General features: G+C 50.2%; 2 protein-coding genes and 2 long non-coding RNA genes across 10 annotated transcripts; 3 read left to right on the top strand and 1 right to left on the bottom strand.

Moving 5' to 3' along the window:
• Positions 1-13940: 13940 nt before the first annotated feature.
• On the top strand, positions 13941-15445 carry LOC116448343. Of its 2 annotated transcripts, none has more exons than XR_004241902.1 (3): positions 13941-14276; positions 15084-15191; positions 15322-15445. It is a non-coding gene; the product is annotated as an uncharacterized LOC116448343 (long non-coding RNA). The 2 variants fall into 2 exon arrangements; XR_004241901.1 differs by lacking the exon at positions 13941-14276 and adding an exon at positions 14852-14910.
• A 687-nt stretch (positions 15446-16132) lies between these two features.
• Positions 16133-18000, top strand: LOC116448342 (zinc finger protein 226-like). The gene is made up of 2 exons (XM_032118593.1): positions 16133-17467; positions 17684-18000. The coding sequence occupies exon 1, from the start codon at positions 16232-16234 to the stop codon at positions 17396-17398; it is 1167 nt and encodes a 388-aa protein (XP_031974484.1). The 5' UTR covers positions 16133-16231; the 3' UTR covers positions 17399-17467; positions 17684-18000.
• A 16589-nt stretch (positions 18001-34589) lies between these two features.
• LOC116448389 lies at positions 34590-35381 on the bottom strand. The gene is made up of 2 exons (XR_004241923.1): positions 34952-35381; positions 34590-34855 (listed from the first exon to the last, which is right to left on the bottom strand). It is a non-coding gene; the product is annotated as an uncharacterized LOC116448389 (long non-coding RNA).
• A 1370-nt stretch (positions 35382-36751) lies between these two features.
• On the top strand, positions 36752-54590 carry LOC116447984. 6 transcript variants are annotated; one of them, XR_004241777.1, is made up of 6 exons: positions 36752-36880; positions 37354-37431; positions 52407-52531; positions 52927-53122; positions 53273-53729; positions 54465-54590. XR_004241777.1 is itself a non-coding variant. In XM_032117847.1 (5 exons), the coding sequence occupies exons 1-4, from the start codon at positions 49294-49296 to the stop codon at positions 53011-53013; spliced, it is 495 nt and encodes a 164-aa protein (XP_031973738.1). In that variant the 5' UTR covers positions 48670-49293; the 3' UTR covers positions 53014-53122; positions 53273-53494. The 6 variants fall into 6 exon arrangements, 2 of the variants coding, with proteins under 2 accessions (XP_031973737.1, XP_031973738.1); XR_004241776.1 differs by lacking the exons at positions 36752-36880; positions 37354-37431 and adding exons at positions 50168-50182; positions 51005-51110; XM_032117847.1 differs by lacking the exons at positions 36752-36880; positions 37354-37431; positions 54465-54590 and adding exons at positions 48670-49470; positions 51005-51110 and having other exon boundaries at positions 53273-53494.
• The last annotated feature ends 3 nt before the right edge of the window (positions 54591-54593 follow it).

The following is a 54593-nucleotide window of genomic DNA, read 5'->3' as shown; positions in this document are numbered from 1 at the left end:
AAGGTGTTATGTCAAAGTTGTGAGATGTGTGAACACAGAGGGGTTTTAAACAATAAGATGCTTCTGCATAATCAGATTGATTCATTGATCAGAAGGCACGAGTTCCCGCAGGATACTTGCTTTTTTTTGTGTATGTCCTTATTTGATGACACAAAAGCAAAAAATAATACCTTTTACCAGAATTCCTGATTTAATTGCATGCAGAGATAGAACTGCAGCCCCAAGTTAGCTGAGGACAGCTCTGCTGGTGTGCTCCCACAGTGTCTGGAAGAAGGGACAAGCCTTTGTGCTTGCCAAGGTCAGGATAAAGCCACAGATCCCAGCCCAGAGCACCTTCAAAGGATTTTGTTGATACCCCAAAGCACAGAGGAGAGGCTGGCCAGGTCCTCCACGTTTTGACTGGAACCATCACCAGGACCACAGCGAAGAGCTCAGCTCCATCTGTGGCCCCCTCCCATGGACAGAGGCAGCAACAGTGCAGTGTGAGGGCTTGCCTGTAAATCCCATTCATCACACCCCAAGCCTTCTCCTGCCTAATCCTCTCTTCTCCCACGCCTGGCTCAGTGATTTCCCTGCAGCAAGGCAGTTGTCCCTGATAACATGATGGCAGGGGATGGCTTATGTCAAACCCCAGCAGAATAAATGTTAAAGAGGTGTCGCTGTTAATTTATCCACTCCTCAGAAATCTCATCTGGCTCATCCTTGCCTCTCAAACACCCCCTTTTGGTGGGATGGACATCAGCAGCTCAGGGGTTGCCTTGCCTGCCCTCAAAGTCCCATCCAGCCAGGCCTTGAACATTTCCAGGGATGTGGCATCCACAGCTTCTCCTGGAGATCTGATAACAAGATGCACATTTGTAAAAATCCTGCTGACCACATGTGGGGTGAGTAGGAGAAGGAATAGGTTTCAACAACAGCAAAGCAGATGCAGTTTGAACACAATAGAGGAGCAAGAGGAAACCTGGTCCTGATGGGTGTAAGGTAAATGCTGGAGCAGATTGTGGGAGAGATTGCAAGGCTGCAGCTGAAAAGGTTCTGTGTGGAGCTGTCAAAGTTCCCTCTTTGAAGTGGATTTAGGTGTAGATGACCATACCCTCGTGTTAGAGGTGAACTGTCATATTTCTGCCCTTCACTTCAGCCCTATTTTTCATTATTTTTGTGGTACTGCTGCTGCAGATCAGTAGGAATAAAAGGGAAAGTCTGTCTTTTTACATAACTAGAAGTAAATGCATAATGCAGCTTAATTGAAACTACTGACTTCCCCAGATAAGCTGGATGTAACTGGATCAACAGTGATCTGGTTAATATATAAAAAATGACTTTGTGACACCCACTGCACATAAATTAGAGCACTGAGGATGGAGTAGGGAGACACCAAAACCAAATCTACCTGGTAGAAGACCATGAAGATTTGCTGCTGTCTCACTTAGGATAATTTGAGCAAAAGCAAAATCCAGTAGTTCAACCCTAGAGCAGGAAAAAGAGGGGATGAGGAACTGGATGAATGGCACCACCTCTGGGGTTTTGGCTCTTTGTTGAGTTTCTTGAGCACTTTCCTACTGTTCTGGACCTCAGTTGAAGGTGTAGGATCAATCTGATCTCTGAAGTTGTAGAAAAAATCTAGTCATTTAAGAATATAACTTGAAAACACAACAAATCTATTGAGCTGAGTGCTTTGTCCTTGAGTTCAGCTGGAAACCTGTAACATTTGAGGGACACTCTGGAGGAAAAGAAGATTATTTAAGGACCATCTGGAGACATGGGCTTCAGCTGCCCTTTTCCCTATTTATGCTTATTAGAGATGAAATTGAAGTGCAGCATGATTAAATTATGCATATAAAGAAAAGCTTCCACAAACAAGAAAACATAAGCAATGTGGGAAGGAACAGAACTGCAAAGAGAACGAGAGGAGCAAAACCAAACAGGATGCCAAACTGCAAAAGACATTTCAACAGCACCTAATTAAAACTGTTCACATTTGCAACAGACAGAAGGTAAAGACATTCACTAGGAAACAGAAGAAAAGGGGAAAAAAAAACCCACTAAGAGGAGTGATTTAGTCAATCACGGGAGATTCTGGAAAAATAGAAAGCTTGAGCAAAGGCCAGCTGCAGAACGTGCAGTGCATTGGGAGTCGGGGGGTTCTTTCCAACTGTCTCCCGGCAGGGGTGACTCCAGCTGGCAATAATGAGGAATGTGCTGTGCAGCAGCCCCTGCCCAGAGTGCCGGCAGCCTATGGGGAGCTGGCACTGCCACCTTCCGTGCTCGTCTCTATGCAGGGATCTGAATAATATCACATAGCAACCAGCCCAGGACTGAGAAATCAACCCAGGTCCCACTTCAATAACTTAATCACAAGATTATCTTCCAGCTTCTTTTGTTAATTAATGAGCCTTTGCCTTTTGGCTTCAGAAACCATAGATACAGCAGTAACGGAGAGGCTGAAAATCCAGTGTGGCACCTTTGTTAGCACGATGGACTAATAACACTTCTCCTCCTGTGACACCTTTCAAAGCTTGACACGTTCACCGCTGGGTTCATCTAGTTCCCAATGTGGAAGAGAGCAGCACAAGCTCCGAAGTGGAATAATCAGAACAAATGAGTCCTTAGCCATCTTTCAAGGAGGCCAAATCGAATCTTCTCTGGTGACAAAAACAAGAGTGAGCTACTCTGTGTTTTCCTCATCTCTGTCTAAGCAAAATTATTTTCATTATTGGTGAACATGGGATGAAATAACATTTCAGTTAGGGAAAAGACTGTCTTATACCACGTCTGAGAATGAATAGGGGAAGGTATTTTTCCTTCTGGTGGTAGAGTCTTTGCTTTCAGAAAGGACTGGCTAGGAGAAAGAGGCTTTCCAGCTAGAGAGAGGCTGATTGATGTGTGTACAAGAAATCTCCCTGTTCAGAGATAAGACAGCTAAGTGCTTTGTTAATGATGAAGTGGCAGGCAGAGCTGGAGGAAGAAGCTCTTCCTTAGGTAAGGCTGGAGCCATGGGAGGCCTTTGGTAACCCCCCCAGTCTGGATGCTGCCTAAATCCAGCCATCCTCTCTTCATCCACATGGAGACACCACAAATCATTCGTACACTCCACGAAGAGCTGCCATCAGTCCAAAGGTGCTTGTTAAACAATCCCATTTCTGGGATGCTTGTGTGCATGGATATGTCCCAAATAATTAGCTCTGTGGCTGACAGCCAGCAGGAGTGTCTTCTCCTAACCCCCGAGAAGGAAGGAGCCCACGGGGCTGGAAGTCCTGCTCTGGCCAGCCCAGGTTACCCTCTCACCTTTGGTGTGGCTGTGATGTGGCCATGAGAGCCAGGACAAGGCAGCAGTGTTGTCCCCAGCCCTGACACAGAGAAATGAGCATCATCACAGAGGGACAAGTGGCACAGGCACAAGGCTGTCCTTGTTGACTCCTCAATAACATCATTTTTGCAGGGGCAACAGGAGGGGGAAGAGCAGAATCCCCCCCAGACCACCTCCTTCACAGGGAAGTAACTGATGAGCCTGGCAGCGTCTGAACAAATAATTTCTGATGCAGAGAATTCACTTGTCAGTGTGGAGGAGCCCTGAGAAGAAATTTCCAAAGCAGATCTGTCGGAGATAATGACACTGCACAAGGAAGCCCTCCTTAGGAGGGATGTCTCCTGAAGACGTGGAGTGTTTGAAAACATGATGCTTCTGTGTGTTCCTGTTGATGAGTTAAAATCCAAGCAGCCGTGGCTGAATTTTTAATCTGGGAGCTCTAACAGGTGAAGCACAAGGAGGCAGTGAGTCAGTTTTTAACCTTCCCTGATGCTGCCTTGGTCAGTCAGACCTTGTTTTCTTTCCAAATCAGAAGCCTCTCTTTAGGCCCGAGATAACACTGTGTTCTGCCTCGTCCAGATGACAAACCAGGGAATTTCTGTGCATCTGCATGTTTGTGTAATTGCCTAACACTGTGAAACCTCATCTCAGCTGAAGCCTCTAAGCTCCACTGTTAGATAAAAAGCAATTAACAGTAACCATAACCAGAAACACTTTCAGTGCGAGGACAGGCAGCAAACGGCAAATAGATACATCAACAAATCTGGTTTTGCCTTGTACTTTGCCGTTTGCAGACAACGGCTCATTAATTTTTATATGAGTATCACGGATTTATCAGCAATTTGGGAATCTTGAAGTTATTACCTACGACAGTGGCTTTGATTGTGCTGGCTGTTCTGTGTTCCCCCTGCGCCTTCAGTTTAAAAGTCACCCAAAAGGATGCAGTAGCCACAATCCCACCCCAAGGCAATCCTGGGCACCCAAAGGCACTGGTTATTCCCTGCACTCGTTGAATCTCTCGAATTTGTTTCCTCAGGGCTGGGTTTGTAGAGCCCTTTACCCCCTGAGAGCTCATCAGCATTCACACATCATAAGTGTTGTTCTTCCAGCTCTCCTAAGTAGCTGTATTTTATCCTGTCAAATATGAAACTGGCTCAGGTCAGGAATTTTGTGCTGAGCTAGTCAATCTTTAGGGTTTTCACTAATTAAATCTAGGCCAGATGACCAACAGATTCTTTAGCTGAACAAGGATAACTGTTTTAACCTCTCCAGGTGTTTTCAGATCATTTTGCATGTTCTGATTCATTAGTTTGAGTTACAGTTCTGTGGGGGGAAAAAAAGAGCAGGAAAACCTGTATTTTACTTGGCAAGCCAGTTGTTTCACATAAAGTAAGGTTCATTTTCTGTGCGGTCACAGAGGTACTTGCAGGTTATCTGTGTGTAAAGTGATGTGAGAAACCTTAGCTGGATTCATGCAAGTGGTGTTTTTAAATCTGAATAAATGCCTTTCTGAAAAAAAAAAAAAAAAAAAAAAGCAGATACAAAGGTGTCAAGGATGAGATTACCTATTACCTTACTCTGCTCTGGAGCTCTGCTTTGGCTATCAGGTATTTTTAAGCTCTCTCTCCTGGTTGGTTTGGTGTTAGCCTGTGTCTCCAGATAATCCATCAGTAATTACCTGTTTAGTTTTATTGCGCTCTTGTTGCTTTGTGCAGTCGCTCAGGAATTCATTTGCTCCCACCTTGCAGACCGATTTAAATGCTGAGCTTGTTTTCCTCCCAGACGGAGAAGAGATGCCTCTATTTCAGGTAAGTGTTCTGTGAGCTGTCCCCGGTGTGAGGAGATGATCCTGTGCCTGCTGCAGTTCAGGTCAGGAAGGCCGTGAAATGCAAATCAAACCAGACCTGTTGTGCCTCTCGGGTTAGAGGGGCTTTGCTGAGCTCTTTGTGTGTTTAACACAACTGGGGTGTCCTCCTTGTGCAGTCAGTGGCTACAGGCAGCACAAAGGGATTTTGCTGGAGCCGTTCAGCCTGGAAAACCCCACCCCTGGAAGTGTTCAAGGCCAGGCTGGATAGGGTTTGAACAACCTGCAGCAAAATTGGACCAGATGATTTTTAAGGTCTCTTCCAACCCAAACCATTCTATGATCTTTATGCCTTGACTCTTGCTGAAGATTCTGACAAAGAAAACTAAAAACAAGGCAGAAGAAAAGGCATTCATGTAAATGCATGCCTTGGTCATCCCAGCAACGACCAAAATACTCAAGGAAGAGGGATTCTACCCCTTTGTGAACATAATTCCCAGCACAGTTCTGCAAGCTTTTTTCCCCCCTTACTTTTCTTGAAAAGGGTAAATCTCTGCTGTACAAGTTTCTCAAGCTGAATGCAAGCAGTTTGCTTGTCTTATCTCCATTTGCCCCCTTCTGTGCAAACATTTCAGTCACTTCCTGCAAACTTAATGTTTTTTCAACTCCTGACGTGCTCCTCATCTCCACTCTGCAATTACAAACCAATGTGCTGATGTTTTAAGTGTTTTGTGTTAAAATGTGTAACATCCAAATTTACAAAAAAACCAACAAACCCAAACAAAAAAGGACAGATCCCTCCCCAAATTCTCTCTAATGCTAATTATAGAAATCTCAGCTCTCCAGCAGAAGCATCAGCCAGCAGAGGATTTGGTTCTTATCAGAGGCTGAAGCTTTGGAAAAATATACTGAGGAAGGAGCATAAAACTGGGGGATGTGGCAGGTACTGTGTGCCAGAGGTGAATGCTGAGAGTTTGGAAATGTAAACTTCAGGTTTTTCCAGTCCTCTTCTTCCCCCAACACCCAGAACATTGCATTGTTGGTTGGTCTTCATTTTTAACTCATCTGCTGTCAAGATACATGTGTTGTTTTCATAGAGTTGGCAGCAGAAGTTATTATTTTTTTCCAGCTCAATTTAGAGAATGGTAACAAATATTCTGGGTTTGCTCTGAAGTCATTCTGGGAGGAGCTCCTGGATTATACATCATGGTTGCTTCAGCAATGAAAGTGCAGCTCTTCTGTCAGAGTTTCAGCTCGATGATGAGTCTTTGGCTCTCAGGATGCAGCCTCACACTCTGTCCCCAGCACAACAGAGGGTGGGAATTAGCTTGAAAACTCATTCCAGTGACGATTTTTATTAGGGAATATTATTTACATACTGCATTCTCCTCTTGCACAAGAAAGCTGGAGGATTTTTTTTTCCCCTTCTAATGCATTTTAGAGGCGATCTGACATTTTCTAATGGCTCTCAGGTATGTATAATTTATCCTGCTCAATGTCTGCATTTTCCAAAATAACACTGGAGAACTATCTGGGCTCCTGCTTTTTTTGGCCAACTATTACTCTCCCTTTTTTCCAGGTTGACCTATAAATGTCCATATGCTGCAGGATAATTGCAGTAGGTGTAGGTTCCTTTGGAGACGCTCTTGTGTGGGAGACAATATGACAGCTCATCTGCACAGCACAGGCATCATTCCCCTGCCTTGATTTAGCAGAGAGTCCTGGATCCCGAGGCTTCTCCCATCTCTCCTGTATATTTAGGGATTGCTCACACACACCATGCACTCACGCTCTCCCGTGCAGTCATTTCACCATTTTCTGTGGGCAGCTCAGCTGCTTGGAGAAGAACTCAGAGTGCCACAAGCGTGGCAGAGCCTGGCGTAGGGACATAGCCCCTGCTCTTAGATTCCCATGCTGTATCCAGGCATCCTGAGCTGTTAAAAACCTGTGTTAACCTACAGCCGGAATATTTTGTGTGGAAAGCTGTGTTAACCATGGTAAGGTGGAAGTGATGTCCCAGGAGAGGGTCCAGTCTCCCAAGTGCCATGACTTTTGACTGGGAACTACAGGCAAGTTTGTCCCCAGACTTGCTGAACCTGTGTGACACTTTTGGGAGGGGAAAAAAATCAAAGTCCTGAGAAGCTGGGATGCAGGTTATCAGCAAGGAAGTAGGATGAGGGGCAGGAAAAAGAGCTGTGTCACCCCACACCTCAGCATTCCTTACTCTGCTGTAGTTGGATGTCCATGATTTTCCCCTGGAATCTGAAGAGCCTGTGGGCATTTAAGTGTTTAATAATTTAAAGACTTGCAGGTGTGTTTGAGAGGGATTGAGCAGGTGGGCTTGAACACACAGTGGACGTGGGGCACTTTTATTCTTTTTGGGGTTTTTCATGCCCTGACAAGGTGTGTTCCATGGCTGAGGACCCTATGGTGGCTGTATCAGCCTCACGGAGTGTGACAGGGGCCGGGGATGGTGCCAGTATGTCACTTGCGTCGGGGGCTGGAGCAGGAGGTGGTTGGTCCCTGCCTGTGCCAGTCACACAGGTGTGTGTGACAGCAGCACAGCTTCGGCCTCAGTCACACTGCGAGAGTGACGGAGCGGGTCCCTGCCTGTGCCAGCCACGCTGGCCGTGGGACGGAGGGCACGCCTGGCAGTGTCAGTCACACTGCGGGTGTCAGGGGCTGGTCCCTGGCGGTGTCAGTCACACTGCGGGTGTCAGGGGCTGGTCCCTGGCGGTGTCAGTCACACTGGGGGTGTCAGGGGCTGGTCCCCGGCGGTGTCAGTCACACTGCGGGTGTCAGGGGCTGGTCCCTGGCGGTGTCAGTCACACTGCGGGTGTCAGGGGCTGGTCCCTGGCGGTGTCAGTCACACTGCGGGTGTCAGGGGCTGGTCCCTGGCGGTGTCAGTCACACTGGGGGTGTCAGGGGCTGGTCCCTGGCGGTGTCAGTCACACTGGGGGTGTCAGGGGCTGGTCCCCGGCGGTGTCAGTCACACTGCGGGTGTCAGGGGCTGGTCCCCGGCGGTGTCAGTCACACTGCGGGTGTCAGGGGCTGGTCCCTGGCGGTGTCAGTCACACTGGGGGTGTCAGGGGCTGGTCCCTGGCGGTGTCAGTCACACTGGGGGTGTCAGGGGCTGGTCCCCGGCGGTGTCAGTCACACTGCGGGTGTCAGGGGCTGGTCCCCGGCGGTGTCAGTCACACTGCGGGTGTCAGGGGCTGGTCCCTGGCGGTGTCAGTCACACTGGGGGTGTCAGGGGCTGGTCCCTGGCGGTGTCAGTCACACTGGGGGTGTCAGGGGCTGGTCCCTGGCGGTGTCAGTCACGCTGCGGGTGTCAGGGGCTGGTCCCCGGCGGTGTCAGTCACGCTGGGGGTGTCAGGGGCTGGTCCCCGGCGGTGTCAGTCACACTGGGGGTGTCAGGGGCTGGTCCCCGGCGGTGTCAGTCACACTGCGGGTGTCAGGGGGTGGTCCCTGGCGGTGTCAGTCACGCTGGGGGTGTCAGGGGGTGGTCCCTGGCGGTGTCAGTCACATCCGGGCGGTGACAGGGGCTGGTCCCTGGCGGTGTCAGTCACACTGCGGGTGTCAGGGGCTGGTCCCTGGCGGTGTCAGTCACATCCGGGCGGTGACAGGGGCTGGTCCCTGGCGGTGTCAGTCACACTGCGGGTGTCAGGGGGTGGTCCCTGGCGGTGTCAGTCACACTGGGGGTGTCAGGGGCTGGTCCCCGGCGGTGTCAGTCACATCGGGGGTGTCAGGGGGTGGTCCCTGGCGGTGTCAGTCACACTGCGGGTGTCAGGGGCTGGTCCCTGGCGGTGTCAGTCACACTGGGGGTGTCAGGGGCTGGTCCCCGGCGGTGTCAGTCACACTGGGGGTGTCAGGGGCTGGTCCCTGGCGGTGTCAGTCACACTGCGGGTGTCAGGGGCTGGTCCCCGGCGGTGTCAGTCACACTGCGGGTGTCAGGGGCTGGTCCCTGGCGGTGTCAGTCACGCTGGGGGTGTCAGGGGCTGGTCCCTGGCGGTGTCAGTCACGCTGGGGGTGTCAGGGGCTGGTCCCCGGCGGTGTCAGTCACGCTGGGGGTGTCAGGGGCTGGTCCCCGGCGGTGTCAGTCACGCTGGGGGTGTCAGGGGCTGGTCCCCGGCGGTGTCAGTCACGCTGGGGGTGTCAGGGGCTGGTCCCCGGCGGTGTCAGTCACACTGGGGGTGTCAGGGGCTGGTCCCCGGCGGTGTCAGTCACACTGGGGGTGTCAGGGGCTGGTCCCCGGCGGTGTCAGTCACACTGGGGGTGTCAGGGGCTGGTCCCTGGCGGTGTCAGTCACACTGCGGGTGTCAGGGGCTGGTCCCCGGCGGTGTCAGTCACACTGGGGGTGTCAGGGGGTGGTCCCCGGCGGTGTCAGTCACACTGGGGGTGTCAGGGGCTGGTCCCTGGCGGTGTCAGTCACACTGCGGGTGTCAGGGGCTGGTCCCTGGCGGTGTCAGTCACGCTGGGGGTGTCAGGGGGTGGTCCCTGGCGGTGTCAGTCACACTGGGGGTGTCAGGGGGTGGTCCCTGGCGGTGTCAGTCACACTGGGGGTGTCAGGGGGTGGTCCCTGGCGGTGTCAGTCACATCCGGGCGGTGACAGGGGCAGTCCGTACTGGTGTCAGTCACACTGGGGGTGTGGTGTGGGCAGTGCTACTCACACTGGGGGTGTGACAGAGGCGGTCCCTGCTGGGGTCAGTCACGTTTGGGGTGTGACAGGGGCGGTCCCCAGCTGTGTCGGTCACACTGGGAGCGTGAAAGGGGAGGTTCCTGCCTGTCTCAGTCGCACTGGAGGTGTGACAAATGATGTCTCTGGCAGTGTCAGTCGCACTGGAGGTGTTACAGGGGAGGTTTCTGTCCCTGTCAGTCACACCGGGGGTGTGACAAAGGACGTCCCTGGCAGTGTCAGCCACTTTGGAGGTGTGGCAGGGGCCGGTCCCCTGCTGCGTCAGCACTGCCGGGGGTGTGCCGGGGGCTGGTCTCCGGCAGTGCCAGAACCAGGAGGCTGTGCCAGGGGCTGTGCCTGCTACAGGGGGCTGATCCCAGCGCTGGGTGACGCCGATACTGAGCGCCAGCTCTGGGAGGAGCGAAGGGCGAGGGTGGGAGAGGCTGGGAAAATGCCCCCGCAGGGTTTTAGGGTGGCCCCGGTGCAGCCAGAGCTGCTCGTTCAGTTCCCGTTTAATTCCAGAATGGTTCAGGTTGGAAGGAACCATACTCGATCATCATGTCCCGCCTCTGCTCGAGTAGGGTTATGAAAAAGGAGAAGAAAAAGAACTCGCCGAGAGTTTGTGATTTCCTGGGACACCACTAAAAGCTTCTAATTTACCTTTCCTGAAGTGCTGCAGTAAAAATCCTCTGTACTAAATGGTTATTGAATAGATTATTAAATGCTTTCCTGGGCCGACCTGGGAATTTTGTTAGAAAAGAAACCAATAAGTGCAGAGCCCAGGTATTAAAAGAACTGATCGGCAGGTAGAGATTTCCCCTTTAACTCTTTAGCTCATGGATGCATCTTTGGGGGTTCCAGACTAAGTGTGTAAAAGGTGCAGGAGCAGATCAGAGATGCAGCTCCTCTAAACCCACAGCCAGGAATGGAAGGAGCCCACAGATGTGGCTGTTCTTGCACAGGCACCTTTTGTCCAGCACTAGATGGGTCAGGTTATTGCCTGGCAGGCTCCTTTACAGTCCTGGATCTCCAGTCAGACATATTTGCAGAATCAGCAGTTTTCGCCCAGAAGTTTGCTGAGAGTCTACATCAGTATGTGCAGAGGAAAATGCAAGCTTGGGAAGCTAAAGCTCACCACAAAGATATTCCTCAACCAGCCTGCTTCTTACAGTCCTTGCTTGGTTTGTTCCTGTTAATTTTTCTGTGTCTTTTACAGCCTGACTCTGGATTCTGTAACTGTGTCTTGCTTTTGGTCTAGTTAGAACTTGGGTTGTTTCAGTGTTTCTTCTGCCTCATTCATGAGATGCCAGTTCACTGGACCCAAAGATGTAGAAGATCCTGGCAAACTTCAGGAAAACGTATGTTAGGATAATAGGATGGAGCTGGATAGAGACAGTGAAACAATTCCCAGCATCAGAGATCCTGAAGCTTCTTTTAATTGCACTCTTAGGCTCCTGTGTGGGTGTACTTCCAAAATTCAGTGTCTCTAACAGGCATTGCAGGTCTGTCACTGGAGTTCAGCAGGCTAAAGGGGGCCCAGCTTCCCCCTGCGGAGTAAAAAGCTCAAACTTCAGCCAAATATCAGTGAAATCTCTCTGGATTCAGCTCCTTCTTAGAAGAACCATTGCTTAGGATTTTTTTTTTCCCCTGTTTTGCATAGGACAGTCTGATGTTTAAAGTGTTTATGGCAGTCCTAAAACAGAGTAGCCAGATGTCAGAAACCTCTGTGGCCCATAAAAAATTCAAATGTGATGGAATGTGATGTTAAATCCCTCACAAAATACATTAAGCTCCCATTGTGACAGCAATGTGAACCATGAGTTCACATTTTTAGTGAATTTAACAGAAAATTTAAATTAAGAAATTACTCCAGAGTAGATCTAACTGGCAAATACATTACAGATCCTCATCTGCCCTGACAGACTTGTCACATTTAAGACACGTAAAAGTGAGGTGGCATAAATAAAAAGGATTTGGCATCCATATATGTGTATGTTGGGAATATGAATGTAGGACAGGCACAAAACACCAATAATGTAATTTTAATAGGAATCATATATTGCAAGGAAATGGGTGATTCAGTTAGTTTTCTGCCTTGTCCCTGAGGATTACAGCTGATTTTCTGTGTGTGTGTGTGTGTGCTGGAATAACTCATCAAGACTGTTGGGAAAGGCTTAGAATGCAGAGTTTAATGAAATCATGGGCTTGTAAATGCAACATGTGAAAGAGAAAGCAGAGAACATTTAAATACCTCAGTATTAGGAGGAAAAAATCAAAGTATGTGGAAGTTGATAGAGCTAAGTGTGTTTGTCTGAGGACCAATAGAGCAAGATCTCTGAATTTTGTTGTTATTTTATGCTAAAAGGGAAACACTGGCAGAGTGTTCTGTGTCATCAAAGCCAGAGGGGGGGTTTGGGGCTGTGCTGATGAATGTGATGAGTGTGTGGACACTTTTGTTGGTCTGGGTGTGGGGTGTGTACGTGCTGGTTTTGTTACCTTGCACAGAACCTCTTCTCTGTCTTATCTCAGCCCAACAACAGCAGACACGAGGCCCTGGCTGGGGCTGCCCCAGGTCTTTGATCTCACCCATGAGGCATCATTTGCAGAGCTCTGCATTATTTATCACTGCTGAAGTATTTTCAATTAAACAGACGGATTAAATACTAACTGTGCCTGGCAGCTAATGAAATTCCTGTTTCTTTTCCAAGGAAGCTGACATGAAAGAAGCCAGACACGACTGGGCACAGGAGTTTGCGCTGCCGGCTTCTACATTTCCTAACAAGTGAGCGCTGTGTGATACCACAGGTGGGAGGCAGGCTTGATTCCTGGTGCTGACAGTTGTCACAAAGGTGAGGAACACCCAGGTGATCCCACAGAAGCCTCACAAGGGGTGGGAAGATGGAGGTGATAGAAGATTCCTCACCACCTTCCAGCCTTAGGTGCATCCTGCGAGACCTTCAGTCCAATAAGAAATCCATATGGAACTGCAGTGCCAAGAAGAGGAGACCTGAAGATTTCCTACCAAAAGTGTGATTGAATCAACCCACCAGCTCTGACCTGCAGTGTGGGGATGAATGCTGAGAATTCTTTTCCTCTGAACACTCTGAGGAACCTCCAAGAAGGACAAGCGGGGATGAGAAAAACATCACTTTTATTGATGCTTTTTGAGGAGGAGCACATGGAGATGCTTTGGCCTTTTCCCCCATGATCCCTCTGAGGAAGGACACTGTTTGCTGGCACTACACCATTCCTTTGTGGTTGTGATAAACAACGATTTGGATTTTTTTAAAATGGTCATTCATCATCTTTTCCCCAAACAAACATGCTTGGCTGTGGGGATATTGGTGCGTGTTCTTAGATATTCCTAAAGTTTTCCTTATGAACAAGGGGAGGGGTGTGTGTTTGTCTTCCATGAGGGAATATGAAAGGGGTATGTGATTCCATGCATCCTGGGTCTAGGTGGGAGAAAGCCTTTACCCTGCCCGGCTAAGTAAGAAACATCTAAGCATTTAAATTCTGAAAAAATACGGTAAAATAATGGAAATCTTCTGAGTTGCTTTGGTTTTTTTCTAGTTTGGGAAAGTTGGAATGACAGATCTTCCCCTGCAAGGTTTGCCATTCCGAGCAGAGTGTGGGTTCCTCATGGATTCAAGGACTGTCATTAAAGGACTGTTGCAAACCTATTTTTGAAGTGCCTCATCTGAAGGAACTGAACTGCCACTTACTCTGCTCTCAGAAGGGACTCGCTTTTCCATGTGGAAGGAGTAGATACATTTCTTTTCCTCACCCTCAACTCCCAGCAGAACAGTTTCTGGTTTCATGTCTATTTTTGGCAAGATCTGTGAAATCACAAAAATAATACAGAGCTTGGAGCATTCTTCTATACTATATTTGCCTGCTGGCAATGTACACTCTTGTTCATTTGTCATTTCAGTTCTGTATTTGCTGCTAATTGTGGAGCCCATTTCCCAAAGCTGGAGGAGTTTTGCTAGGAAAAGGCAGTGCAAAGCTTCCCAGTGCTGGGTTTAAAGCAGGAGCAATCTCTGTGAGATTACACAGATGATGGAGAGTGGTTTCAACTGTGGACCATGATCCTACTGTGGCTTCGGCGAAGGCAGGTGGGATCCTTGGATGTGCTGGGCAAAGGACTTCTCTAGGAACTGGTGCTACTGTGAAAGGCCCTGGTGAGGCATCACTTAAGATGCTGAATGCCCTTTTGGGTGTGAAGACTCATTGAAGTAGGAAGTGGGACACAGAATTCTGGGAGGTGGATTGATCCCTCCTTACAGGGGCAGAGCTTGTTTCTTCCAACAAGGCAGAGCCTGAAAATGAATCAATCCCTGCCACACTCCTGCAGGAAGATGGATGCACAGTTATTGCCCCCCACAGTTGTGGGGGGCACAGGGATACTCCATGAATTGCTGTGAGCTGGAGCTGAGGGACAGAAAGGGCACTGACCTGTTGGGGCGAGTCCAGAGGAGGGCACCAAGGTAATCAGAGGGATGGACCACCTCTGCTGTAAGGCAAGGCCAAGAGAACTGGGATTGTTCAATTTGGAGAAGGCAAGGCTCTGGGGTGACCTAGTTGTGGCCTTCCAGTACCTGAAGGCAGCCTACAAGAAAGATGGGACAAGACTATTTACAAGGGTGTGAAGTGGCAGGACAAAGGAGAATGAGTTCAAATTGAAGGAGAGTAGGTTTAGATTAGATAGTGGGAGAATTTTTTTCCTTGTGAGGGTGGTGAGGTGGAGGTGTCCAAGGCCAGGCTGGATGGGGCTCGGAGCAACCTGGTCTAGAGGAAGGTGTCCTTGCCCACGGCAGGGGGCTGGAACGAGACGACGTTCGAGGTTCCTTTCAACCCACACCATTCCGTGACTCCATGAACAGGCTCCTGGAGCACCGGGGTTCGCCGAGCCGGGGCGGTGGGAAGGGCCGGGCTGCGGGATCGGAACGGGGCGCGGACTCGGGCGGGGAGCGGTGGCCGGGGAGGGGACGCGGTGTCCGGTCCCGCCCCGCTGCCGGCAGCCCCAGCTCGGCCGAGCCGCCACTGCGCCGGTGCCGCTCCCGCGGGCTCCGCGCCGGCGCGGGGGATGCGCGGGGCCGCGCCGGGACCCGCAGCGCCCAGGTAGGGCGGGGAACGGGGAACGGGCGCCGGAGCGGGGAAAAGTTGGGGGCTCATGCTGCCTGGAACAAATAAATATCTCCTCTTTTAAAAATATATATACGTGTATATGTATGTATTTATTGTTATTATTATTTTTCATCCCACTCGGTAATTTCAACATCCCCCTGCTGCAGGAAATGGGCAGCCGTGGTCATGGAGTTCTCTTAAGCCAAGCAGCGCCAGCATCCCTTGGAAAGTTTTCCTGCCCCAAAGGCATCGGCAGCTCAGTTAGAGGGCTGGAGGTGAGGAATACGCCTGTTACCAGCTCCTTACTAAATTGTTGGGAATGGCTGGAGTTGAGGGTGTGTTGAGCCACGCTGTTCCAGGCAGTGACTAATGAGGACTAATCCAAATTGTTTTCCACGTCTCCAGCAGAAGAAAGCGTGGCTTGTGTGGCTGATGGAGCTGGCCTTTCTGGGATGTGAATAAGAGCTTTCATTTAATGCACATCGCTGTACTGCCTTGATAACTGCACTTTGTAAGCCTCCTGAAACTAAATAGGCAAGTTTTACATTTATGTACATGTGGAAATACAGAAATGTTTGTTTTTACATATATGTGTTCGTTTATATGTATGCTTATATTCAGAGATGTCTTATCCCACCTTCCGGTAATTGAAGGGATTTTACAGAAAAGGAGAGCAATATTTTACATAGATAGTGATAGGACAAGGGGGAATATTTTTAAACTAAAAGAGGAGAGATTTAGATTAGTTATTAGGAAGAAATTCTTTACTGTGAAGGTGAGAAGGCCCTGGCACAGACTGACCAGAGAAGCTGTCGCTGCTCCATCCCTGGAAGTTGGATGGGGCTTGGAGCAACTTGGTCTAGTGGAAGGTGTCCTGCCCATGGCAAGGGGTTGGAACAAGATGGTCTTTAAGATCCCTTCCACCCCAAACCATTCTGGGATTCTCATCTTCGGGTGAATTTAAAACGGAAATTATCACTTTATATTTGGTAGTGAAGGCTGGCTGATCACAGAGGATTAAACTTCATTAAATGTAGTCTGTCTAGGTTTTGTGTGCTGAATGTATATTTTCTACATATCTAATAACAGATTAATCTGTTTCTCCTACTGCTTAACTAATGTTCCATTCTTTGAATCAGAAAAATACCTTCACTGTTCTAAATTTATGATATCAGAAGAATCACTGATAAAACAGGTGTTTTATTTTCCCAGGGAGGACTATCAGGAGAGCTGAGAATGAGATGGACTTACCGTGAAGGACACAAAGCTCTGGGTGATGATGAGCTGCAGATGAACACAGTGTTTGCCTCAGAGGATGGACGTGAGCGTGGACTGGAACTCTGAGAATAACATTTGCGACACAGGTGGGAAGCATTCAAATTATCCCAGAAAGGCCACGAAGCAGGTGGGCCACACCTGTAGCCTGCAGAAGGAGGTGGACATGAATTACTTGTGCAGTCCTACTGGAAGCTCTGCTGGACGCGCAGGAAAGCAGGAGCTTACTGCAGAGCTGCAGTGTGGAGACAAAGAAACCTGTGACACTTACAGCCAGAAACAAGGTGAGAGTCCAGCTAGGGAGTTTGCCCCCTCCAGCACCAACTTCCACCTGCAGAGTGAAGATAAGGATTTAGATCACTGTTCCTCTGAACGCCCCAGGAAACCATGGATGATAGCGAAACTTTGTGAGGACAACAAAAGCACTGCTCTTGGGGATGTGTTTGGTGAGGACCTGGAGCCTGTCCCCGAGGAAGCTCTGCCCTATCGATGCAAGAAGTGTGGCTCCTCTTTCCACAGTGTGAGCGAGCTGCAGGAGCACAGGCGAGCTCACCTGCTGGAAAACTCCTACCACTGTCCCATCTGTGCCAAAGCGTTCTCCCGCGCAGCCAACCTGCGCATGCACAAGCTCATCCATTCCAGCGAGAGGCCGCACAAGTGCCCGGAGTGTGACAAGGGCTTCATCCGCACAGCTGACGTCTGGAGGCACCTGCGCAATGTGCACAAGATCGAGCGCTCCATGGTGATCCTGGGGAATGGCGTGGCCAGGAACCCCTGGTCAGTGGTGCATCGTAGCCAGCACAATGCTGAGTACCCAGATCAGCCTTGTCCTGAAAACCCAAAGTCTCAGGAAGACAACTTCAAACCTTACACCTGCCCAACATGCGGCAAAGGTTTTGATAAGCCCAACCTGCTGTCCAAGCACAAGGTGATCCACCGGGAGGACAAGCCCTACAAGTGTCAGGAGTGTGGCATGGCATTTGTGCAGCTGCTCAGGCTCAAGAGACACCAGCAGACTCACTCTGGGGCACGGCCCTTCTATTGTGAGGAGTGTGGGGGAACCTTCACCCGGCTGGCATCGCTCCAGCGCCATCACCGCATCCACACCGGAGAGAAGCCCTACTCCTGTAATTTCTGTGGGCATTCCTTCACCGAGTCAGGGACCCTACGGAGGCATGAGCGCACACACAAGTTGGACAAACCTTAATTTGTGGTCTCTGTGGTTGCTTTGTACCTGAACAAGGTCTGCTCAGTTGAGCTGGAAAAGCACCCCATGGTATGTGCTCTGCCCAGTCCAGACCCACTGCCCAGCAGTGGCTGACAGGGAATGCTGCATCACAGAGAGCTCTGGAACTTGTACTGGGAGGGATTGCGCTGCCTGGCTTTAAACTGCTTTGTATGAAAAAATAACCTAATTACCCCTGAGTAATGAAATGGGAGGCTTGAGGAGACTGAAATCACTCACATGTGCTTGCGCTGTCTCTGTTTGCAGGATTGGCGATGCATCAGCTCAAGCTTTGTGCAGGGATGTGCAATCACAGGCCATGAGAATTCACTGGATGAATTGGCCCTGCCCTCTTGCGTGTGGTGGCTCTTTGACACTGAGTTTGGAGATCTGTTAATTTGCTAAGTTAGAACAGTCCAGAGTTGTCCCTCTATCCCTTCTTTCCTTGTATTTTGCTGAGTTCTTCTTTCTGTTACATTTCTTTTTATTTGAAAGGGGGAGTATCATGTTGGTTTTTTAAAAAAACCAAACCAAATCCCACTTACAAACCAGTTCCTTAATAAACACAACAGTTACCAGCTGTATTTCAGAATGTTTCTATCTGAGGGAGTACCAATATTTTATGCACCTTTGTGTGATGGGTTGAATGTCTGTTAATAATGGGGAAAGCTTTATTTTGGCTATGGTGGTGCAAACTCTTGGGGTGATGGGGTTCAAATATGCTTGTGTCTCTGATGGAACCATGCACACTAAATCTATCCAGCTGAGTATTGTGGAAGGAAATGCTTGAGGACACAAAATTCAAAGAGCAGAAGACCAAATTTAAGCCACCTTTGCTACTCATTGCATAGGAATCTTATGGATTTAAATGTTTTCACACACAGGGAAGCTTCCCATAACAAAACCGTGTTCTGTGGTGTGCCCGAAGTGTCTGTTAGACTCTTCACTTTGATTTAGATTCAAATGGTTAGTGAAGAAAAACTTCCTTAGAAATTAGCCTGGCAGACTTGGGCAGGTGCTGACAAATCCTCCAAGGCTGTAACTTCCAAAAGGTGTGTAAAGCCTCAGTGTCAGCAGGGGGGCTTTAACTTTGAAACTTAATAATGGCTTTAAATCTGCTGTTAACCACTGTGGTAGAAGCATCCAGTTTGTCCTGAAGTTGCAGCCTGAATTTCTTTTCCGTGTCAGAAGGCTTTGCTTCCTTTTTCCCTACCAGCTGCCATAATTTCATTAATTTCTTTCTAGGTCTTTCTGCCTTTTCAGTGGAAAGTTGTGCAACAGAGCGAAGGTAAAGCTCTAGGGTAATGTACCTTTGCATTTATCACCAGGTTATTTAATATAAAGTACAGATTGTGCCATTTGTTTCCATATTTCATAGAGTAAAACCTAATGTTGGCAGCTCAGCATCTTCCACCTGTGCAGCAGCTGAGCAGGTGTCAGACAGTGGGTCCTGTCATGTTTGGTGTCAGGTCCTTGGACTCAGATCAAGGTGAGCCACTGTTCACAAGGTGAGCCACTGTCCACAGCAAAACTTTAACTTGATTATAAATGGGAGACTAATTGGTGTCACTAATGGATCACTTCTATTTCATTCTTCAAGGAAATCTCTAGATGGGGGAACTGATCTGCATCATGCTTCTGAGGGAGGTGTTCTGTGGTCTGTGTGTGTTTGTAATGCTGGGATGGCTGGGCCCTGAGTGACACTTCTCCAAACTCCCCTCTGGAGGAAGCTCCAGTTTGGTTTTAGGTTGGCAAAGGGCCTTTGATGGGGCCCTTTAGCAACAGCTCAGTCTTATCTGAAGGCTGCGCAGACTCTCAGAGAGGAAAGATCTTTGCATGAAAAGAATCCTGGCTGCCTGTGGGTGAGTGATCTGCAGAGGGAGGTCGCCAGTGATGTTCTGTGGGGACCGTGGTGTTCAGCACCATCTGAGGTGACCTGGAGAGAGGGCAGACAGTGAGGTGACAAAGCTGTTCCAGAGGCTATCACACATTAAGTTTCCACACTCATTTCCTAATCCCATTTTGAAGTTATCAGTTGCAGTCTCCCCTGTTCATCATCCTGCTTTTCCTTTGGGTATGGGATGCTCCTGCTGTAGGGAGGTTTAATATCCAATTAAACCACCACTATGCCCACCTTTATGTGGTGTGACAGTTCTGCTTAGGTAGTTAAGGTAATTGGGAACATCCAGTTATTCTGCTTTTTGGTGCTAGCAGTCAGTGGAATTTGTACCGCTGGCATAACGGTGGAAGTATTTTGAACAAAGGTCTGTTACATGGGAAGAGTAAATGGTTGGTGAAATGAAAAGTACCAGCTTAAAGAAAAGGTTATAATAAAGACACTTGCCTGGAAGGTTGACTTGCATATAAAGTGCTTGGATGTGTGAAAGGAGTAATTAAAATGTGTGATGGTTTCTGGGAAAAGGGTGTAGAACTCTCCTCAAAGAAACTTCCACTAACTCCTGTGCAAGGTACAGGAAACCTTGTGGAGCATAATTTAACCCAGAGATCCACTGGGTTAAAGTGGATCTTGTGCACTTTACATTTTTCACATAAAGGTTTGGAAGTCTCTCTCAGATCCTGACCCTCTTGCAGTGTCCATGTGAGTGGGTGATAGCCTAAAGCAGACATAGTCAGTCATGACACGTAGCTGACATGGGGCAAAAAGACATGCTCTGCAGCATTATGGAGGGTTTGAAGGGTCTGCTTTCAGCAGAAGTAACTTTACTTTGTCCAAAGTGGCCAGAGTATCTGTTAGCTCATTTGGATCTGTGGACACCATGGAAGAAACAATTCCTTTGGCACTGTGTTCACAGAGCCCTCATTACAGGAAGCCCTTAGACATGAGCAGAGGGCTGGAACCCTGAGCTAGGCTGAGCATCCTGATTTGATCACTGGATAGTATTTGTGTACAGTGGAATGTCGCCGTTGTACCAGGGACGGCAAGAAAAAATGACATCGAGTTTGGGTCCAGGAGAAATGGAATCATTTATTAATTTACAGACTTGTTTGTATAACTTGGTTCGCTAGAATGGCATAAGGTTATTGGTCCTCTGACCATCCACCTCCTAGAATGATTGGCTAAACCCTGCAACACCCATTGCAAAATATTTTCTTCAGTCAGTACCATAACAAGACTGCAGGTGCGAGAGAAAGAATTGGTTTACAAAAACCTCTTCACTGTTTTCAGCTAGCCTGCATGAGGAAAGCAAGACTTTCACAGGATGCTGGCAGAAAGCTGGAAAATTTCTCTGCTTCAGGCTTTTCAGCATCCAGAGTGGAACACAGAAATACCCTTTGCTTTTTTGCTAATTGTCCTGTTGCCTCCCTACATTGCTTCTGCCCAACTCATTTCCGTCACAGGAAAGTTGTCTCAAGACTAGGAAGGTAGAATAGCTTCAGCTCTGCAGATTCCAGGCCCTCCCTGAGCTGTCCTCACCAGACTCACCACCCAGTCCCAGGCAGCTACGGTACTGTTCTCTTACTTTGCTAACAAAGGTATTGATGGTAAATTTGCTAACTTTTGCTACCAAAGGTGTTGATGGTAAATATGTCCATGCTTGAGGAGTGTGGATACAGCACCTTGAACAAAGGAAAAGCTGCTGCTGTACAATCTGTGTCCCCCTGCATGCCATCCTCCTCCTCTTACACTGTTCGCCTTCTCCTAGCATGGAGAAGTCTGAAGCAGGAATTGCCCATGTAAACAGGGAGCACCAAGCAATCCATCATTTGCCAATTAACCCCAGCTAAGGGCATTGAAATCTCTGGAGGAGGCAGATTTTATTTAAAGTGAGGCTTCATCTGCCTCTGATCTTGTAAAGTTTCTGTTGGCACAAGGAGCTCCCAGTGCACTTTCCTGCTTCCAGGCTGAAACTGAGCAGGGGCTGAGCTCTCACCAGCAGATACCTCACCAACAGAACAGCAGGTGAATAGCATTTTACTAGGATAACCTTCTAGAAATAGGAGAACAATGTCTTTATCTGGGTGTTTTCAGCTGTGTCTGATGCTTTGAGGAGTAAAATTGTGGGCCTGTGCAAGATTAAAGCCATCTTCAAAGAGCAGGCCCTGAATGTGAGCAAGCCTGTGAACCAGCTAATACAGGTCTCTGCACCAGAGTGCAGCCCACTTGTAAATTCCTTGTAGGATGTGCTGCTGAACCACTCCTGTTCTGTGGGAATGTTGTTTTCCAGAGGAGGGTGTGCTCAAAGTAATGTGCTCAAAAAGTTCATGTAATGGCTTTCTTGTTTAACTGCTTGAAGAAATCATCAGAGCCATCAATTCCTTTTCTCATTAAGGGATCCATCTGAATAGTTGCTCGAGTGCTTTACACCTGAAAGCAGGAGTAGTGACTTGTTCTGTTTCTCTTCAAGCTTCCAGCACACGTCCCATTGGCTGCAAGGGCTTCTTAGGGAATGGCTCAGTGACTTCTGTGTGTTCTGGCCTTGGATGTTTCCAGGAATGAAGCATCCTCTCTGGGCAACCTGTGCCAGTGTTTCACCACCCTCATTGTAAAAAACTTCTTCCTTACAGCTAATCTAAACCAACCCTCCTTGAGTTTAAAACCATTACCCCTTGTGCTATTTCAACAGGCCCTGGTAAAAAGTTTGTCCCCATCATTCTCAGGTACAGAAAGGCCACAATGAGGTCTCCGCAGAGCCTTCTCCAGGTTGAACAAGCCCAGCTCTCAGCCTTTCCTCATAGAAGAGCTGCTCCATCCCTCTGATCATCCTTATTCCTTGGTTAAAAAGAAGACAAACATGCCTGTAGAAGTTTGTCTGCTGACTATTTCCCCAGGAGCCTGAGAAGAGCAGACCTTGACTTTAGAATTGAGGAGAGTCTGTGCTCTGCAACATGGTTCAGTGTATGCCCGTGGAGGTATTTCTGCTGGCATGGACATACATCTGCTGGATGGAAGCTGACCTTGCCAGGAAGCACGGCTGTGTTGGAGAACTGTGGGAAAATCAGAGCACTGACACCACACTGCCTCGGCTGGCACCAAATCCAGAGGACTGGAGGTGGTTTTCAGTCTTTTACACTGCTCATGGCATATATAGGTAGTTAGAGAGAGTATTTATTTCCAATTTATTCAATTGAGATGTAACAGCAGCTTTAAAATAGCTCCAGGACGAGGAGTTCATGTAAACGCAAATAATATCCCTGAGTTTACCTACGTTATTTCCTTCTCTGTTTACAGACTGTGACACAGCATCCAGCTTGTAATGATCACACAGTAATCACTGCAAGAGTGAAAAGTACAGCTGGGTTTCCCCATCCTTGGCAGCTACAGTACTATAACAATACAAGGACATTTATTAGAAGCACATTTCTCTATTATCAGCTATAGATATATTCACATGCCTTCAATAGCACTGCATGGCCAGGTGGTCTGAGACCAGGGCTCAGCTCTTCAGCAGGTTTTTACCACTGTGAAGGGCAGAGTAAGAAATGCAGAAGCAACATCCAAGCAATGTGGGACATCCTCCCAAAGTGCAGGGGGTAGTGCTGGCAGCAGTGTCCTTGTAAAGGTCTGAGCCACCAAAGCCCTCCCTCTGCTCCTTCCCAAACTGGAAGCAGGTGCCTGGAAAGACCTTTCAAGCAAGTGCTATTAACCAGAAAAATCTGGGCCCTTCATGAGAATCACGTGAGCAGGGAAATCTTGCTGGAAAAATGTTGTTTGTCAGCAAGTGAGGCTGGATAAACCAGGTACCAAGCACTAAATCTCTCTCTTCTCATTTGGAAAACCCCTGGGTTCTGGCATTTGGGGATGCAGCAATAACTAGCAACTAATTACCAAGAAAGAAAGAAGGGGGGGAGGGGGGGGGGGAAGCCAAAAATGCTTCTTGCCCTTTTATTCTTTGCAGCAGACAGGTGAAAACTGTATTTTTCCAGCACTAGCTCTTAATTATTTTACCACTGCACATCCCTCTTGCACTGCAACTTAGAAATGTCAGTTTAATTCTCTTTTAATTGCCTCAGCTTTCAGGTACCTGAAAGAAGCCATTTTTGCCAACAGTTCCTGGGCTCAGAAAGCAGCTGATTGCTGGAGAAGCACTCAGTGCACCTCTGCTTTGGAAAAGGGCTCTCTGGAGAGGAGAGTGAGGAGTGCAAATATTTTTTTAAATTACTCTGTAATTCCCTCCTCCCGTGTGCTCTGTGCTTGTGTGGATTTTGTGTTTTGCAGTGCTCATCTGGCTGGCAGAACAGGAGGCTCTGGGCTTTCATTTGTGTGCATTTGAGACTCTTCAGGCACAAGGCAAGGAGGCCTCTGAGGCACCTCCACTCCCAGGGCCATTGCTGCAGGGACCTGGATTTTAGAGCAGGAGGGGATGTCAGGCATGAGGAGCAGGGCACCTGGGTAGCTGTTTCTTAATGGAGCTAGGTTTGTCTTTGCTCACATTGATTCATGCTTAGATCTGATCTCCTTTCTCCTTCTTCTAATGGCTACAATGTTTATTTGAAAGCATGGATTTTTTTTTCCTGCACTCTGTTAACTCTTTTCCTGATCTTACAGAACAATCAGGAAACACAGTGCAGATGTTACGAATTACAGAAGTGCTGGGGCTCTGCCAGCTCTCAGATCTGGTGGCTGTTTCTGCTGATGGCTGAGGCGCTCCCATTTGCAATGGCAGGCAAGCACTCCTTCCTCCAGAGATCCTACAGAATGATGTCTGCACCAGGGCAGCTCTCTAGGAGGGGAACTGGACGCAAAACAATGAGGTCTTGCATCAAACAAACCACCTTGTGCCACAAGTCACGAGGACTTGGTGTCCCCGCATCCCTTCCGCCCTCCAGGCAGCGCCTTTCTTCTCTGCCCACACACTGCAACAACCCAGGAACCAAAAGGCTTCGGACTTAAGGATTTCCCCCCCACAGCAATGACTACAGTGCACTGAAAAGAACAAGCACTTCTGATTTATTAATTCAGTCCTTTTATTTCAACAAAAGCATATATCAAACCTGTTCTAACTTAGCAACAGCTACAACTCAACTGACTAAGGAACATATTTCAGAGGAACATATTCCAGACCTAGTGTTGAATAATATTATCTATCAGAAACAAAAAGAGCTTCCTACCACACTATCCTGTTTCCCTAAATTCTAGTAGGGAGCACTGCTGCTATCTACCCCTACTTTCATCTACAGGATTTAACTCTATTAATACTCCTATTTTTACTCCTCACATTCTATAATAGCATCAGCAGTTGTAATAGCACCTCAGTCATGAGCCTTCTGGCTCTCCAGCAGATTGACACAGCCACCCAACTGGGTGTCGTCTGCAAAATGACTGAGGGTGCCCTTGATCACCTTGTCCAGGTCATTGACATCCACGAAGGTATCAATGCCATAATCAGGGTTTTGGTTACTCAGACCAGAACCCTGACTCGCTTTGGGACTTGCTTTTCCTCATCTGGTTTCCCAGTATGGTCCATGTGATGGAAAAGAGAACAATGGTCTTTGACTGGGGCCTTGCCAGACTGCTGTATAGGCCTTTAAACTCGATGGGATGGGCAAGTACACATGTGGGAGAGACCCAGAGGTGCTCTCGTCTTCCTCAGTGCTCCAGCTCAGGTGTCTTCTGCCCATGCTGTGGACAGCCCTGGCATGCTTCAGACAGTCCTGGGTTCCTTGGAGCCAGGAGCCCTCCTCAGTTGGTGGCAGTGACAGGCGTGGCTCTGCCCCTGCCCCCTGCCCACTGAGAGCTTCCAGCTGGCTTGGCAAGGGGCTGGGGCGGCAGTGGTCCAGAATCAAGCCTGGAGTCGAGGCCTTTGTCCTGCTCCAAGGGGCTCTGCTGGGCAGAGCTGGGGCTTGGCCTGTGGCTGTTCACGGTGGGAGGTTGCCATGCTCTGCCCAAGCCTCGCGAGGCCTCACAAGGGGCCTCTCTTCTCCACTTCTCCAGCTCTGGTCTCTGTCTTGTTCACCTTGGGACAGCTCCTCAGGGCTGTCCACTTCCCAGTCTTGCTCCAGGCTGAAGCAGGCCTTTGTCTCACTCTCTGGTATTGGCAGGACTTCCCCCATTGCTGCCCCTGCGCCCTGGCAACCGAGAGCTTCCAGCGGGCTGGGTGAGGGGCTGGGGGGGCAGCAGGGGCTGGGGGGGCAGCAGGGGCTGTGCAGGGCAGCTGCCCAGCTCCCTACCCCTGCTGCGGGGGCCGTCACTGCCATCCCTGCCTCCATGTCCTGATGCAGGTCCCGCTGTGTTGCTGGCCGGTGGCCTCGTCGCCGGATCACAGCCGCGATTCTGCTCAGGGTGGCACGGGCACCGTGCCGCAGCGAGTGCAGCAGAGCCCAGCCATGGCCCCTGGGGCTGTGCGGGGCCACTGCCCGGCTCTCTGCTGCTGCCACCTGCGCACCAGAGGCAGCAGAGGCTGCTGTCTTTGCCACTTCTCGGGCCTCAGCAGTGGGACACGCAGGCTGCTCTTTGTCTTCAGGAGCTCCAACCAGGGCAGCAGCTGCTGGCTGGGTGTCTATGGGAGCTGCCAGGGCACGAGATGTGCTGGGCGGGTTGTCATCTCCCTCTTCCTCCAGCGGCGAGCCGGGCTCCACCTGGAGCTGTGGATAGCGGGGGTTGACCCAGATGGTGTGGATCGTGATGACATCCCACTTCTCCTCTGATAACTCTTCAATGTTCCCCTCTTCCCCTTTGTCAGCTGATTGATCTTCATTTTGGGGACAAAGCCCTAAGAGTCCTGTGCCATTGCAAGGCTCCAGGGGTTTTGGTTCATAAATACAGGACATACAGATCCTCTCTTCCCCACTGCTGCTGCCTTGGGCCTCTGTGGACCAGTCCCCCTCCTCCCTCTGCAGCTCTGCCAGGAGTATCCTCGCTGCTGCCGTTGCCCACTGCCTGCGAGCTTCCACCTGGCCTGGCGAGGGGCTGGGGGGTAAGTCACCCAGAGTCATTTCTGAAATTGAGGCCTCTGCCCCACTCTGAGGGGCTCTGCTGGGCAGAGCTGGGGCTTGGCCTGTGCCTGGGCACGGGGGAAGGTTGCCATGCTCTGCCCAGGCCTCGCGAGGCCTCACAGGGGGCCCCTCTTCTCCACTTCTCCGGCTCTGGTCTAGGTCATGTTCCTCCTGGGACAGCTCCTCGGGGCTGTCCAATTCCCCGTCTGGCTCCAGGCTGAAGCACCCCTTCTCCTCACCCTCTGGTGTTGCCACGACTGCCCCCACGGCTGCCCCTGCGGCCTGCCCACCGAGAACTTCCAGCGGGCCGAGCGAGGGGCTGGGAGGGCAGCAGGGGCTGTGCGGGGCAGCTGCCGGGCTCTGTGCCTCTGCTGCGGGGGCCGTCGCTGCCGTGCCTGCAGCCGTGCCCTGACGCAGGTCCTGCTGTGTCGCCGGCTGGTGGCTGCCTAGCCGGATCACAGCCGCAATCCAGCTCAGGATGGCCCGGGAGCCGCGCCGCAGCGAGCGCAGCAGAGCCCAGCCATGGCCCCTGGGGCTGTGCGGGGCCGCTGCCCGGCTCTCTGCTGCTGCCGCCTGCGCGCCAGGGGCAGCACAGGAGTCACGGTGCTCCTCAGCTTCCTGCGGGGCTGCCCGTGACTCACGGTTGGACATCTTTACAGAGGACGAGAAGGATGAGGACGGGGTGGCCGTCTGGACTGGAAATGGCCCCCCTGGCACAGCAGCTCCCTCCACATCGGCAAGCCCGGCCCCGGCCTCGGCCCCGAGGCAGCTGCGTGCCGCCCCATCCCTCACCTTCTGCCTCCTCCGAAACATCAGCCACGTCTTCTTGGGCTGCACGTCGCTGCTCGTCTCCTCGTCCGTGGACATCTTGCAGTCGCTCCGACGCTGCCGTCCTCCGGGGAGATGCTGTCTGCTGCCGGAGCTGCTCTCCTGGGAGTGGGCACCCCCGGGCTCTTTGCGCCCTTTTATACCCTCCTGGTCAGGGCACGGCCCCAAGCATCACAAAGAGCTCTGGGCACACGCAGCCCCACAGCGCAAAGGGGAACGGTTGGGGTGAGGTCCCAAGTGTCCCAAAGGGCTCTGGGCACAGTTAAGGTGTCCATCATTTCCTCCTTTATAATGCAGAGTAAAACACAGTTCAGGAGGCAAAGGAAAAACATCCGGAAATGAGCTGTTGGAATACAATTTCCAAAACAGCTGAAATGTTCACATTGATCCAATCGAAACTGGGAAATGACAAGAGAAAAGAACAGTGAACATTCCAGTGGTTGAGGGTAGGCTTAGATGGCCTGTTGAGAAGGAATTGTTCCCTGTGAGGATGGTGAGGCCCTGGCATAGGTTGCTGTGAGAGAAGCTGCAGCTGCCCCGGGATTACTGGAAGTATCCAAAGCCAAAGCCAGGCTGGACAGGGCTTGGAGCAACCTGGGGTAGAGGAAGGTATCCCTACCCATTGTAGGGGGTGTCACTGGATGGATTTTAAGGTCCCTCCCAACCCAAAGCATTCCATGATTCCCTGATTCTCTGCTTCTACAAACTCCTGTGAAACCTTCAACCTCAGTGTGGAGAAGTCAAGTCCATCCTCCTTAGAGATCCAAAGGATAACATTTAATATATTTATGGAGGTTAGAATTTTGTCATAGCCATGGAACAGAAGGCGATTCCTCCAAGATGAAATACTGGGGTCTTATAGGGCTGGATTGAAAACAGAAAGGCGTGTGAGAGGGAAAATGTTGATGTTTGAAATGAGTGAGGACTGTAATACTTGAGAGAATTAAATTTGCACAGAAAAGATCACTAAAATCATTTTGGAGCCATCGATCTATTCTTTCCAGGTAACTTTGAGGCCTATAACATGCAGCTAGAGCAAGAAGACAGAGAGCATTTCCTAGGAGAGAAAAAATGATAAAGTAAATTGATATTTGGCTCTTAGTGCATCTACTTTATCTTAATAGACAGATTAACAGAAGTACTTGAAAGCAAACTGACCAAAGCAACTTTGTAGTTTATAAAGAAACACATTTAAGAGGGAACAACAGTATTTGCTTCTCTGAAGGTTAAACAGGTTACAGACTAACACATGGGGGTTTTTTCCCCTCTGGGGTTTAATAGTCAAAGCCCACCTCTCTGCAGTCATTGGCTGCAGTCAACGATAGCAGAGAGTTTTATTTGGAAATATAATACCAGTGTGAGTTTTATTTGGAAATATTTAGAAAGCTCCAGGTGTACTCAGCAGCTTTTCATCAGAGACCTCCTGCAAACACTTTGAGGGCATACTTTAGGAGAAATCCTCCTCCTGTGTATGCCCATATGGCATTGCTGGTGATTTCCAGGTGTTCTAAACAGGAAAAGTCCTGTTCCAAGGCATCCCTCAGCACAGGCTTCCCAACACAACCCGCAGGGAAGGGATCATGTGAAGAAAGGACAGTTCTCTAGTCCCACTGCCTTCCCCCATCTGCCTGTGCCTGAGTTAGCCTATATGGAAACCACCAGCTGGTGATGAGGTCCACTCAAGGTCCGTAACAGATGCATTTCAGGCCATTTTATCTTGGACCAAACTTCCTCCCATCTTGGAGACCAAATACCCATGAAGGGCTGGAGTATTTCAGTGTCTCTTTGGCTTTAGTTGAATTCAAAAGGTTTCCTTTCTGAGGTGATTAGAAGTAAAAGACTGAAAACCCTTGAAAGTGTGCCTTCTCCTTGTGGGATCTTTTGTCTAAGAATACCAGAACTGATTCATCTTATAAAAGGTACGAACTGCTGAATGTTCTGAATTGCAGTGAAGTCTTGGCTGAAGCTGGTTTGAGATGTGATGGTGGTCAGGATCCCCTTAGGGCCAGATGTGAAATAATATGAACTGGTACTGTAAGCTTAACTTAATAGAGGCACTGGCTAAAGGAGTCAGTCTTTAAATGCTTATGACTATTTCACCTCCCTGCCTGCTGCTTTTATGGGCACAGGTGCAGTTACAGGTGCTTGAGGCAAAGCACACTGGGCAAATTCCTGTTGCCATTCCCACCTTCCCGCAGGACACTGGTAGAACGTGGTTGTTTCTGTCACAAAGTGGTTTTCACGGCCTGGACTCCCTGGCCTTAGAGTATAAGGAAAAATGAGGAGATTCACAGCCCCTGAATGTGAAGAAACAAAGACAAATGAAACCAACCCCTCCCGCCGCCCGCACTCTCCTCAGGCTCCTCCGTTCCCGCCTCCTGCCCTGAGGGCCGCGGGGGCGGGACAGCGTCCTGTGGGCAGCACCTGGATCGTCCTGTGGGCAGCACCTGGATCCTCCGGGCAGCGCCTGGATCATCCTGTGGGCAGCGCCTGGATCGTCTTGTGGGCAGCACCTGGATCCTCCGGGCAGCGCCTGGATCATCCTGTGGGCAGCGCCTGGATCGTCTTGTGGGCAGCACCTGGATCCTCCGGGCAGCGCCTGGATCGTCCCGTAGGCAGCGCCTGGATCGTCCCGTGGGCAGTGCCTGGATCGTCTTGTGGGAAGCACCTGGATCCTCCGGGCAGCGCCTGGATCATCCTGTGGGCAGTGCCTGGATCATCCCGTGGGCAGTGCCTGGATCGTCCCATGGGCAGTGCCTGGATCGTCTTGTGGGAAGCGCCTGGATCATCCTGTGGGCAGCGCCTGGATCGTCTTGTGGGAAGCACCTGGATCCTCCGGGCAGCGCCTGGATCATCCTGTGGGCAGTGCCTGGATCGTCCTGTGGGCAGCGCCTGGATCGTCTTGTGGGAAGCACCTGGATCCTCCGGGCAGCGCCTGGATCATCCTGTGGGCAGTGCCTGGATCGTCCTGTGGGCAGCGCCTGGATCGTCTTGTGGGAAGCACCTGGATCCTCCGGGCAGCGCCTGGATCGTCCCGTGGGCAGCGCCTGGATCGTCCCGTGGGCAGTGGCTGGATCCTCCGGGCAGTGGCTGGATCCTCCGGGCAGGTCTTGGACCCTCCGAGCAGCTCCTGGATCCTCCGGGCAGCACCTGGATCGTCCCGGCACCTTGTGCATCTCCCGGGCAGTCCTTGGATCCTCCGGGCAGTTCTGGATCCTGTGGGCAGCCCCCGTCTCCCTCCCAAACAGCCACTATCCACTCTTTGAACACAGTGATTTCTCAAATCTATACAACTGGTGAGAAACCTCATAAAGGTGTGTGATTGTGAAAAGTTAAGATTCCTGCAGGAGGAGATGAATGGCAAAAGCATCATCCACCTTCCCTCAGCCCAGGCTGGTGCTGACAGCATCCATAGCATGGGGGTAGCTCGTGTCCCCTTCCTGAGGGAATGTTTCCCTTCAATTCCTCATACTTAAAGTCAGAATAAAGGGTGGAGAGAAATAGGACATAAGGGCTACATGTTTACCTCCCTTGGATAAGCTCACTGCTCCCTGCACATGGGGGAGATATCCCCAAGCACAGGCCTTCATGCATGTTTTTAAAAGCTGAGGCTTTGTGACCCTGCTTGAGATGAAACTGTTTCCTGGATCCACCAGTAATGCCACCAAACATGAGAATATCAATCAGGGAGCACAGGTACAACCGCAAATCTGCCCTGTATTTTCCAGGTCTAGTTGGCTGTGCCCAGTCCTTGAAAATCAAGATAGGGAGTTGCCGAAAGCTCAAGAAGTGGATGGATTTTTGCCTGCACTAATAAAGTGGCTGCTCTGCTCAGATGTTCTTAAAGGACTGTGACTTTAAAATAGAGTATAGAAATATTTTCACTTGTTTAGTGGCTTGGGCTGCCTTCCATTTCTTGGGAAGTTTAATGTAGATTCCCTCAAAGAACAAGGGGTTTTTTTAGGGAAAATACCTGGGTTTTACAAAAATAGAAGAGTCTCAGAGCCTCTGGAATCTCTTAGGTGATCCAAAATTCAAGTTGTTCATCCCTTTTGGCCCAGTGAAAGGACTGTCATGAAATTTAATCTCTGACATGCAAAGCCAGCTAAGCTACCAGCAAGGAAGTCCTAGAAAACTTTCTATTAGGGGCCAATGTCCTCATTTGAGATACTTCAGAACACAAAGATAGATGATTCCAAAGCTCCACATTATCCAATTCTATGCTCCTGAAATGAAGGTGTTAAAAAAGAGAAAAAGGTTCATTTTGTAATTGTGTCAGGGCCTGAAGTCGTGCCTAAGGCCGTGCCATCTTTGGTCCCCTGTTGTGCATGCGACCAGATAATGAAGAAAACTCAATGAAGAAAATCTTCTTGTCTAACTGGTGGGAATTTGACCCTTGAGAGGAACAATGGATTGGTCAATCGATGGGAACTTAACCTGTGAAAGAGGAAGAACACACACTGGAGCTGTTGTCGGCATGGAGGGGGTATCATGAGCTGTTGTGGCCCCATCTCACACTCTGGCCAAGCGTGAGATGCTGTCATAACTGGAAAAATTCCAGTGCAGAGGAGAAGATCTAAGGTGTGATTCTGGGGGGGGAGGGGGATAGAAGGACAAGATGCCCAGCATTTCCATGCAGGGGACAGCCTGAAGGTGCCCTGCCTGCCTGCCCCTCCCGCCTGAGCATCATGCTCCATCTCCATCTCCTGCTCAGCCCTTCAGGCGTGAGGCGGGGCTTCGCCCGGCCATGGGAGGGGCCATTGACAAGAGGGCTGAGCAGGTGGCTCCCTCCCCTCCATTTGCTTTCCCCTCCCTGTTCTGGCCTTGTCTACCTCTCTCTTGACTTGCCTAGAAATGCCTACACTTGGTTTGCAGTGCCTTGCCTGCATGGAAGGCAAGCTAAAGAGTGGTGGGCAGGGCAAAGCAAAGCCAGCAAGTTGTAGGTAGGGCAAGGAAACCAGACGTAGGCAAAGGAAGCAAAGCAAGGGTAGGCTAGGAGAAACTAGGCAAGGTACTGAAGGCAAGGCAAGGCCAAGTGACTTGGAGTGCCTTTCCTTGGGAAGGCAAGGACATAGTGCCAGTGTTGCTGGAGCAGATGTTAAGGTACCATGGGGAGGTGTAGTCTAGCAAGAAATTTCTCTCCTGGCCCCTTCTGTGTAGAAGTAATTGTTGGATGTATGCAATACTGGAGGTGGTATGAAACTTTCACCTGGTAAGTTCCTGAACGAGAATGGCAATGCTTTTTCATGGGAAGGAAATCACATAGCCGCAGCGTTGGAGGTGCAGGTAAGAAGCTGCCTCGTGGAGGTGTGGGGCAGCAGCAACTTTCTGTCCTGTCATATTTGATGTGCAAGCACTGCCTCAATTCATACAATTTGGAGTCAGTATCCATTTTTGGAAGGTGGTCTCTGGAAGGATTCAATTTGGCATGTGGTTTCCACTTCTCAGAGGTGACTTCCTGAAATTTTGGCAGGACACTCAGCTATGCTGAGTCTTGGTGTGCAGCTGATCTAGTGTTCCAGGCAGGTAATGCCCAGTAACAGTGTTCTGGCACCTTTATATGGGATCAGTCCCTGGATGTTTTGTGTTTTGGAGGAGAGGATGCCATTTCTTTTGAGATGTGCTTATAGTTCCTCTCTTTGGCAAAGAAAGCAAGTTTGGATCCGCACATTGAGTGCTCTTAGTGAATTTTAAAGCTTTTGCCAACAGGCACTTCTCTGGGTTAGAGCTGTTGAACCACCAGTGGGAATGCAAATGCCAAGCTTGTTATCCCAGTACCTTTAGTGTGTGAGCAGTCCCTGGTGCCGTTGTCTTTAGATCCTGACTCTGGGAGAGGGAAGGCTTAGGATGGTACCTAGAGCTGAGAAGGAAAGTGCTGAGAGCAGCCTGTGTGCTGCTGGTTTGAGGGGTGCAGCTGAAGCTGTAGGCAGCAAGAGCTTCCTCAGCTGGCACTGTTTTGAGCTCTGTTTTTGCCAGATGGTTTCAAGTTGGTGGCCGGACTCCACGAGAGGGAAAAGATTTGTTAGGGCAAAGGAGTTCGTGTTGCTCTTTGAGTGTGGTGCAAAGAAGAGTCTGCACTTGGAAGGGGAAGATGAGGGAAATCTTTTTGTCCTGATGTGCTGTTGATTGGAGTGCAGGGACGTTTGCAACTTGCCTCTGCCCTTGGGGCGGTTTCGAGCAGCGCCAGGTGCTTGGCCTTCTTTTGCAAGTCGTCAGCGCCATCGTGTGGTTGTTTCGATGAGCGCTGACAGTGCCGGGGAAAAAGCCAAGCGCTTCGCTGGCGCGGCCCCAGTCGTGTGCGAGCAGTTGGTGGAAGAGCTCCGCTGTGCATCCTGCCTCTTGGAGACTGACAGAATGTGATCCTGCATCTAGCGGCGAAAGAAGAAGGCATCTTTTCATTGTTGGCTGTGCAGTTTATAGGCTGCAAAAGAAAAGACAATTCCAGCACGGCCTCTTTCTTTTAGAACCTTTTCAGTGCAATCAGCTGCTCAACATGTAACTCGCACCCACTGAACTGCATCAAACTCCCTGGAGATATGCACTTTCTCTCAAGCTCTATGTACCATCCTACCCTCTCACTCACACAGATCCCAAACCCCCTTCAAAACATCCAGCAGCTGCTCCCAAAGAAAAAGTCCTAGAACAAAAAGACAGAGCTGGCCTTCATCTTCCCTTTGTAGTCTCTAAACTAGACGAAACAAAATAGTGATCTGCACATTCTCTCAAAGTGGTGGAGTCCACAGCTAAAGAGAAGCATTTCTACCTGCAGTTCGGACTGAGAGATGTGCCAGGAGAAAAAGCATTTGTTGACCTTCCCTCTTGCCTGTGAAGCGTGATCTGCTATATGCCACTGCAAGTGTCACTTTAGTATGAGGTATAACTGTCTTGGAGGCTCAGTTCCTCAGCCACTGGCTACAGATGTACACCGTGGACGAGAAGTGATCGGCATGGAAGGAGGAACAAAACAGCAGAGCCTTGCACAAGCACTAGGAGGAACAATTGGCATCATGGCCTGAGGCGCTCCCGTTCTCTCCTTCACATGCATTTTATCCACTTTTGGTTTTTTCCTGATGCACTTGTGTTCCGCTGCTCAAACTTCCCAGCCCATGAGTTGTTTCTTTGGCTCCCCTACCAACACAGCCTGTCAACATGTGAACTGCCTCCTTCCCAGCCAGGTGAGCTGTAAGACCGAATTGCAGCCCATGTGTAACTTAAATCAATCAGGAGAGACCACCTTGACCTATAGGTACCCCTTGGGCAGGCAAATCCCACAGGGAGCCCGAGGTTCTATCCCCAGCAGGGAGCTGAATGCAGTGGATGGACTCTGGCATCTGGGGGCCAAACGAGCCAGCCGAGATTCATATTCCCTGCTGCTGGCTCGGGCCAGCTACAATGGCTAATGGCAAGAGTGGAGGGCAAACAGATGTTCCAGCTGAGGGGTCTCTGCAGGGCCCTTCAACAAAGCAATTTTATTGTAGAGTGCATGAGTCCATTGCAATGCGGGTGCAGTAACGTGGTCTGCCATATCTTTATCTTGCAGGCCATGAAGCCATCCAACCATGCCACCATCCAGAGCACTGTGAGAGCTGTCGGAGTCGTCCCCGGCATTCCTGAGCCTTGCTGTGTTCCTGACAAAATATCTTCTCTTAGTATCTTATTCTTCGACAAAAACAAAAATGTGGTTCTGAAGGTGTAGCCCAACATGACAGTGGAGTCCTGTGTGTGCAAATAACACCTTGTGAGGCCTTTTGGCAATACCAGGGTGATCACTTGCTGTTTGGGGAAGGGGGGTGGACAGGGGCCTAATCATACCTACTTGATGTTTGCACTGCCAATGCATTTCCTTTGGACAAAAAAGAGAAAATGTAAAGAAATCCAAACAATGAGAATGAAAATGGAATGGACTCCAAATAGCAATTCCAAGGAAAGTGAATACGATCTTCATTCATCTGTGATTTTGACTGTGTCACAAGCCGTGGGAATGGGACCTGACCGTACCTGTTGAAATCGAGAGGTGAAAGAAGAATTTGCAGATTTTTGAGACTGCCTGAAGGACATAGTGATCTATTTTTGTACAAGACTTTGGAAGCAGCACAATTTGTTAATTCTTATCTCTGTTCTTATGGTGACTAATGGCGGGGAGAGGTTAGAAATGTAATAGTCTTCATTTTAAAGCTAAGTTTCTTGCCTTAGGTTATAGAGTAGTACAGCAAGGAGGCAAAACAAATCTGACATCCTAAAAGCGTAGATAACCCTACCTGAACATGCATCTCCTTGGTACGTTACCCACCTTGTGAGCGAGTTCCTTTTCATCGACATGTTCTTTGTAAGTCAGGATTTTGGAGCTCGGCATCCCTGGGCAGAAGAGCTCAAAACAGGACTGCTGAGTGCATAACTCTGATTTCTTAAAGGCTCAGTCTTTTCTTTCATGGAAAACTTTTCCTGTTATGGAAGATCAGCAGGCCAGGGGTGTGAAAATACCACACTCAGTGAAGTGTCTGAGTGACTTATTCACAACATATTCTAGAACACGCTTGCAAACGATCTGTGGGTTGTCTGCCTGCAAGGATGTTGTAGCCAGGTTGTGGAGTGGCCTCTTCTCCCAGGTAACAAGCGAGAGGACCAGAGGTGGTTCAGGCTGGACATTAGGAAGAATTTCTTCATGGAAAGGATGGTCAGGCAGTGGAAGGGACCGGGGAGGTGGTGGAGCTGTTCAGAAAAGGACTGGACAGGGCACTCAGTGCTCTGATTTAGTTGGCAAGGTGGTGATTAGTTCTTCCGTACTCTGGGGGCCCTGAACTCATCAGCAGCAGAGTGTCACTCCTGGGGCAGGGCTGGTCCCAAAGATTGGCACCCATGACTGAGGAGGACAGGCTTGTGAGTTTGCAGGAGACTGATGGGTTGTTTAGTGGCTTCTTTTTCCTTGTAGAACCAGCATTTTTAAACGATTTCTGGTGAAAGATTTATCTGTGTACAGACTGTCAATTAAAAAAAAATTAAAATCACCCCCAGAAAAGTTATTCTGTATATGAAAAGAAACTTTTACAGATTATTCTAACTTATTTTATATTTGTGGCCCTCCTAATGTATCTTTCTTTATCTCAGCACTCTTTAAACCATGCAGTTTTCTCTGTCAGTGCAAAGATGAAGCACCAGGACTGTGGTGGAGCTCCAAAGGACAGGTGCGACCACAGTGTGAAGGGCATGTTTCACTACTGATGGATAAGCTTGTCTGATCTGTATGGTTTTCCTTCAGTAATATGGACATTCTGCTAGGAACTCTGGAGAAATAGAAAATAAAATCACTTTTTAAAATGAAAATCCATGTTTTCTTGTGTGGCATTCAGATGTTTCCAAGGCCCGTCTCCCCGCCGCGGGGTCCCGGGGAGGGGAGGAGCCCCGGCCCAGCCGCTGCGCTGTGTCACGCGGCGCTGGCACCGCTGAGCATGCGCAGTGTTGTGCAAAGGGCAGCGCATGCGCAGTGACGCGCTGACGCGTCCTGGCGGGTGTAAGGGCGGGGCGGAGCCGGGCAGCGCTGCGCATGCGCACTGGCTTTACGCGCGCAGTGCGGTGCTCGGCGGGCGCCGTTCCGCGGGGCCGGCCCGGCCGTGCGGGGCCGCCGCGGTGCCCGGGAGCGGCTTGGAAGCGCCAGGCGCGGGTCCCGGCCGCGGCAGCGGCGGGCGAGGGTTGTGGTGACAATGGAGGAGGGCGGCTGTTGCTGTGGCTGCAGCGAGGTTGAAGGTGAGCGGAGAACGGCGACGCGGCGTGTGCCGGGAAAAGACCCGAGGGGGGGTGGCCCCGGAGCAGAGCCGGGCGGGAGCGGGCGGCGGGGGCTGCGCGGGCTGAAGGCGGCGCGGGCGCGGAGCCGGGGAGGAGCTGCGGGGCTGGGGCCGGGGCTTGCGGGCGGCACGGCGGGACCTCCCTGCAGAGCCTTTCCTGGGAAACAAAACCTGGAGTTTGTCCCACCTCGGCCCCGTGGCAAGGGGCAGCGGAACCGAGGGGAGCAGCGCCTGAGCAGGGGCGGCAGCGTGCGGGCGCAGGGAAGACGCGGCTGGTGCTGGAGCGAGAACGTGCAGGTTTCTTACATTTAAATGAACGTGGAAAGCAGGGAGAGAGGTGGTATAAGAGCAGTGTGGGTGCTCGGGCAGGTGAGACAGGACTCAGGGGAGGGAGTCGCTTTCCTGAGCTCCTGAAGTTCCGCTTGACTCTCTCAGGAGCACTCGTGAGAAGTTTCCCATTTGGAATTGGGCTCCTGAAGAAAGGAACCTGAAACTGCTGTTTCTGATAAATCCGTAAGTATGGGAGGCTATTTGAAGCTTGCTGCTGTAAGCAGCCAGTAACTCCCACAGATAGTCTAACTATTAAAAATTGCAACTTTTGTTTTCTCTGCACACAAACGACTTGGCTGTCTCGTACAGGGCTCACTGAGGCTGTGAATTGCAATCCAGAGCATCTTCAGGCTCCTGGTGCTCAGAGCTGTGGCGTTTGGTGTGCAGAAAACATCCCAGGCTGCCTGACTTGGATTTGGATGTGCATTTCTGCAGATCCTCAGAGTGGGAAGAGGCCAAGAGGGTGGTGGGAAGGGCTTTCTCCCGGGCCTGGGCATCCTCAAGACACCTCAAGGCTGGTTTTTAAATGTTGGTTTTCTTTTGTTTCCCAGCCCAGGGAAAAGCTGGAGAAAAGGTGGAGAGAGTGGCAAGCAGGAATCCCATGTTTAGATCTGCCCTTGGATTTCAGTTCCTCCTGGGGGGTCTGTGCTGCCCAAAGAACAAAGGAAAGAGATGTTGGAGTACCTGTTTGTTCCCCTGTTGAGCTTGGAAGAGATGCTGAGGGTGAAATTCCAGGGAAGCTGCGCTTGCAGAGCGACTGGAGTGTGAAGCAGTGGCAGCTGTTTGCCGTGGACCGGTTTCCCCCCTTCACTTCGGTTCCCTGGTATAACAGCTGGGGATGGGGTCAGCGGCTCTGACCCAGGAAGAGGTGACCGGTCCGGGGAGATGGTCCCGAAAGGAATCGCCTTCCCGAGGCCTGGTGTCTTCCCTCAGCCGGTGGCAGGAGGGCCCTTGCAGAGACTGTCAGCTCTTTAGTGATGATCAGCTCGTGATTCCAGCTCAGCTCTGCAGGGCAGCCTCCAGGCCAAGCCAGACCAGAGAGAGAGACGAGAGAGGTTCGTGTGGCTGGTTCCGCACAGAGGTAGCTTTATTGTGGGTCCCCTCCGACAAAGGGGAAAGCCAGGGACGAGAACCCTCTCTGAGCCACAGGGGCCAGAGGGCTTGCTTTTATAGGGGTACAGGGGATGGGTAAAGGACCAATGGGTTACAGAGGATTTGGGACGGGCACAGGCCAGTGGGTTACGAAGGATCTGCATGGGGTCTCCTAAAGGACTGTGGGTCTGTCTTTTCTCGATGTGACCAAAGAAGTGGTTGCCTTTCCAGGGAGTTCTGCTGGGCGATTGCGAAATCTCTTATCTCAGCAGAGATCCCTCCAGGGGAGTGGCTGGGCATACCCCACACCCTGGCACTCCAGGTAATCCCACACTACTTTTGCTTTTGCAAATGCTTTGCTGAAGGGTTTCTGAATGTCGCAGTGAGCTTTTCTGTTCCTGTTTATATGGAGGATCTGTTTCAGGAAATGTGTCTCATTGTATGGATGGATTCAGAAGTCCCTGTTACAGGTTAATTGCAGTGAAGAAAAGGAAAAGAAGCCAGTAGCCTGGACTGAGATGCCCCAGGCCCCTGCCAAGCACAGGGGTTGTTGCTGGGTGTTTATTCTCCAGTCCTGCGTGCTCAGGCCTTGTTCTGAGCTGCTCAGCCATAAATGCCACTGCAGGAAGAGCAGGAAATCCCACAGTTCCTGTGGAGCATTTGTCTGCACTGACGTTGTGCTGCAGCCTGAACTGTGTCCTAAATGTTAGCTTTGAATTAATGCAGATGGTCCGGGATTGTGTGTTCGGGGTTGCTGGTTTAGGGATGGCCAGGCCTGGATTTGCATTTGTGGGCACTGAGTGTTCCTTGTGTCAGCTTTAGGTCTGGATTGGTGGGAATTGTTGGAGAAAAGAGAAGGGAATTGAAATGCACAGCTCCATTCTTGGAGAAATGGTGAGGATGGGAGAAAAGTGGGTGTGGAGCTGCTGGGAGCTCCTGGAGTGAGGGAAAGGATCCAAGGATTGGAAGCAAAAGCTGTGGAACAAAGCCTGAAAAGGGGGCAGGGCAGGGGGGACACCATGGGGAAAGAGGGAAAGAATCCCTGCTCCCGGGATCCAGCAGGGGCCGGGAGAGGATCATTTTCCAAACACTGGCTCTTGGTGGAATCCTAATAATGAAGGTCAAAAGAAATCATTCCTTTGTTATTAGGTTTGGAACGAAACCAGGTGGGTGAGAGCTACACCTACCCTGCTGCTGGCAGAGGAGGCAGAGCTGGGCCAGGGCAGCTGCTCCGTTGTGTGGGTGCAAAACTCGTGTGTTCCTCTTCCCAGGGAGTTCCAGGCTGCTGCAACTGTTTGGCTCAAGCCCCTGGGAGACGCTGGACTATTGCTGAGTGATGGCTCTGAGAGTTGCCCACTTGTGGAGGGCCAGGGTGCTGGGCCGGGTCCGGGGAAGGTTTTGGGTGTGGAATGGCCCGTGCGCATGAGACGGGGAGGGGGGGTGAACTCTCGCTGCCTGGAGGCTGCAAATGGGGCTTTGAAGGGGGTAAGAGGGAAATGCTGCAAGGAGAGATGGTGCCTCTTCTCCTGCTAATGGCCCTCCCTGACACAACTTGCACAAGTAGTAAAACTTTCTCTTCCCTTCTATGTTTCTTTAAGTGATCATTTCATACTTTGTTGTTGCTGTATTGCGATAGGGACCAAAGGGCCGCATGGCTGCTTTCCGTCACAGCCCCACGGTTCTGAAATAAACCCTGCGTACGCACGTAGGGGTGCACGTGTTTGCAAACAGGGTTCGTGCCGTCTTTCACTGCAGTCCACCCTGATGGGATCCGGGAAGTGGTCTGGGAAGGTCCCTGGATAACTTGGGCCTTCCTGGGGGTGGAATGCCCACCTGTAAAATAAGGAGCTTCTGCTTCTATTTTCTTGTTCCTCCAGGTCCCCTGGAGTGCATGCTGTGACCCCCCCAAGCTTGCAGAGGCTGTTTGGATGAGGGGAGGGGACTTGGAAAATCCAAGTTACGAGGACAGAAGGAGTTTAAATTGAGGGCAGAAGCTCCTCTTCCCTTATTGTCTGTGTTTGAACTGGTTGAGAACCCCCTTCACTTATGATTTTAAGGGTATTGATTGAAGGAAAACCTGCCTTTTCTGCGGTGCTAGGGGTATCAATTGACCGGGAATCCCCGTGTTCCATTTGAAATGGAAGGGGAAGGCACGGGTGTTTCCATTTTATGGGTTTGAATTGAGGGTAACACCCCCTCCAACCCCCTCCCCCTCCGTTTTCATCGTCCTGAGGTTTACGTTGAGGGGGAAGCTCCGTTGTCCCTGTTTTTTAAGGGTTTCCATTGAGGTAAAAATCGCCCTTTTCCCATCATTTGAGAGATTTGAGGAAAGCCCCTGTCCTTCTGATATGTCAGAGGATTAAATTGAAGGGGAGAACCCCTTTATTTGCCATTGTATTGGCTTAAATGGAGGTAAACGGCCCCCGTTGCCTCAGTTGCAGGGGTTAAATTGAAGGAAACTCCAGCTTTTCCAGCATTTGAAGGGTTTAGGTGGGGCCGTGCCGCTGCATTTGAGGGCGCTTCTGGCCGTGCCCCGGCACCGAATGTCTTGCGCGGGAGCGCTCCCGGCCCCCGGGGAATTTCTGAGGAGGAATGGCAGTTTGGGGGCTGGGCTGCCGACAGGGCCCGACGGAGCCGCGCCGCTCCGAGCCGTGCGGAGCCGAGCCGGCCCCGGCCGTGCCGCCCGCTGCGTGCGCTCCGTGCGCGGGGCTCGGGCGCCGCCGGGTCCCCCTCGGCCCGGTGCCTGGCTTTTGTCCGGTGAGGGTGTGCTTGGGCATTCAAGGTGACTGGAGAAATCACAGCTGTGGAACTTGAGCAACAGCGGGCGCGTTTCCCCCAGAGAGCTGCGGCAGCGGTTCCGTCTCTGCCCTCTGGCTGCAGACTCAGCGCTGCGCTCGCTGCTGTCAGGCGGGGGGCAGTGGAGGAGCGCTTTGTGAGGCTTCAGTGAGAAATTTGCTTTGCTTCAGTGCAAAGCTGAGCTCGCCCAGAGGCAAGGGTGTCGCTTTGTACAGTTTAGGACAGGGGGGCTGGAAAACCAGTGGCTAAGTCTTGAACTATCAGGATCTGTATCAGCATGCCTGCATCTCCTGGTAATCACTTGTAACTGGTAGATGGTTCAGAGGTTCAAGACAGCTTATCTGCTGTGCTGACCAGCGTGTTTTGTTATCTTTTGATGTGTAGGATGGTGCTAGGTTTGGATGGCTCGATCTAAGTTTCAGCTGGCACTGGGAGCGCTGTATAGAAGTATTTTACACACCTTTTTGGTCAATGGTTAGTCTTTTCTTTGTGCTGCAAAAATAAGGTTTCTAGTATGGCTTAACTTATAATGCGACCATTTACCAAATTGATGTCAGTGCTGTGGATTACTTTTTATCTTTCTGATTTTTGCCAGCGAATCCATTTTGTTGTTACAATAGGCTTGTAAGGTCTGGGTCAGGTAGAACTGGACTTCTATGGCTCAGAATTGAGACAACCATTGAAGCTTTTTCTTGCTGGAACTTCTCTTTTTCATTCACTTGCCACTCTAACACTTTCAGCGGTACAATCACCGTGTGGCACCAGCCCAGATAACCATACAAAATTAGTCAAACATTAGTTTGTCTTTCTTTTTACTACCAGTGCTGTAGCTTGTAATTCTTTGGCTGGTACACGTCCTAGTCTTTCTTTTATCACTTGTGCTCTTGTTTCAACATTTCGAGCTATTGCCCTGTATTTCTAGAAATGCAGGAGTATTCATTAGAACCAATTTTGCTGTAGGGTGCAATATCACCAGGATTGGCTTGGCCTTTGGTATTTAAATCTCGTCTTTGCAAGCAGGCAGAGCTTGGGGGGTTGAGGGACAAAGGGAACTGGTTTAGTCTCTCCCTCAGGCAGGAGGAGTTTCTGTGGTCTCTCTTTCTTTAGCAGTGCTAATGTGTATCTCCTGAAGTGGTTCTCTTGATTGCCACACCCACACACAGAGGTAATTCACATATAGGAACAGAATTTTCTAAAGGGAAGTTAAAGCATCTGAGCGAACTCTGTGGCTATCGCAGAAAAATCCAGGAACATTTCTTTTTGGTGGGGAGTAGATAGAGCATCTGCTTTTGTAGTTACAGTTTGATTCACTGGTTATCAGTTTTCAGGAGTTTCACCTTCGAGAGGGAATTTGGTATTTTGCTGAAGGCAGCCACTCCTACAAACTGCCCTTTATTTGTGTGTGAATGCATTTGGGACGGTTGTAGGGACAGGGTTTTGTGTTAGGATTCGGTTTTGAGAATCAATTTTTAAACGCTGGCTTCTGCTTGCCTCTTTGATTAGTCAAGCAGAAGAGTTGTGAGTAGAATGCATTCTAAATATACTGCTTCTTAATGATATCCCAACAGATTTTAGCCATGTAAGAGATAACACTTTTTATTAGAGTTAGTTTCACCAATTCTAATTTTATTTTTCTAAAACTTGAGTTTAGTTTTTGGCTTTTGTAGGGAGTACAAGGGGCAATCAGAAGCTGTTGAAATGCAGGAATGTGGGGAAGCTGGCTGATGGGTCATCTAGCCCTTAGGATGTGTGGCCTTTGCTTGCTGTAAAGGAGTGTTGTTAGGTTGATGGGTTGGTTGATTTGGTTTTTATTTGTGAGGCGTTTGAATTGCCGCTTTCCCCCCCTGCCACTCGGAAGCAGGTTTTGGCACTTGGAAACTCCAGGCAGTTACCTGTCTCTCTCCTAAACAATTTCTTAGTACATTTGGAGTTTCTTTCGGCAGCGGTCTTAAACGCCTTAAGATCTGCCTCTGCAGAGGCTGGGATGCTTGCGTCTGCACGGCTGTGTTGTGCTTGCAAGCAGCCGGTTTGTGTAGCAGCAGCAGAGGTATTTTTAGCTGACTGCACAGGGGCAACACGTTCCCCTCTTTTCATAATATTCATTCATAATATTCATTTGACTACTCCAGAATGTAATGAATGGATGATGTGGGTTTAAAGAAGTCCCTGCCTTTAGCCCAGGCCTCTGGTAGCAGGCAGTCACGTTACGGAGGTGGCCAGCACGCCAAGAGCCGCTCTCATTCGTAAGTTCTTTAATGATGGCCGATTTGGTCTATTATAGAATGAATTATTTAGTGAATGGACACAAAACTAACAGACATGAGACTTAAAAGAGACTATTACTACACAGGAGTAAGACAAAAGGGACCACTAGTATTATATGCACAGGGTTAAATGTACCATTAAATTTTCAGCTAGCTAAGCAATAGCAGAACTTAGGATCCAATGTTCCTTACCACCAAATGGTTGAAGGGGCACGCATTGAAATCCTCTCCCTCAATTTCTGGAAAAATGACCACGAAGTTGCGTCCGGGCTTCAGGGAGAATATGTCTTGCCCGTTCCCAGGGAGCGTGTCAGAGACTTCTGCCTCCTTGACAACCTGTACTACTTTTACAGTGTGAAACCAGGCCTTTTGGTCACCTTTGGTTTTTTATCTCTTCCCACAACTCTTAAGCTGGCAGACCTTTTGGTGCCAGGAGATGATACCTGCTGGGCCTTGCCCGCCTGGGTTGTCTCTCCTGTCTGCACCAGCCGCCTGTGGTAGGGAGAGGGGGGATATGCCCTGCCCCTGGGCTAAGTATGGATTTAAACGGGGCTGGGTGTTAGTGTTGGGAAGAGGCGTTTTTCATTCAGGCTGCCAAAATAAACACCTGTAAAATCCTGGCTCTGCATTCTGTGTAACATGTTTCTATTTCATATTTGTGTAATCGCAAAAAGCAAGGAAAGAGTAAATGTGACTGTTTCCCACTATTGCAATGTGAAGGTTTTTGAAAGGCTGGTGTATTTATGTTCTATTTTTCCACTCCAAGCTTGGCTTTTTCCCTCCTTTTTCAGTGTCTGCTGCATTGGGTGTCCCAAGGAAGGCTGGATTCCTCAGCAGGAGTCTTAGGAATTGGTGCTAATTCTGCTTTTTCTGAAGGTGTATCCAAGGATGCTACCAAAATGGCTGTTTTCTCCGCTGAAAAGCTTTCCCTCTATGACATCAATGCATGCACGTGTTTTAATCATGTAGCCAGATGTACTAAGAATTGTACTTTCAATGCAAACACCTGCAGTAGGTTTCTGTTTGGTTTGTGTCTGCGAGAGGTGGGATTTGTGCTGGAGAGGTGCTCTTGAGTACAAAGGACGGAGTAAATCCGCTCCCTGGATGTGCAGTGAAGGACTGACTTGCAGGGAAGGGGAGCATTTAGAAACTGCATCAATATTGCCCTGAAATTCTGGGTACTTGGAGTTGGCTTGGGCCTGTCAGGGTGAGCCATAAGCAACCCGAGCAAGCCCCTGAAGCCTCAATGGATGTTGGAAACACTTCCACAGAAAGCCAAAGCAGTAACGATTCCAGAGGAGAAGTTATAGGTGATTGCTTATGATCGGTGGGGAATTTCCTTGGCAATTATTAACCTTGGACATGGGGCATTTTGGAGGTGGAATTCCAGTTTCAGCCACAGGCACCTGGATGAGAAGGAGAACTCTTTGCCAGAGGAAGGGAAGTATTCTTTTGCCAGTTAGTGCTGTTAGTGAAGTGATCAGAACAAAAGAGTGACTTCTTTTGGGATAGGCTTATTTATTATATGGATGATAAGCAAGTAAGAAGAATGAACTACATGGATAAGAAGCAGTAACAGCAATCAAGGTCGAAAGGCAATGCATCAAATCATTATTATGTATTCTAGTAGGGATTAGGAAGGGATACAACAGCAGTTACCCTAAAACGTTACTGTCATCCTGCTCTGTACTTGAGCTGGGGAGTCCCATTGCAGAGAAAGACCAGAGAAACCCTCCTGGTAACCCTTAGGGAATGATCCAGACTTGCTCCAAGCTGGTCTCACTTGGATATTGTTTCTTGTACAAGGGTATGTGGTCACGTGTTTTGCTTTTCTTTTTTGTGACCTGGGGCTCTGTCACACCCGTCCACTGGCCAGGAGTCCAGGTATGTTGAGCGCGCAGCTCCTGTTTTCCTAAAATTGCAAATCTGGATTTGAAAAGACATATGTCTTTGGAAGTGAACATAGAGTTCAGCTTGAGTTGATGTAGTGATCGACTTAGGTTCAGCTTAAAAAAGGCCCTACCGACATTTTATTGTATCTAATCCCTGCTTTCCCCTGCGTTTTAGTTCTTGCCTCTCGGCCCACTCTGTTTCACGGGGCTGTACATGGTGAAACACTTCCCTGTGTGCTTTCTGGGTTTGAGCTGCCCTGCCCCGGCACGTAGGGTCACGGTTAAGTGGAAGAGTTATCAAACTTAGTGGTTCACCTCTTTTCTGTGGGTTTTTGGGCAGAAGACTTACGGGCCCGGTGTGGGAATAGCTCCCAGCCCTCGGCGTCTCGTTGACCGCCTCCCGTTGTCTCGCAGGTCCCCGAGGCGGCTTCGGATCTCCGCGGTCACCGACGCTGCCGATTTTCCCGGCGCGCGCCGTTCGACGTCGAGGAGCGGCATCCAGAAGCTGTGTCGGAGCATCTTCCTGGCTGGAATGTTTTGAGTAAGGGCTGCAGTCAGGGTGTAAGCTGAAGGGTGTGTGACTGTGTGTGTGTGTGTGTGACTGTGTCTGTCTGCCTGCGAGAAGAGTGCGGGTGTGGAATGGTTCTGACCTTGTGTGTGGGAGTTTTGCCTTTCAGCTACTTTTTAAACTTAGAGTAAAAACAACCCAGCTGCGCTGGCTGGGGATTTTTTCCCTCCTCACTGGACTTTTTTTATGTGGGACCCGGCCGGTCTGTGAGGTGCCGTTCATCGCCAGGGTTTGGGTGCCGACCGTGCCGGGGATTTGTCAGGCGGGATGATTTTGGGGCTCCCGGGAACCGCGTTCCCATGGGGTGCTCTCGAGACGAGAGCGAGGGTGGGTTTGTGTGTCAGCTGAAGGAGGTGTGTGGTGGATGAGTGTTTTCTTCTCCAGGTGCTGCTGTTGTTTTGGGTTTCCTGGAACAATAAAATGTCCTAAATTTTCCAGAAATAGAACAATTGTTACATTGTACTGATAGGGGGTTGGCTTGTGTTGCTCTGTGTTCGTGTTTGCTGCTGCACTTGCACATATTGCTCTGTATGTCAGTTGGACTTTGACCAGTGTGCATATGGATTGTACTTGTGCTTGTGTACATTGTTGTTTCCACTTGCTTTGCTGAAGTGTAAATAAAAAACCCTCGTTCAATCAAGTTGAATAAACCCTAATAAAGATACCCCCCCTCCCCCCTTGTGGTTGCTCTCTTCCTTTGGTGTGGTTTAGTAATTTTTTTGTCGTATTTCTTGCTTTGCTGCTCTGCTTTGCTTTACTTTTCAGTCTATTCCTCACTTGACTTTTTCTAACTCTTTATCTTTTTCTTGCTGTTTAACTGTTTCTGGATGTCTCTGTCACTCTATTTCTCAGTTTCTCTTTTTCTCTTCAACACTAATTCTCTTTTAAACTCGATTTCTTTTTCTCTCAAACCCTCTTCTTCTGTTTCTCTATTCCTTTTTCTCTCTATTTTTCTTTTTCTTTCTTTCTCTCTGACTTTCTTTCTTTCTCTCTGACTCTGACTTTGACTTTCTTTTTTTCTTTCTGACTTTGACTTTTGAACTATCTTTCTCACCTTCCCTCCTTTGTTCATTTTTACCTTTCTACCTCAGGTTGTTTCTGTAGCAGCTTGAAAAAAAACAAGAGACCACTCTTTCTTCAGGCACGATCTGCCCCAGGCTTTGTGTTTCTATTTTGGGAAAGTTTTAAGAGAGTTTTGGCAATGGGCACAGGGAAAGACAAAACAGCTCCATGCCCACACACTTGTCAGGGCAGACTTTCTGCCCCTTCTAGGCCACTGACTCAGACATGAAACCCCCCAGCTTTCTGGGAGGTGAAGGAAGAACAGTCACACCTGGTGCTTCTACCTGTAGCCATTTGCCTGCTCTGCATCTTTGCCAAGAGAGCAGAAGGCGCTTAGCAAAGTGAAGATCAATGGAACAAGTTGCTCTCCCACTCAGGGCTCTCGTTAAGGCTGGAATGGCTGCTGCCAGCCTCTGCACTTTCTGCCTCTCCAACTTCCTCCCTTTGTTCATTTCTACCTTTTTAACTTTCTACCTTTGTTTGGTTCTGACTCTCTACCTTTCTATTTTTCTACCTTTGTTGCTTTCTACCTTTCTCAATTTCTGACTTGATACGTTTGTTTGTTTCTACCATTCGAACTTTCTATCTTTCCATCTTTCTTCATTTCTAACTTTCTACGTTTCTACCTTTGTTCATTTCTATGTTTCTACCTTTCTGCATTTGTTCATTTCTACCCTTCTGACCTTCTGCCTTTCTACCTTTTTTGTTTCTACTTCTATGACTTTGTACCACCTAAGTTTTCTCTCTTTTTACCTTTGTTCATTAATACCTTTGTTAGTTTCTAACTTTCTACATCTGACTTTTTCTCTTTGTTTGTTTCTACCTTTCTAGATTTGTCCCTTTCTGCCTTTGTTTGTGTGGAACTTTGAAACTTTATACCTTTGTTTTTCTCCCCATTTTTACCTTTCTAACTTTGTTTCTAACACTCTACATTTCTAACTTTGTGCCTTTCTAAATTTGTTTTTTACTTTCTAACTTTTACCTTTCTAACTTTGTTTCTAACCTTCTTGTTAGAGTGAAGGCTGCTCTGGCCTCAGGCCCAGAGGGAAGCCAAAGCACTAGGTTTGAATTCAAACCTTTGGACAGATTTTTAACTTTTAGTAGAAATAGATGCTAAGTGCCTTAAACATGAAAAAGCTGTAGCAGAGATCTTAAACACAGCTCTTGCTGCAGCAGTGTTACCTTTTCACAGAATTCTTTACTTTAGACAAAATCTCGATCGAATTAGACTGTTCACATGTTTTAGATGGAGTGTTCACATAAACAATAAGAGCTGATAGGAACTGTATGTGCAAATCTGTGTAATACAGATGTGACACTTGTGTGAGGCTTACAAGTGTTAGAATTAGACCAGGCTGGGTTAAGAAAAAGAAAACTAGAATGGTGTGTTAATCTTACTGGTCAATTAACAAATAGAATCCACACTTCTGTAAAAAAAAATATAGTCTATGGAGCATATAGAAGAAGCTGGTTTTGCCTGCTGCTGCTGCTTGGCTTTATCATGTAACCCCATTCGAACTCTGCCTTCAAGACAGCTGTGAGACCGTGAAATAAAGAACTCAGCAGAACAGCAGCCTCCTCTGCTCTTTCACCCTGGTCCGAGAAGGAAGGGTGGTACCCTGTCAAAGGCTCAACACTTGCCTTTCTGACTTTGTTTCTAAATTTCTACCTTTCTAACTTTGTTTCTAATTTTTTTTTTTGTTTCTAACTTTCTTTTTAACTTTCAACCTTTCTACCTTTAGAAATTCGTTCGTTTCTTGTATTTTACCTCTTTGTTTGTTTCTAACTTCCTACTTTTTAAATTTCATTTGTTTTTAACTTTTTACCATTCCTCCCAGCGAGGGATGTGTGCAGAATACCAAAACCTGTTAAGTTCTTCATTTTTACATCTCTAGGCAAATGCTACTGATTTAGATGTAAATTCATTTTGAAATGCGCCAGCCCTCTCTCTCTACTCTGTCGCATACAGGAATATAAGAAGCTGGGAATAGAGATCAGCAAGTTTTGAGAATAACGAGCCGGCGTTTTTCTGTAGGAAGGAAGGAAGCAAGTGCCTGGCCCCAGGAGCCGAGACGCTCGGGCTGCAGGAGCTGCAGAGCGCCCAGAGCCGGCTTTTCCCTCTGCTCTGTCCCTGCCCCCGGGCTGAGCTGGGCGGCGCTGCTGCCGCCCGGTGCCGGCTGAGGCGAGAGGGCGGCGGCCTCGGTGGCTGCCGAGCGTGGCAAGGGCAAGGAGCGGGAGCGAGCGGGGCTGGGTCTGTCAGCGGAGGGGAGGGGCGAAGGGCGGTTCGGAGCGCCGAGGGACACGGCCGTGCGTGAGCGGGGCCAGAGCGGTGAAGAGGAGTGGGCGCCGTGCGGGGCGGCGACCGCGAGGAATGACAGGGCGGGGGGCGGCCCGGCGGGGCCGGTTTTGCCGGGCAGCAGAGGCGCGGTCGCAGCGCGACCCGGGCGGGGAGCACCGGGCGGGCGCGGTCGGAATCGAGCCGCCCGCGTGCCGCTCTCAAGGGGGCGGCTCGGAAAGGAAGGCGCAGTTGGGCGCTCTCGGGACGGCGGTAAGTGACGCTTTTTTAGCCCGCGCGATTTTCCGCGGCGTTTCCCGGTGTGCGGACGCGGGCTGTGGGGTCAGCGGCGTGGGGGGGGGGGGGGAGGCGCGTGGGCGCCGGCCAGCAGGCATCGGCGGGGACACCTCCGTACCGCTCGCGCCGCGCCTCTCCCACGAGAGGTCCCCACGCCCCGCGGTGCCGTGCCGGGCTCTCGTTCCGCCCCCCCCCCCCCCCGCCGCCGCCGCCGCCGCCGCCTCGCCGCGCTCCCGCCGCCCCCCCGCTCCCTCCGGCCCGGGGAGCTGCAGGAAAAGGCAAAAGCATCGAGGAAGAGCAGACACCGGAGCTGCCCGAGCCATCGGCCTGTCCGAAGGGCGGCGGCTGCCCGCAGCCGGGAGCAGCCACCAAGGATGGAGCTGCTGTTTGCCGGGAGGTGAGAGCTGGGGGCAGCCGGAGCTGGAGGCAGGCTTTCCCCGGCAGGAGGGACCGGGAGGATTTCAGCTCGCAGCAGCTCTCAGTGAGGGAGCATTCAGGCAGCCAAATAGACGGAGCGGGGTCCTTCCGGCCGCCATCTTGAGAAGGTCGAATAGCCACTGACGCAATCGCCACATTGGTGCGGTCCCGGTGACTTCCGCCCTTCTTCGCCGGGAGCGGCAATGGCGGAGAGCCCGGCGAGCAGCGCGGCCGGGCCGGGGGCACCGGCGCGGGTGCTCCGGGCTCGGAGGTGAGCGGGGAACGGGGACAGCCCCGAGCGGACGGTGGGGGCCGCGGGGGATCGGTATTCCGGCCCAGGGATGGCTGCCCCGGCCCAGGGATGGGTGTCCAGGCACAGGGATGGGTTCCTGGACTATCTAATAATATTATGTAACGATCGTACAAGGAGATCTATCTAAAAAATCCTCCATGGTCATCCTTCTCCCAGCCCCTCTGTGTTTTCAGGATCTTGGGGGAAGAGTTTGGGTCTGGACAAGGCTCTCGGGCACAGGGTGGGATTCTTGGGGTGCAGGGCCAGGATTTGGACTCGATGCTCCCTGCGGGTCCCTTCCAGCCCAGGAAATGCTGCGATCCTGTGCCTCTGAGGGTGAAATAAAGGGCACCGGTGGGGTTTGTGCCCGCTGTGTTCACGGCCCCGCCGGCTCAGGGCGGGTTCAAGGCGCAGCTGCCCCGAGCCAGCGGGACCGGCCGGGGCTGCTCGCTCCCGGTGCTGCCGCCTTGTGGGGAGAGCCCGGCACTGCAGCCCGCACAGGCGCTGGACCACGGGATCGGCGTGGAACAGCAGCGCAGGGGGAGTGCTGAGGCAGCGCAGGGAATGCTGCGGTCCCAGGGAATGCTGCGGTCCCAGGGAAGGCTGAGGCGTCCCCTGCCCGAGGCACTCGGCAGCAAATCCCTGATGTTGAGCAGCAAAAGGAAAGTTCTGGGTTAGTGGGAGGAGGTTTCTGGAGTGGAGCTGGGACAGGTGCTGATCCACGCATGGAATCACGGGGTGGTTTGGCTTGGAAGGGACCACCAAGATCATTTACACTCTGTTTGTTGTCTGGTTCCACAGCAAAGACCATCCAGAATTGCCACCTCACCCTCACGGACAGCAGGAATGTCTTCCATAGCTCTTGTTTCGGAATGGGAATGGCAGTTGGGAGCTCTGGCAGGACCAGGTAAGAACAGAAATGGGATCATTCTGGCTGCTGCTGGAGGTGGTTTTCTGCTTTCAGGCTGTTCTTCTCATTGATCCTTTCACAGCAGTGTTCTAGGGCAAATTTGAGGGTAATTCCAGGAATTTCAAACCAGATAAAAACTGGTGGGGCAAAAAATGTGAACCTGATCCATTTCTGGTAATTCCAAGCTTCTCCCACAACACCGTTCCAGGGGAAAGCTGATGAAAGGGTAAAGATGCAGAGGAACAAGTGCTGTAAACCCCCCATGCGCTCTTGACAGAGCAAACCTTGCAGTACTCCCAGCAGATCTCTTGGAGAAAGCGTGGGATCGCAAGGTTTTCCGGGAAAGCAAAACAGGGGCGGAGATGAGGGAATAGGCTTCCAGTTCTTCCTTTAGCTGAAAGCCTGGGGGAATTGAGAGGGGCCACAAGAACTGTTTGTGTAGGAAAATGGGAGTTTGGGGGCTGAATCTGAGTTTCTCTCTGGGGCGTTTTTGAGGGAAAAGCTGAGGTGCTGTTTAAGGGAGAGAGTGCACATTTTTGGGATGGAAAAGGTTTGATCAATATTGTAGAGGAAGTAAAATGTTGGGGGTAAAAGTGGATGCAATCTGGAGGGGGCAGAAGGAATATTTTGGAGGCAAAATGGGGAACTGAGTAGTGGACAGATGGGGAACATTTTGGGGGCAACACTTGACAAACTCTCTGGGGTGGAGAACGAAGACATTGAGGGAAAAATGAGGTGATGAGCAGTGGGCACGTAGGGAAGGTCGTGGGGGTAAATGTTGAGAAAAGCCCCGTGGTATTCAAGAAATCCTTGGAAGCAGGACTGAGGAATTCAGTGGTGGAAAGATAGAGGAATTTTGCGGGGGTAAAACTTCCAAAGATCTAAGAGTTGAGAGTGAGTGTTTTTAGGTAAAAAGGATGTCTTGTTGAAGTTGGGCGTCTGGATTGTGGCATTTGTGGATCACAGGGTGTTTTTTGCAGAAAGTAGGAGATAAAGAAGACTCCCAAAGCCTCGGTAGCTGTGTTAAGAAATCCCTCGCAGGGAAGAAAGGTACCTAAACCTCCTAGAAGTAGGGACTAATTAGCATGGGAAGGGGAAAACCCACCCCCAGTGGGAGAGAGCCCGCCGGGTAAGGGAAGAGAAGGATGCCCTTAAGAAGGAGCAGGGAAGGTGAATTTCTCGGTTTGCTAAAATGTATCAAAAAGTTTGGAATCTGGGTCTGTGTGGAGGCCGGGATTTTCTCGGCCATATGCAGAGCCCAGCACTAGGAATAAAGTTTTGATATCCTTCCAGCACCCAAACGCAACAGAGGGAATCCTGGAGGAGGTGGAAAACGCTGTCGCTCCGTCGGTGGAATTCCTGGGAAATGGAAAGCAGCAGAAGCAGCAAGAACAGAGTTGGAAGCAGGCTCCAGCCGGGTAAGGCAGACACCAAATCCTTTGGAATTAGAAGTGGGCAGGGGTGGGAAGAATTAATTCTTACATTCGTAGCCCATGGATTCCTGAGCAGGATCCTGGCAGGGAAGAGTGCAGGGATCAGACTGGGGACTGATCCCAGCTGGGGGCATGAGCCTTGGAATTGGCTGGAGGGAAGAAAGAGGGATCCTTGAGCACAAGGATCAGCTGTCAAATGTGGAGATGGCATCAGACAATTCCTCGGGAGGGTTTAGTTCCTGGGCCAAATCGATCTCCTGCCTTGTGAAGGAGCTCAGAGACCTGGGAAGAGCCCAAGCAACGCAGGGAATGCAGTGGCAGATAAAACTGCCGGGGAACGGTGGGGAAAAGCATCGAACAGGGGGCCTCGTTTTGTACAGGAACGGTACCAAAAAATGTCCAAAAGAGCAGGAATCCAATGGGATTTTACGTATTCCTCGGAGACCACAATCCAGTGGGAAGGCTGAGAGAAGGAAACAAAGCCTAAAAAAGGCAAATGAGCCAAATCTGCCCAAAGCCTCCAATGGCCACATTCCCTGGCATTGCTGAGGACTTCAGCCGAGCTCCAGGCAAAAGGTGAGCACCTATGGAATCCTTTCTGGGAGACCATATCCAGCTGGGACCCTTCCTGGAGAAGGCCATGGGATATGGGTTATCCCAAGTCCAGAGAATATGTCATTTCCTTGGAAAAAACACTTGGATCACTGCATCACTTTCTTGTTTCAGGCTCACCAGTCAGCCGGGCTATCCAAGTCCATCCTCCCCAGCGGGGAGAGCGGGAGCACGTCCGGCCATGGAGAATTTCTGGGAGAGCCCTGGAGAAGAAAGAAGGCTCCAGCTTCACAGATCTGTGTCATAACCCATCCTGTCGGCCGCTCCTGTTTGATCCTGGTGCATTTGTCCTCTTGGATTCAACCTGAGCAGCGCTAATTAATTGCTGGGAATGAAGCAGCCTTTTGGTACTTCTTTTCCACAAAACCTCTCCATCCTGCCCTTCAAATCCTGTTGCAAACACGGGGAAAACCCAAAACTCCGTTTTTCACCTTCTCCCCTTCACTTTGCCTCCTCTTTTCTCGCAGGCTTTGGGCTATCCAGGCTTGCATGTGGATTAGGCAGAGCACCCTGTAGGCTCAGCTCCAGGTGGGATTGCAGCGGTGTTGGAAGCACCAGGGATTCTCCCAAGGTTTGGTGTGAGGAGCTGCATCTTGGGAGGGGCTGGGATTTTGTGCACTTCTGGGGTTTTTTTTCCTGTTTCGCCTTTTGGGCCGCCTCAGAGAAAAGGCTGAAAACCGAAGGAGCTGAGGGGGGGGTTCCCAAATTCCTTTCCAGCCCTTCAGAGGAGGCACAAAGCCACGTGCAGCTGAGGAGAGGGATGTGAGGAGAACGGCAATAATGGAGCCTTGGGACTCTGCACTTCATTCTTTTCACATGTTTGGAGGTGCAGGAAATGCCAAACCCCACAGGAATTCTGTGTCTGTAACATCGGGTGCAACCTTTTGAAACCCAAGTGCTCAGAGTGGGGTTTTCCCAAGGGTAAATCCCAATGTGACATGGCAAAGCTTCAGTGAGGATTTCCAGGCTTGACTGCGCAGCTTTTGGGAAAGCTCAGTAGCCAAACAAGATCAGATTTCTGTCGGATTTGGATCAAACGTGGCGTTTAAATCTGGGACAGCTCAGCTTCCCGGGTGGGAAAGTGCTTGGAGTAGCCGAGAGCTGAGCCGTTTTTGAGAATTCCAAGCGTTGTGTCCTTACGCTCCTTAATACAGTGTTTAAATAATTGATCCTGGATGGAGCCAGTATCAGAGGGATTTGTTAGAGGGGCAGGGATGTTTTTTCACGTGGCAGTGTGTCGGGATAGTCAAGACTCCTTATGTCAGAATTAATTGGTCTTCCTTCTTTTCCCTTTTGTTCTTTCTAGATTGTGGCTGAGTGGGGAGAATATTTGGGATAAAGAAACGAAATGCCCGAGGGAAGCTTCGTGTTCCCGTGGGGATGCTTTAGGCGCGTGCAGCTTCTGAGCTGCACCGAAAGTTGAGGCTCCCCCGGA

The sequence above is a fragment of the Corvus moneduloides genome, chromosome 9 (genome assembly GCF_009650955.1).
Source record: "Corvus moneduloides isolate bCorMon1 chromosome 9, bCorMon1.pri, whole genome shotgun sequence".
NCBI lineage: Eukaryota > Metazoa > Chordata > Aves > Passeriformes > Corvidae > Corvus > Corvus moneduloides.
The sequence above is the reverse complement of the archived record's forward strand: the minus strand, read 5'-3'. Positions and strand labels throughout refer to the sequence as shown.

Bases quoted from the DNA above. Each gene is read 5' to 3' on its own strand.
- LOC116448342 (XM_032118593.1), top strand. From the start codon at position 16,232: ATGGACGTGAGCGTGGACTGGAACTCTGAGAATAACATTTGCGACACA.
- LOC116447984 (XM_032117846.1), top strand. From the start codon at position 49,294: ATGACAGGGCGGGGGGCGGCCCGGCGGGGCCGGTTTTGCCGGGCAGCA. The intron at 49,471-51,004 runs GTAAGTGACGCT...CTGGTTCCACAG, and splicing joins TGGGCGCTCTCGGGACGGCG to CAAAGACCATCCAGAATTGC. The intron at 51,111-52,406 runs GTAAGAACAGAA...ATATCCTTCCAG, and splicing joins GGGAGCTCTGGCAGGACCAG to CACCCAAACGCAACAGAGGG.